The sequence below is a fragment of the Apium graveolens genome, chromosome 7 (genome assembly GCF_009905375.1).
Source record: "Apium graveolens cultivar Ventura chromosome 7, ASM990537v1, whole genome shotgun sequence".
NCBI classification, from domain to species: Eukaryota; Viridiplantae; Streptophyta; class Magnoliopsida; order Apiales; family Apiaceae; genus Apium; species Apium graveolens.
The window spans coordinates 137,177,784-137,249,872 of NC_133653.1; the positions used below are offsets into that span (position 1 = coordinate 137,177,784).

General features: G+C 36.8%; 2 non-coding genes across 2 annotated transcripts; both read right to left on the reverse strand.

Annotated features, from left to right (window-relative positions):
- Window positions 1–4,722: 4,722 nt before the first annotated feature.
- LOC141675792 (small nucleolar RNA R71) lies at window positions 4,723–4,829 on the reverse strand. The gene has a single exon (XR_012556425.1). It is a non-coding gene; the product is annotated as a small nucleolar RNA R71 (small nucleolar RNA).
- Window positions 4,830–32,528: 27,699 nt separating this feature from the next.
- LOC141676318 (small nucleolar RNA R71) lies at window positions 32,529–32,635 on the reverse strand. Its single transcript, XR_012556916.1, has one exon. It is a non-coding gene; the product is annotated as a small nucleolar RNA R71 (small nucleolar RNA).
- Between the last annotated feature and the right edge of the window lie 39,454 nt (window positions 32,636–72,089).

Below are 72,089 nucleotides of genomic sequence, written 5' to 3' on the forward strand. Positions count from 1 at the left end.
AAGCTGAATTCTACAGATAACTCCAACTCCAAATTGAGGAAAATGACAAAGGGCTAGGAAAGAAAACAAGGGAACAAAGAAGAAAAAGATGATTTGCTCAGACTAGAGGAGCACCCTTGGAAATTCTGTAAATCTTCAATTACCTCCTAGTACATACACTTTTGCAGCACTTTTAAATTTCTACTTAGTTTCAATTCATATATTTGTTAAGTATTTTGTTATCATCAAGTTAACCCTGAATTTATGTCTACAATTCTTATAGACATAAATAGGGGGAGATTGTTAGGAATATATGTGCATTAGTTTGATGATATGTTTAACAAAACACTTAAGTCGAAGTTTAGTGTTTGTAGCCTCAACGGATAAGACCACTTTGGCTATCCGTTGATGGTGCAGCTTTACTTAGAAATAAGTCTAGTGTTGTAGCACATTTCAGTCTCTGTATTTAAGATATAATTCTTAGAAGTTGAGAGAAAATATAAGTCATGTTGACTACTAGAAGATATGCAAATAGGAAGGCCAATTGTAAATATTTCATGCCTTGTAATTTTGTATAAATGAAGTGGTATCAACGGATATCTTAAAGACCTTCAACGGATGAGAAACAAAGCTTCAACGGATGTCTCTAAAGCTTCAACGGATAGAGCTTCAACTGCTAACACATCAACGGATAAAGCCATCAACGGATGAAGGCTTCAACGGATGTTCTGTTAAATAGCAGTTGATAAGTGGTAGTTGTAACAGCAGACAGAGGCACATGGGTTGACAGAGATAACTAAAATGTGGAAGCCTAATTTCAGGAACATCAGAAAAAGCAGCCGTTCTACTCTAGTACAAAGAGGCAATAGTCAACAAAGTACTTGAGTGATATGGAGAAGAAACAAGTGGAGAACTTATTTTATTATTGTATTTTTATCTTTGTCTTCACTTGTACACTTGGTGATATATAAACCAAGTAGCAGCTAGTAATTAGAAAAGAGTTTTTCCAGTGCTGTTTAGAAAAATCTTGAGAGAAAAATTATCTAGTTTGTACTAGGATGCAGCTGTGATCAACATCTTGAATCACAGATTTTCTGAAATACCATCTCTGGTGGAACAATAATCCACCAGAAAAGTTTTTAAGGTCTGTTGTGTTCTTTACATTAGTGCTTGAATATATATCTGTCTGTATTAGCTTAAAGCAATTCACACACTTGTTTATCTTGAACACAAAGCCTTTAAAACTGCTCAAAACTTGAAAAAGTTTTGAGATTTACATTCAACCCCCCTTCTGTAAATCTCATTGTTAGTCCACTAGGAATAACAAATATATCGCTAAGGACAAGTATCCTAGAACTGAACAAAACCCTGATTCAACCCCTTAGAAAGGAGGACCTGGGCAAAAGTTCGCTGAATACGCTAAGCTGAATGTTCTTAGAAGCCAGATCTTGATGGAAATTGAGAAAGACCAAGATATTCGTTGGCCTAAAGCCTTGAAAGAGGATCCTGCCAAGCTAGACAAGAGAAAATATTATAGATTTCACAAAGATGTTGGTCATGACACTGATGAGTGTAGGCAACTGAAAGATGAAATAGAGTTCCTCATTCAGAAAGGAAGATTGAACAAGTACACTGGGGAAGGAAGAGATAGGAATAACAATGGGAGAAAGAACTTTGAAGATCGTAGGAAGGACCAAGATGATCAGGGGCGGAATCCCCAGCCTAGGGGACAGTCATAAATACAATCTTTGGAGGACCACGACCCCGAGGACCCGTGATAAACATGATTTTTGGAGGACCAACTGTTGCTGGATTATCCAAGAACTCCATGAAAGCATATGCCAGGGAGGTTATGCATATTGTTGGAGAAGCCCCGAAGAGGGCCAAGACAGGAGTAACAATGGCTTTTGATGATTCTGACCTAGAGGGTGTGAAATTTCCTCATGACAACCCGCTGGTCATAACACCTATAATAGAAAACAACCCGGTTAAGAGGGTCCTTGTGGATAATGGTGCTTCAGTGGATATCTTGCTCCATGACACCTTTTTAAGGATGGGTTATAATGACTCCTAATTGACCCCAACCGACATGCCGATATATGGATTTGCGGGAGTGGAAGGCCCCGTGGAAGGGATTAGCAAGTTGCCAACAACCATAGGATAAAAAGCAAGGCAAGAAACACAGATGTTGGACTTTGTGGTGGTGAAGGCTAGTTCAACTTATAACGCTATCATGGGAAGAACAGGGATACATGCCTTCAAGGCAGTCCCGTCTTCCTACCATTCAGTTATGAAGTTTCCCACCCAGAATGGGATTGGAGAAGAAAGAGGAGATCAAAAAATGCCTAGAAGTTATTATGTGGCCTCACTGAGGGCAGATGGAGTTGGGGGGCATGTTCTGCCTATTGAAAATCTGGATATCCAAGAGAATGATGAGAAGAGAGGGAAGCCAACAAAAGACTTGGTTTCGATTCCTTTAGCCCCTGAGGATCCTGAGAAGGTGACTTTCATTGGAGCCACACTAAAGGAGTCCCTTAGAGGGAAGTTGGTGAAATTTTTGCAAGAAAATAGTGATGTGTTTTCATGGTCAGCAGCTGATATACCAAGCATAGATGATAAGTGGCATTTTATACCACTTAGAACGTCTTAAAATGGCTTAAATTGGTGTCTTGAAATCAAGTATTTTGTGTATTTGATGCGTTTTTCTAGTGTTTATGCATTTCAGGGTATTAGTTGCATTTCGGGGGAGGAATCATCAAGAATAAGCCTTGGCATGTGTTCACCATTGCGAGAGGAAAGGAACGGGCAGATTACGGCGAAGAAACGGAGCAAACTTGGATTTTTTCCAGTGGAGGCCTGCACACCCGCGCAGCTATGCTGAGCGGCCGCGCAGCAACCTGCGCGCCCGCGCAGCTATGCTGAGCGGCCGCGCAGGGTCGGGAATTTTGCTGAATTATTTTAGACTTCTACTTCTGTTTGGCTTCCAACTTCTATGTAATCTGAGTTTTATGGGACTATTATATAAGTAGATTTGAGACGTTTTCACAGGGGGGATTGGAAGAGAAGGAGAAGAAGATTGTGTTTTACGCAAGAAGCGAAGGAGATAAGGAAGAAGACCGATTTAGCACACCGCAACGAAGAGGAAGCATATTTTCTTGTGATTCTTGTTTCGTTGTAACGTTGGATGCTAGTTTTCTTGCTTTGACTTATTTACTCTTGTGACGTACTCTATTTTAATATAATTAGTTTAGTTATTATTTTCTTGTGTTTGTTTATCATGATTTCATATGAACCCATGATGGCGATAAGTTCTATTATGGGCTAATCGTGATCATGGGGTTGCAACGGATTTATTATGGAATTCTTTAGTTAATTGTTTAATACTTTAGTGTGTGATGATTGCTTGATATCTAGTATTGGTTGTGCGTATTCGTCTTATGTGCGTCGCGAACATATAAGATAGGGTGTTAATCTCTTGTGAAGCGATGGTGGATCTTGAGATTTAGAACTTGCCATGCTAGCATAGGTTCATGTACGTTGTGCATGATTAGTGGGTAACTCTAACAGTTTTATTTGCCCTATGTAATCAAAAAGAATAACTTGTGCTTAAATCGTTGTGTTGTCAATTTCTGTAGACATATAGGAACTCAACATAATTGATGACTATTCGACTTCTATCTTAATTGTGGATGCTTGGTAGAATGGTATTAGTGCAATGAAAGTTGGCTTTTATCAGTTTTGTGTTATTCGATTAATATCATCACTGTCACATGCTAAAGGTAATAACAATGGCTATAGAAGGAAGTAATAATGAAGTTGTGATCTCATGAGTGTTTTATTATTGATAAATTGAAGTGTTAGTTAAGTGGTTAATTTAGTAGTTAATTATAGTTAATATTTAATCAACAGTTTTAAGTGTTATTATCTTAACATTGAGAAGTAATCATACATTGGTGAGTGAGTTTAATTAGACAATAATTTAGTCTGAGTCTCTGAGGGAACGAACTAGAAAGTATTCTATATTACTTGCGAACGCGTATACTTGCGTGAATATTAGCGCGTGTTTTCGCCCTAACAAGTTTTTGGCGCCGCTGCCGGGGACTCGGCGTATTTGTTTAGTTTATGTACTTACCATCATTGGTCATTAGGACTCAGTGATTAGGACGTAGTAGTTACTTATTTTTTCTGGTTGTGTTTCAGGTACTTTAGCAAGCGTTTATGCAAACTCGTTCTCGTGCTCGCAAGAGGACTTTAGATACAGCTGAGGAGACAGACGAAGTTCTTGATATTCCGGAGAAGTTAGATTTTGAGGATTCGGATTCAGGAACTGAGCAGAAAGAACCAGTAAACATGGGAGATCGTATTGTTCAAGCTGATCCAGCTCTTATGGATTTTTCTCGGCCTAAAATTGATGACATTCAGTCAAGCATCCTTCATCCGGCTATTCAAGCTAACACCTTTGAAATCAAGCCGGGCACTATTCAGATGGTGCAGAATTCTGTTTCTTTTGGAGGAGCAGCAACTGAAGACCCCAACATGCACATAAGGAATTTTGTCGAGATCTGCAGCACTTTTAAGTATAATGGCGTGACTGATGAGGCTATCAAGTTGAGGCTTTTCCCATTCTCACTAAGGGATAAGGCTAAAGACTGGTTACATTCTGAACCAGCTGGGTCCATCACTATGTGCCAAGATCTTGCGCAAAAGTTTCTGGTGAAGTTTTATCCGATGGCAAAGACTGCTGCTATGAGGAGTGCTCTTACTCAGTTTGCGCAGCAACCTACGGAGTCTATGTGCGAGGCTTGGGAACGCTACAAGGAAATGTTGAGAAAATGTCCACATCATGGAATGCCGGATTGGATGGTGATCACTGGTTTCTATAATGGTTTGGGGGGCTCAATCTCGGCCCATGCTCGATGCAGCAGCTGGAGGCGCCTTATGGGCTAAAAGCTATACTGAGGCGTATAATCTTATCGAGATGATGGCTGCAAATGAGCATCAAAATCCAACTCAGAGGATGACGTCAGGCAATGTAGCAGGTATTCTGGAAGTTGATGTAGCCACCGCTATTGCAGCCCAGCTCCAAGCGCTATCAATGAAGGTTGATTCTTTGGCTACGTATGGAGTTAATCAAATAGCTATGGTTTGTGAGCTTTGTGTAGGTTCTCATGCTACGGATCAGTGTTCTCTTATAAACGAATATGTTCAGTATGTGAATAATTATCAGCGACAACAGCAGCCTGTGCCAGCGACCTATCATCCTAACAACAGAAATCATCCAAATTTCAGCTGGGGGAATAATCAGAATGCTATTCAGCCACCATATCAGCAAGGAGTGAGTAAACAGTTTAACCCACCTGGATTCCAGAAACCACAGCAGTATGCTACAAGGCAATCATATCCTCAACAGGGAAGTGCAGCTGCACCTACTAGTGCTGATTTTGAGGAACTTAAGCTGTTATGCAAGAGTCAGGCGGTTTCTATCAAGACCTTGGAAAATCAAATCGGTCAATTAGCCAATGCAGTGCTCAATCGTCAACCTGGCATTCTTCCCAGTGACACGGAAGTACCAGGCAGGAAGGAAGCTAAAGAGCAAGTCAAGGCTATTACCTTAAGGTCTGGAAAAGTAGCTGATGCTGAAAAGGCAAAAGAAGTAGAAGCTGAAATTAGAGGTGAAGAATCTAAGCAAAAGGAGAAAGCGGCGGAACCAAGGAAGACTACTGTTGAACACACTCTGCCTGAGGCTAATACAGGGGAGAAACAGCTCTATCCTCCACCACCTTTTCCTAAGAGATTGCAGCAACAAAAGCTGGATAGACAGTTCGGGAAGTTTCTGGAGGTGTTCAAGAAACTTCACATCAATATACCTTTCGCTGAAGCTCTTGAACAAATGCCTAGTTATGCGAAGTTTATGAAGACTATTCTTTCAAGGAAGGTGAAACTGGATGACCTTAAAACCGTTGCTCTCACGGAAGAATGCAGCGCTGTTCTGCAACAAAAGTTACCACCAAAACTGAAAGATCCAGGAAGCTTCACCATTCCTTGCACAATTGGCAATCTGACGTTTGACAAGTGCCTTTGTGATTTGGGAGCAAGCATTAATCTGATGCCGTTGTCGATCTTTAAAAAACTGGATCTGCCTGATCCAAAACCCACATACATGTCACTACAATTGGCTGACTGTTCCATTACTTACCCAAGGGGCATAGTTGAGGATGTGCTCGTCAAGGTGGATAAGCTCTTCTTTCCTGCAGATTTTGTTATTCTGGATTTTGAGGAAGATAAGAAGATTCCCATAATCTTGGGAAGGCCTTTCTTGGCTACTGGCCGTACCTTGATAGATGTGCAAAAAGGGGAACTTACTATGCGGGTCCAAGATCAGGATGTGACCTTCAACGTATTCAAGGCAATGAAATTTCCTACAGAAGATGAGGAGTGCTTAAAAGTGGATGTGATTGATTCTGCGGTTACTTCGGAACTCGATCACATGCTAATGTCTGATGCATTGGAAAAGGCCTTAGTGGGGGATTTTGACAGCGATGATGAAGATAGCAACGAGCAATTACAATATCTGAACGCTTCTCCCTGGAAGCGAAAGCTGGACATACCACTTGAATCTCTTGGTACTTCTGACCTCAAGAACGCAGAAGAAAAGCTCAAACCATCAATAGAGGAAGCACCTACCTTGAAGCTCAAGCCATTACCTGAACACTTGAGGTATGGTTTTTTAGGTGATTCATCTATGTTACCTGTTATTATTTCATCTGACCTTTCAGGTAGTGAGGAAGACAAGCTCTTAAGGATTTTGAGAGAATTCAAATCGGCTATAGGATGGACCATAGCAGACATCAAGGGGATAAGTCCTTCATATTGTATGCATAAAATTCTGCTAGAGGAAGGTAGTAAGCCAACTGTGGACCAGCAGTGAAGACTGAATCCCATCATGAAGGAGGTGGTGAAGAAAGAAATTCTGAAATGGCTAGATGCAGGCATCATTTATCCTATTTCTGACAGCTCATGGGTGAGCCCCGTACAATATGTACCTAAGAAAGGAGGTATCACTGTGGTCGCAAATGAAAAGAATGAGTTCATCCCTACTCGAACAGTTACAGGATGGAGAGTATGCATGGATTATAGAAAATTGAACAAAGCCACAAGGAAGGATCACTTCCCCCTTCCATTTATAGATCAGATGCTTGACAGATTGGCGGGTCATGAGTATTTTTGTCTTCTGGATGGTTATTCCGGGTATAATCAGATTTGTATTGCACCAGAGGATCAGGAAAAGACTACCTTCACTTGTCCATTTGGCACGTTTGCTTTTCGCAGAGTTTCGTTTGGGTTATGTGGCACCCCGGCCACCTTTCAGAGATGTATGATGGCTATATTCTCTGACATGATTGGAAATAACGTCGAAGTGTTCATGGATGACTTCTCCGTCTTTGGACACTCATATGATGAATGTTTGAATAATCTGCGCGCCGTACTTAAAAGATGCGTGGAAAGTAATTTGGTGCTTAATTGGGAGAAATGTCACTTTATGGTGCGTGAAGGCATTATCCTTGGGCATAAGGTCTCTAGCAAGGGTCTGGAGGTGGACAAGGCCAAGGTGGGAGTCATTGAAAATCTTCCCCCACCTAATTCTGTGAAAGGAATCCGTAGTTTTCTTGGTCATGCGGGTTTTTATCGGCGATTCATCAAGGACTTTTCAAAGATATCTAAGCCGTTGTGCAATTTGCTTGAGAAAGATGTGTCGTTCAAATTTGATAATGAATGTTTGGAAGCATTCGAGACTCTCAAGGAGAGTTTGATCACGGCACCAGTCATTACAACACCAGATTGGACAGAACCATTTGAGATGATGTGTGATGCGAGTGATTATGCGGTAGGTGCAGTGCTGGGACAGCGCAAGAAAAATCTCTTCCATGTGGTCTACTATGCGAGTAAGACTTTAAATGGTGCCCAATTGAACTACACCACTACTAAGAAGGAGCTTTTGGCTATAGTCTTTGGCTTTGAGAAATTTCGATCTTATCTGCTTGGTACGAAAGTAAAAGTATTCACTGATCATGCAGCTATTCGCTATCTGGTTTCTAAGAAGGATTCGAAGCCGAGACTCATTCGTTGGGTGCTTTTACTTCAGGAATTTGAGTTAGAGATCAAAGATAGAAAAGGTACTGAGAATCAAGTAGCTGACCATCTCTCTAGGTTGGAGAATCCCGATTCTACTTCACAAGATAGGATGTTAATCAATGAATCTTTTCCGGATGAGCAGTTGTTTGCAATTCAGGAGGAAGAACCATGGTTTGCAGATATTGTAAACTATCTCGTCAGTAATATAATGCCTCCTAATTTGACATCCGCTCAAAAGAAGAAGTTTCTGCATGAGGTGAAGTGGTATATGTGGGATGAACCATATTTGTTTAGACAGGGAGCTGACCAGATCATCAGGAGATGTATCCCGTTCTATGAGACGGAGGGGATATTACGAGACTGCCATTCCACGGTTTATGGTGGACACTATGGCGGTGAGAAGACGGCAGCTCGTATTCTGCAAGCAGGTTTTTTCTGGCCTACCTTGTTCAAGGATGCTCATCAGTTTGTTTTAAGGTGTGATCGCTGCCAAAGAGTGGGAAATTTGTCAAGGAAGGATGAAATGCCATTAAATGTGATGCTTGAAATCGAGGTCTTTGATGTATGGGGAATCGATTTCATGGGGCCTTTTATCTCGTCTTGCAATAATCAGTACATCTTGCTGGCAGTCGATTATGTCTTAAAATGGGTCGAAGTTAAAGCTTTACCGACAAATGATGCAAAGGCAGTGCTAAATTTTCTTCATAAGTAAATTTTCACAAGGTTTGGAACACCTCGGGTAATCATAAGTGATGAAGGATCGCATTTTTGCAACCGTAAGTTCACTTCTATGATGCAGCGTTATAATGTGAATCATCGAGTAGCTACTGCCTATCATCCGCAAATAAATGGTCAAGCGGAAGTGTCTAACAGAGAGATAAAGTGCATTCTAGAGAAGGTTGTTTGTCCGTCAAGGAGGGATTGGTCTTTAAAGCTCGATGAAGCTGTTTGGGCTTACAGAACAGCATACAAAACTCCACTTGGGATGTCACCGTTTCAGTTGGTGTACGGAAAGGGATGTCATCTAGCTGCGGAGCTTGAGCATAAGGCCTACTGGGCATTGAAGAAGTTGAACCTGGATTTAGATGCAGCTGGTAAGAAAAGAATGCTTCAGCTTAATGAACTGGATGAATTTCGACTTCAAGCGTACGAAAATAACAAAATGTATAAGGAAAAGGTAAAGAGGTGGCACGATAGGAAGCTACATCCAAAGTTATTTGTGCCAGGGCAACAAGTTCTCTTATTCAACTCTCGGCTCCGACTTTATCCTGGGAAGTTGAAATCAAGGTGGTCTGGACCTTTTATTGTCAAAACTGTGTTTCCACATGGAGCGGTGGAAATTATTGAGAATGAGCCGGACCAAGCATTCAAGGTTAACGGTCAGCGGTTGAAGCACTACTATGGGGACATGGCAAACCGAGAAGTGGTTAGTGCCATTTTGTTGACTACTTGAGCAGGGTACGAAACGTCAAGCTAATGACGAAAAAGAAGCGTTGCGTGGGAGGCAACCCATGAATTATTGTTACAGGAACCCTTAGAAGTTAATAACCTATCCAAAAACACAAAAAAATCAGAAAACAGGGGCTGAAAAAAAAAATTCCAGTGACCCCCTGCGCGCCCGCGCAGCTAAGCTGAGCGGCCGCGCAGCAAGCTGAGCGCCCGCACAGCTATGCTGAGTGGCCGCGCAGGGGTCGAGGACCAGAATTTTTTTTTTACAGCTCAGAAAAAAAAAAACCAAACAAAAACAAACATAAAAACAGTTTTAGCCCATACACCCACGATTTGTTCCCACTACCCCATCATTTTATCCCTTAATTCCCAAACCCTAATCTAATCCACACCCTATATATACATACACCTATCCTACATATCTCCCACAAAACTTCCTACACTTAAACCCTCTAACAAACATCAAATATCAGTTCTTACACGCTTTTATTCACGAATCAATGGCACCCAAGAGAGCACGCACTATTGACAGCAGCAGCACAGTTCCTACTGCTGATTCATCGAGGGGTACTGCTGCAAGGCCTCGGTTAACTGACAGAGCCGCGGAGGAGGAGTACACTAGGCTGTTGGGTAAGCCGATTCTGAAGGAGAGGGGGTTTTTGCCATCGGGGAGGGATGGTGAATTGCTACCCATGATTGCAGAAAAGGGGTGGATAGCTTTTTGTGAGTCACCCGAAGCGGTACCGATGAGCGTTGTTCGCGAGTTCTACGCGAACGTGAAGGCTGAAAAGAATGGGTTTTCTGTGGTCCGTGGGCTGACGGTTGATTATCATCCTGCGGCGATTCGCCGTGTGATTGGACAGCGAGAGAGGAAGCCCGAGGAGGAGAACTGGAATGAAAAGACTGCTGAGGATTTTGACTTGGATTTGATTTGTGCGACTCTCTGTCGATCGGGCACAGTTTGGACCCGCAGTACAGGAAATAATGAGTATCGTCACTTTCCGGCGATCGTCATGAACAGGTATGCCCGTGCATGGAATGCATTTATTTGTGCTAATATTTTGCCTTCTTCGCATGCACACGAGGTCACAGTTGAGAGAGCACAGCTGTTGTGGGGAATTCTGAATGAGGAGTACTATGTGGACCTTGGTAAGTTTATCTACCAAGGAATTCTGAAGATTTTGAGGGGAGCAAAGTATATGAACATCCCTTATGCATCTACAGTTATGAAGCTATGCCGAGCAGTGGGAGTGAACTGGCCGGCTCATGAGCAGTTGCAGTTGCCAGCCGCTCCGATTGATTCTGGCACTCTGAATGGGATGCAGGAGTGGACCGGTGGTGAGCCTGAGGAGCATGGGCTGGGTTATCGTCTTCCAGGAGGGCGTCCAGCACGAGGTGCTACTATGGCTAGGCCAGGGCGTGATGAGGCTGGTTCTTCGAGAGCTCAGGAGGGTGTTGGGATGGTTGATGCCCAGTATAGGAGGCTTTCACGGCGGATGGATGCCATGTATGAGACGCAGAGCAGGTTTGCTCAGGAGCTCACCCTTGCGTTAGGGACTGCTTTTCGAGGCCTTGGAGCTGATATTCAGTGGCCAGTTTTTGGTGAGGACTCTGCATACCCGCCGCCTGATACTCCACCCACTGAGGGTGATGATGATGATGACTCCGAGTAGGTATACCCTGTGTTCCTTTCTACTACTTTCACTGAGGACAGTGAAGATTTTTAGTTTGGGGGTGGTAGTTAAGGAATATTGTGTGTGTGTCATTTGGTTGCATATTCATGATAGTTTAGTTCATATAGTTACATAATTTATGCCATATAGTTTTTTTTTATGAATGTCATGTAGCTCATGCATTTACCATGATCCCTTTTGCAATGATTTATCGACTGAACTGTGATATTGATGTGAGTGTAGTGATAGCATTAAAGTGATATTAAGTTGTGTACATTGATATGCATGCTAGAAACAATTGTAAGTCCACTAAGTCTTAGAGAATGCGAAAGGGCTAGATTGTGTTATGATTTGGTTGTTTTCAAGGTCAATCTACTTATTATGCTTAGAATTCGATTATAGGTTCTTAGTGATAAAGACATGAAAAAGAAAAAATTTGGAGAAAAAAAATATGGAAGTTGTTGCTAGTTGTGGCTAGGCGTCAAATGGCTAGTAGCCGGCTCGCATATGTTGCGAGTAGTCTAGGGTTGAGCAAGATGGAGCGAAACGCACTTGCTCAGAAGTTAAAAAAAAAAAATTGCATAATTGATCAAGAGTGGGCTCTTTGGTATTCGAGTTATTAAGTTCTTAGGGGACTTTGTGCCTAGTGACCTAAGGCTTTTAGAGTCTGGGATCCGCTAACCTAACGCTCGTTACATGGATATCATTGTATAAGTCTTTTGTGGACCTCACTCATTGCACGGTCAAATAAGCATTTGAGTTGTAAATAAAAAGCACGATTCCGTAGTAAGCTCCAGAGTTCTTGTAGTGTTGAATATCACTTTGTGCCTGGAATTTTTATTCTTTGTATAATCGTAGGATTGCCTTGAGGATAGTCTAGTCATAGTACTTGGTCTAGTTCCGAAGCATATCTGTTAAGCATTTGCACACACCACGTTTCTGGCTGTATGTCCGTTTGTATGAGTTTATTGATCTTTAGTTGTCTAACTGCATTCGTTGAGATGTGGCAATTTGGTTGATTAATTGTAGTAAGGGGGATCGCTGCATTTTCATATAGATTGCATTCATGCATATTTGTTTTTGAGTCTGTGACGCTTGAGGGCAAACATCGATTTAAGTTTGGGGGTGTGATAAGTGGCATTTTATACCACTTAGAACGTCTTAAAATGGCTTAAATTGGTGTCTTGAAATCAAGTATTTTGTGTATTTGATGCGTTTTTCTAGTGTTTATGCATTTCAGGATATTAGTTGCATTTCGGGGGAGGAATCATCAAGAATAAGCCTTGGCATGTGTTCACCATTGCGAGAGGAAAGGAACGGGCAGATTACGGCGAAGAAACGGAGCAAACTTGGATTTTTTCCAGTGGAGGCCTGCGCACCCGCGCAGCTATGCTGAGCGGCCGCGCAGGGTCGGGAATTTTGCTGAATTATTTTAGACTTCTACTTCTGTTTGGCTTCCAACTTCTATGTAATCTGAGTTTTATGGGACTATTATATAAGTAGATTTGAGACGTTTTCACAGGGGAATTGGAAGAGAAGGAGAAGAAGATTGTGTTTTACGCAAGAAGCGAAGGAGATAAGGAAGAAGACCGATTTAGCACACCGCAACGAAGAGGAAGCATATTTTCTTGTGATTCTTGTTTCGTTGTAATGTTGGATGCTAGTTTTCTTGCTTTGACTTATTTACTCTTGTGACGTACTCTATTTTAATATAATTAGTTTAGTTATTATTTTCTTGTGTTTGTTTATCATGATTTCATATGAACCCATGATGGCGATAAGTTCTATTATGGGCTAATCGTGATCATGGGGTTGCAACGGATTTATTATGGAATTCTTTAGTTAATTGTTTAATACTTTAGTGTGTGATGATTGCTTGATATCTAGTATTGGTTGTGCGTATTCGTCTTATGTGCGTCGCGAACATATAAGATAGGGTGTTAATCTCTTGTGAAGCGACGGTGGATCTTGAGATTTAGAACTTGCCATGCTAGCATAGGTTCATGTACGTTGTGCATGATTAGTGGGTAACTCTAACAGTTTTATTTGCCCTATGTAATCAAAAAGAATAACTTGTGCTTAAATCGTTGTGTTGTCAATTTCTGTAGACATATAGGAACTCAACATAATTGATGACTATTCGACTTCTATCTTAATTGTGGATGCTTGGTAGAATGGTATTAGTGCAATGAAAGTTGGCTTTTATCAGTTTTGTGTTATTCGATTAATATCATCACTGTCACATGCTAAAGGTAATAACAATGGCTATAGAAGGAAGTAATAATGAAGTTGTGATCTCATGAGTGTTTTATTATTGATAAATTGAAGTGTTAGTTAAGTGGTTAATTTAGTAGTTAATTATAGTTAATATTTAATCAACAGTTTTAAGTGTTATTATCTTAACATTGAGAAGTAATCATACATTGGTGAGTGAGTTTAATTAGACAATAATTTAGTCTGAGTCTCTGAGGGAACGAACTAGAAAGTATTCTATATTACTTGCGAACGCGTATACTTGCGTGAATATTAGCGCGTGTTTTCGCCCTAACAATAGACCCGAAACTGATTACTCATAAGCTGAATATGGATCCAAACCGGAAGACAGTGAAGCAAAAGAAAAGAAGTTTTGCTCCAGAGAGGCAAAAAGCTATAAAACAGGAAGTAGAGAAGCTCTTAGAGGCTGGTTTCATCGAGGAGATACAATTTCCAGAATGGTTAGCAAACCCTGTAATGGTGAAGAAGGCCAATGGAAAATGGAGGATGTGTGTGGACTTCACTGATCTGAATGACGCATGCCCTAAGGACTGTTTCCTGTTGCCAATGATAGATACTTTGATAGATGTCACTGCTGGACATGAGATGCTGAGCTTCATGGATGGATTTAGTGGATACAACCAGATCAAGATGCACAAGGACGACATCTCAAAGGTATCATTCATCACTGACTTTGGTATTTATTCTTATCTTGTTATGGCATTTGGTCTCAAGAATGCAGGAGCCAGCTATCAAAGGTTGGTAAATAAAATTTTTAAGGATCTTATTGGCAAGACCATGGAAGTCTATGTTGATGACATGTTAGTCAAGATTCTAGTTAAGACTGACCATATAACCCATTTAAGGGAAGCTTTTGAGGTCCTGAGATACCATAAGATGATGTTAAATCCTACGAAGTGTGCTTTCGGAGTAGATTCTGGAATTTTTTTGGGATTGATGGTCTCTAAGAGAGAAATCGAGGCCAATCTCGATAAAATAAAGGCAATCCTGGACATGGAGCCACCAAAAACTATCAAAGATGTTCAAAAGCTCACTAGAAGGGTTGCTGCGTTGGGACGATTCATCTCCAAGTCTGGGGACAAGTGCTTGTCGTTCTTCAAGTCCTTAAAAAAGGTTAAGGATTTTGTATGGAATGAGGAAAGCCAGAAGGCATTCGAGGAATTAAAGAAATATATGGCTCAGGCCCCGTTGTTGGCCAAGCCAGCTTTGAATGAAGTTTCATACTTGTACTTGGTCGTTTCAGAGAGTGCCTTGAGCGCTGTATTGGTTAAGGAGGAACTGAAAATCCAGAAACCCGTATACCATGTCAGCAAAATTCTGCATGGAGATGAGTTGAATTATTCAACTATGGAGAAGTTTGCTTTAGCCTTGGTGATGGCTTCAAGAAAGTTACGTCCTTACTTTCAGGCTCATCAAATTGAGGTACTAACAAATCAGCCCTTGAGAAATATAATTCATAGTCCCAAGGCTAGTGGGAGACTGATTAAATGGGCAATAGAGTAGGGAGAATTTGATATCGAGTATAAGCCACAAATGGCAATAAAAGTCCAGGCATTGGCTGACTTCGTGGTGGAATGTACCATACCCAACCAAGAAGTCGGAGGGCAGGAGGATACCCCTCAAGATAAGGAAGTTGATAAGGGGGTCAAAGAACATGATGACAAGGAGAAAGAATATTGGGTTCTCTATTTTATTGGAGCATCAAAAACAAATTCAAGTGGAGCAGATTCGGTTTTATAAAGCCCTGATGGGTTCCTGATTGAATATGCTATGAAGTTAGACTTCCCGACCACAAACATTGAGGCATAATATGAAGCTCTGATAGCTGGCCTTAGCCTAGCGAGGACACTGAGAGTCAAGAACTTGAAGGTCTACAGAGACTCGAAGTTGGTCATATCCCAAATCCCAAGTGAAGGGCGAGTTTGAGGTAAGGGATGATACGATGGCTAAGTATGTCCGCCTAGTAAGGGCTGTGATGACCCAATTCGATGAATGCCATGTTGAGCACATTCCAAGGGAGGAAAATGCTAAGGCAGATGCATTATCAAAGTTTGCTTTATCTGAGATAGAGGAAAGTTCAGGAAGTGTATACTTCCGCGTTCTGAAGATACAGAGCATTGATGTTAAGCTTGCAGCTCATATAGGTCTGGGGACGTTATGGATAGATCCCATTAAGACCTATATTCAAACCGGTTGGTTGCCAAGTGATGCTACTGAAGCACAGAAGTTGGCTGTTCGAGCACTAAGATACTCTTTGATATATGGGATTTTGTATAAAAGATCTTATGTGGTTCCTTACTTAAGGTGTCTCAAGCCCGATGAGACACGGTTGGCTTTTGAAGAAGTACATGAAGGTATCTGTGGGCAACACTTTGGGGGCAGAGCACTAGCTCATAAGATAATCAGTTTAGGCTTCTATTGGCCGGAAATAATGGCCGATGCCAAAGAGTATGTGAAGAAGTGTGACCGCTATCAGAAGCATGCACCTGTCGTTAGACAACCCCCCGAGATGCTGACCTCCATCAACTCACACATCCCTTTTGCTATGTGGGGAATGGATATACTTGGGCCTTTCCCCATGGCCACGACACAAAGGAAGTTCATGATTGTTGCCATTGATTATTTTACTAAGTGGATTGAAGCCAAGCCTTTGGCCAAAATCACAACTAAGCAGGTTGCACAATTCCTATAGGAAAATATCATGTGCTGGTATAGAATTCCCCGCATCCTAGTCACTGACAATGGAACACAGTTCAACAATAAGGAATTCAAGAAGTATTGTGAGGAGAATGAAATTGAATTACGATTCACCTCCGTGGCTCACCCGCAAACCAATGGGCAAGCGGAAGTTGTGAATCGAATAATCCTGGATGGACTAAAGAAAAGGATCGAGAAGTTGATGAATAACTGGGTGGATGAAATACTCCCAATCCTATGGGCCTATAGGACTACCTGTAGAGTCACGACTGGAGCAACTCCTTTTATGTTAGCATATGGGGTATAAGTGGTTGTCCCTGTAGAAATATCACATTCCTCTCCCAGGATTCAAGCTTTCAATGCTGAAGAAAATGAGGAAGGGCAAAGGTTAGCCCTGGATCTAATCGACGAAGTACGAGATGAGTCACATGCGAAGATAGTGGAATATCAGAAAAAGGCTTCGTTTTATTACAACCTAATTAGCTGGATTTGGTTGATATAACGGTCCTCAAGCTAACATAATTTTTTTGCCATAAAAGACACATAAAATTTTACCATTGATTCAGGTTCAAACTTATTAAACTAACATAAATCTGAATATAGTTAGTTTGTTTTTGTTGGTTAACATACTAATGACAATTTATATACTATTGATCTCAGCTAAAATTTAGCTTCTAATTAAATATAATAATTTTTCGTTAACACACCTATATATATTAATAAAATATATATTTCAATCATTACATTATCTTTCTAAAACTGTAATATCATTAAATTTTACACCTATATGCATATTAATAAATATTATCAAATCATATTATTAAAATTTCAAATAAATAAGTTCCTTAACTTAAATTTTTTTATTTCAAATTAAATTCAAAAAAATTATGTAATATTATAATCCGTGTATCGCACGGGTTTTATGTTAATAATAATTTAAAAGCAAACTTCATAATCTAAAAAATTCCCAATAATTTATCTAGTAATCAGTGTGAGGGAAATAAATTGTTACGCTTAGACCTGACAATTCGGATAACTGGTTCGGTTTCGGATCAGATCATTTTCGGATCGGATCTACTTTCGGATTATGATATATTTGAAGACCATTCAGATCGGATCGGATGTCTTTCGGTTCGGATCTAATTCGGATTAAAATCGGATAAAATTCGGATTAAGATCGGGTAAAATTCTTTTCGGATTAAATTCGGTTCGGATATTTTCGGATCATAACTTAATTATTTTTTCAATTTTTGAGATTTAAAAATATCTTTTTATTTAATTTAGTCTTTTTAACTTAATATAATGTACTTTTACAAAATAATATGATTATATAAATATATTATCATAAACATAAAATTGTTTAAAGTATAAATTTTGCTAATTTCGGGTCATATTCGATTCAGGTAATATATTATTCGGTTTTAATCTGTTCCAAGTTATAATCGGATCTTGTATTTCGGATCATTTTCGGTTAAATATTCGGTTCGGATATTTTTCGGATCGGTTTAAATCGGTTTTCAGATAACTATAGGATTGTATGATTCGGATTTCGAATCGGATCTCGGTTTCATGAATTTCGGTTTGGTTATTCGGATCCAGACCCATTTTGCCAGGTCTAGTTACGCTCATCTAGTTAACTACTAAGCTCAATTAGTTAATTACTAAGATTATTTATTTGAACGAAATTTAAAATTATATTTAAATTAAATTTCTAAATATCTCTATAAAATATAAGAAATTCAAAATTAAATCTCTTGCACATTTCTTTAGAAAATCAAGATATCAAGAGAAGAAACTATCAATCATCATATATCTTCAACCATCCTTGTGATTTGAAAACCGTTTCCTAGATGCCAATGCAATAGCCAAAAACTGTGATACGAGTTTTATGGATTGGCAAGTTTATATTGATTCGAAATGCCCTTGAAAAAATAGATCTCGACAGACCTATAAGTTAACAGTATATATCAATTTAGAAAACAAGCCCATTCACATGTGAGATTTGTTTTTGAAAGTGGTACGCTGCTGGACCAGCTCTACAGGGATGAAAGAGGGGTACATATTATTGAAATTGTACGAATAAGGGGAGAGGGATGGCGCGTAAAATTAACGTTGAGCTGGAGGTGAATGTGTTTATACACGAAACCCTATGTTGCAGGGGTACTGAAGAGTGATCTGAATCAAAAGTACTATAAAATTGGAATGGTATGACATGCAAGAGTAGTAATCACATTACTCAGGTCAGGACGCATGCATGCCACCAATATGTATTGCCATGCATAACAGTAGGCAACTAGTAATATATATACTTATACAACTTATATTATATGATCGGGAAATCTTAAAATAAGTAACTTATAACTTAAAATGATTAAGTGCGAAATAAGTGATAAATTGATAAATACTTATAAGTTCTATAAGTGTTTAGATAAATTTACTTATAAGTCAGAAGTTTTTTTACATAAATGAATTAAAACAAATAATTATTAAATATAATTATCTTAGTTCAAATCTTAAATTAGAAAATATTTAAAAATTTATATTTTAAAATCAAAATTTTAGAAAAAAGTGAAAAAATGAAAATAAGTTGGAAAAAAGTACGTCAGTGCCAATTTTCAACTTATCAGCTTATAAGTTGTAAATTCAACTGGGTTAACAAACACTCGTCGATAAGCTGTTACGGGCTATAAGGTGGCTTATAAGTATAATGCTAAACAGGCTCTATGTACGTGTCTCTGCAGGTGTCTACCATGTAGGACTCCTTATACATTCTACAATTGTTGCTGGTAGAAAGAAGAAAATCTCAACTTTGATAATATAAAATAACAATTTGAGGTCTAATTAGGCTCAGTACTTAGTATAATGAGTTCTACGATACACACAAAGTCGAGACCAGGTCCCTGAATCCAAAATTACAATCCTATTTGACCAGTATTCAAACATTTATAAGAAAAGGGTTTAATTTTCAATTTAAGGAAAAAAACACTGTTTTCATCTATATATAGGCAAATCAATTGTACCATGTGATGATTAGGATGAAAGGAATGTAAGTGTAACTGATGAAACTAACGGAAATTAATAAAAAATTGACGGACGATTTGTAAGAGATAAGTTAGGGACAAATTATTATGGTAAAAATGTGAAGAAAATGAATTTCATATTAAGGAATAAAACGACAAAGTGTTTATGCAGTGGCTGAATTCACGTGCCCCTTGCGGGATGCATAAATACTGTAAATAATTAAAAACCGAGTAGTGCTAAGTGTACAGAATTTTGTACGAAAAATTTGTACATAATGACATGTTAATTGATATGAAATGTTTTAATTAGTTCTCATATGAATATACGAGCATATTTTAATTAAAACACACCACATGTCTTTATTTGCAAAATTTTGTACATCATTCAGTAGATCAAACATTTTTTCTTAAAAACCTTACACATAAAACGAAGTAGTAAAATAAGTAATAATTTGGGAATACAAGTATGTATATGGAATAAGCAGGCAGAGGACAAAACGAACAATATACACAGTGATTCCCACTGTTGGAATTTAGAGGTGTTTAATAAGAGGGGGGGGGGGGGGGTTTGTCTTGTTGGAAGTGGATGAATCGATGATGAGCTAAGAATTGGTATTGAAGAAAAAAGGTCCACATGCATGCAGCTCCTGTAGACTGTAGTGTTAGTGTAGCAGGGACGAACCTAGGCTTAGCTACCCCTAGCTACAGAATTTTCTTCTGTCCTTTTTTCAAATCCTTCTGTTCATTAAGAGATTGCTTTCACTTCTGGTGTTGGGTCCACTCCCTTTTGGTTCCATTCTCATACTAAATCTTGACTACTGATCTGCACTATTGACTTCCAAAGAGTACTCAGGTTTGTTCATTCATTTATATGACGATTCAATCAGGACTAATTTCGTATATATTCGCATTAACCCCTCAAATCCAAGATTTGGTAGATAGTTTCTTTTCGAGCTGCTTTCTTATATTTGGAAAAATAATATGTTAAACCAAGATTGACATCCGAAAAATAAGATACAATATGTTACTGCTAACATATTGCAATATTTTTGTTTCTCAATTTTACATTGGTCCGGTTTAAAATTTCAAGATTATGTAAATACATATAAGTTAAATATTCGTAAGAGACCATGAGCATGGCGGAATCAATTAGGTTGAAGTCTTTGTTATGCTAAATATTTTTGTAAGAAATTTTATATAAAGCAGTGATTTTAAGTTTAAAATCTTATAAAAAATTTACTTCAATTTCGGATAGTCTTGAAAAATTAGCAGTGAGTAATTTTCAGCCCACATGTTATATGATTCTTGTTGACCCTCTTACCATTAGAGCCGGCCAAACGAGCGGTTTGGCTCGGCCCGATCAGAACTCGGCTTGCCTAAAATTCGTGTTATTCGCCTCGTCACGTGCCGGTTCTAAATTCGGCACTAACCGCTTGTACATACGAATCGAATACGAGTTGCATTCTGGTAAACCGTAACCGGCTCGGCACGGTCCGCCTAAACCGAGATGATTCAGACGAACCGAATAGGCTCGGCACGACCCGCCTATTCGTTCGGCCCGCGTCTTATCTACACTCCTCTATTTCCAATCCACACTCCTGTATACAACTCTCTGTGTTTGTTTAGAATTGTGGATTTTAGTTTTAAGTTGATGAATTTGTTTTAGAGTTAATTATGTTGTATAAACTGATGGTTTTATTTTTTTTATAAATATTTCATTTGTGTTTTTGTTTTTTTTTTATTTTCTGTATTTTTGTGATTTTTTAACAGTCGAAAGTAAATTTTAAAAAAATGATTATATTCTGTGAGGAGTCCTCTCAAATCAATTGTAACATTTTTTTAATTAATAAAATTTATAGAAGTACCATCCTCTTTTCATTATTAACATGTTAGTTTTATAAATTATTCTGATTATTTCATCAAATAAAAATACGAGTAATAAAGCAAATTATTCTGTTTTACTTATTTGTACAAATTATGTATTACTTATTTGCAAACAAAGTCTATTTGTACAAATTAAAAACAAAAAAAAAAGATAAACAGAAGGTGGGTGGGAGGTGGCCAGCTGGGAAGTGTCAAATCAAATGATACAGAAATCAACTTGTAAAATCAAGGAGGCCCGAACCGTTATTCGCGGTTATTCGGGGTTATTCGACAACTGCTTAGTAGTTTTATTTAGTAACCGGCCGAACCGTCAGACTCGCCGGAACCGTTAAAATCGTTTAATTCGCGAGTCGTTCACGACTTCCAATTCTATCAAATCGGCACGGCAGGACACGATTCGTGTAGCTGTACAGGCCGTTCACGACTTAAGGTGCTGGTGAACCGGACCGCCGGAAATTCGGCCCGGCACGGTCGGCCCGACCGTGTGGCCGGCTCTACTTACCAATTACCATCATAGTAAGAGTTCACGGCGAATGCATGCATGATGCCTAGGTAGCAGCTAGAAAATTGATGCAAATAATACTTTTGTTTATAAAATTTGATGTAGCTGTTCGACTGTCATTAAACTAGCGGTTATCTCTGTTGTTTACCGGACGTCTCTAAGAATATGTACGATTACGATTTGTTGAGTCAATCATTCTTTCATTTCATGCATAACCTATACATCTATAATTTTGCAACCAATCTTCAATAACTAATGACGGGAATATAAATGTTTTCTGAGTGTGTACTTAGTTAAATTTCTGAACATTAATATATGTGTTGCCGAATCTCCGTTACAAGTTTCTATACAATTTGGATTATAGATCGAGCGTTGTTACTTGGGCCTGAATACCATTACATGTATGGTAGAGTCAAACTCTAAGCTAAAACAAATATGCAAAAGAGTTGGCTGGCTGTTGGAATATTCTTGGGCTACAACTTCAATTTATTGATAGTCCAGTAGTGATTGGCACACGGGCAGTGGGCAGGCATATTGCCGATGCTGATTCCTGTCTATAATAGCATCTCGAAGAGGTTGTTAACAAAGTTGTTAAATCATGACAAATTATTATATATATTATTTTTTAATTTTCTCTCAAATCCATGTCACTCTTGATAATATTTATTAAAATTTTGCTTCAATAGTTAAGCAACTTTAAAAGTTGTCCATGCGAGCCCTCTATATTAATTTTATATTTAGTTCAATATAAAAGTGGGTTGAGTAATATACATTTTAGATATTTTTTATGACTTTTTGCTAATTTAGGAAGTTGCCAAGGGGTTGCCAAGTATTTGCAACCTTGGTAGGCAATCTTTTGGCAACCTCCCAACTCCAATCGATAGGTAACCAAGGGTGCCATGCCACATAAGCTTGGCAACCCCTATTGGAGATACTCGATGCACCCTCTATGGGAGCCAAAACTTTCCAACTCACTAAAAATAATAGTTTTTTATTCTATTTTCCTTCCATGTCAAATGTAGCAATTTTTATCTTCAATAGTTAGCACTTTTTCAAGTTGCCTAAATGGTCCCAACATTTTATAAATAAATGAATATGATAAAATAAAAGAGGAAGTTGTAATTTGCACACATTTAGTACAAAATGTATTTTAGTTATTAAGAGGGGTGTCAAGAGTTTGCCAAAATTGGCAACTTCTCTTGGCAATCTTTGAGCACTCTTGCCAGGGGCGGACCACGGGCTGGGGTGGGTAGTAGCCCAAGGAAAATAATTAATTTTTCAAAATTACTATTAATACATGGCAAACAATCATATCTAGCCCCTGTGTAAAATATTTTGAATTGTTTATTTGAATATTAAATAACTTTTTGTTCCATTTCTTCCTATTTATTTCCATTCTATTAAAATAAATCAATCTTTTAAAAAAGTAGTTTAATAATAATAAAAACTAAATAAAAAATATTTTATTGTTTAATATTTAGGCATATATGCCTTAAAATGAGTTTACAAAAGATAAGAAGATAACTATCTTATGTTTCATCTACTCAACCAAATGAACAAGTTGAGATTATGTGTTTGAATTATTTAAATTCCAAAAAATAAGTAACTTCGTGTATATAAAAGTGTATTATATTTTCCGTAGTAAGTGCTTATTTTTAAAAAAATCAGTTAACATTTACCTTAAATTTCTATAATAGTTACTTTTGTGAAACAAATATAATACTGACAATTAATCTTATTTAGTTAATGGTTGTTAAGTATTTTTATGGTTATAGTGTTAAGACTTAAGATACTGCAAAATAAATTAAAGCAGAATATTTTGAATCTCCCTAATCAGTGGTCATACTTTTATAACGACCATGTAAATGCAATTAAGATGATTGAAAACTAGATGTTTATGCAACTTATTTACTATCAATAAAATTAAAATTTTATAAAAAAAATTATATACTTCAATTTTACCAAAAAAATTGATGACTTTTTTTGTCAGAAGATATGTTAGATTTTTAATTCCGTGAAATCTTAACTTCTTTGATTGCTCCCATATAAAAAGAAGTCAAAATCATGTTGATTACACACGGCTAGACAAAACAAGTATGGTAAATAATAAATATCATGTAACGCTTTATTGCCTCTTATTTTACAAAACCTTCTTTTTTTATTAGAAAAATTGTATCTTTATATTTGTAAGATGTCGTTAATTTAAACTATTGTTAGAAATTTTTTTAGCCCTGGTGATCTTCCAATTCTGGATCTGCCCCTGACTCTTACCTCTCCAATAGGAAGGCGCCCAAAGGTGCTTGCCACATAAATGTTGGCACCCTTGCAAGCACCCCCTATTAGAGATGCTCTCCCTATTGGAGATGCTCTAAGGAGTCTCGGTTCTAAACAATTTGAGATCCCTTTTTTCAGTAATCAAAGTGAGTAACCCGCTCGAGTTGCGTATTACTCCTTTTGTCCCTATTTTCTTATATACTTTTTTTTGCATGTATCTTTAAATACATATTAAACATAACTCCATGTTTGATATGCAATAATATCTATAATATTATATAGAAAGTATATAGAAAAGAGGAAATCATATAATTTTAATATATAATTTGATATGTATACAAGCTCAAGGTTAATGCTTCTTTATAGGCATTAGTAGATATATATTACAAGAATATGAAAAATTAAAAGTCAAGAATTTACAAAGCCAAAAGTCTAAAGGGGAAGAAAGATCAAAGGTCATTCACATATATATACATAATCCTCCCCCTTTATGACATGTACTAACATCATGCCTCGTTAAAATCTCGTTAAAATCTTTTTAAGAAAAATCACGTGGGAAAAATCCTATTGAAAGAAAAAGAGTATATATGTTGTACAGAATTCAAAATCATAGCTCCCTCTCATTTTAACAAAACTTATCGCGAAGTTTAAGCATTCCAATCTTGTTCACCAATTTCTCGAATGATGATGTAAGAAGTGATTCTGTGAATAAATCTGCTGGATTTCACACGAGCGAATTTGACAAACATTAATTGTTAGTGTGTGTTCTCTAAAGACATCTCTATTATGTTTATGTTATGAGATATTTGGATTTTAATTATTATTTTATGGATTATTCTTTAGAAATTTATTATGTCTTCATTTTGTGTGATAAAATGTTAGATTAATAAATGTTCTTGAAATATTATATATAAATCTATATCTCTAAATACGTGACTTAAAAATGAGATTATAAGAATAGTATTGATATTCCTAAAGGTCCTTAGTCAAGTATTATTGTTAAGGGACAATAATAATACATTGAGACTAGTGTGTTGTTGACCGATGATCACATCTCATTAATCATAGGTATGGTGATACTAAAGTAAAAAATACAAGCACATGTATTAGATAAATGGTGCTGGATTGACCCGTTATGAGATACTACATGTTCATAGTGTCATAAGTTAATCTCACAATGATAATGATGTATTGGTCCTTAGACTTGGAGTCATTATATTTCTATACGAGAATTAATATATTTTGATTCTATTAAAAGTTATCCTTGATCGAATAATAATAAAAATAGACATTGTGTATATTATGAATCGTAAAAGAAATATGAATGATCTAAATGGGATTTAGCACTCCTATATTAAGGAGTGATATTTTTTGCCTCTTAATTGAGTGAGACTATAAAATGCATGGCCGTGCTCAAATACTGATTTGTTAAATAATTTACTCATTAATCAAGGAAACCCGGATTAAAAGTTACAAAGGATAAAACGATGCATGTCTCGAGTTTGATCTATAATATAAGGCTAAAGCGATTATATTACGTTGTACATTATTCACGAAAGGTTTAATTGGATCACCAGTTATTATTACTACTTGGATAACAAAGATGTATTACTAGATATCGTTCATTGTTTATAATTTTATTATTGAATATTAAAATTATTGTTAACGTAATAATAACATAAAGGGTCACACACTAAGAACGTTTAAAAGAGGTTTTAATTTATATTTTGAATTTAAATAATATGATTATAAATTCAATATTAGTTATTTAATTAATTGAGTTGAACTTAATTAATTAAATCATAATTTGAATTTTAATCTAAAAACCCAATCAGTTTTGGTTTTACATGAAGCCCAAAACGGATTAGGGTTAACCTAAATATCTTTCTCCTCCATATATACATGATGATGTATAATTTTAGGGTTAAGAAGTTGAAAATTATTTTCAGAAAAACCATAGATTCTCTACACAAGGTGAGGCTAGAAAAGAGAGATAGAGAGAGGCAAATATTTTGTCTAGTACCGGCTCTGGTGATCGGTGGACGATCAGACGTTCATGGGGACATCTTTGGAGTGCAGATCTTTGTGTGAAAGGGATGTTGTGATTCATTCATCCTGGACCTCCATTATAGTCACTTGTAAAGCTTCGTTAAGGTACATATTTCATTCTCGATAATCATTCACTAATTATACATAGATCCCGTGGCAAAAATTTGATTTTTTTTGCTTTTAGGTGCTTTTTTCATTGCATTTTGTGTTCGAATCCCTAACATTAATTTCTCCCTTTTGCTAAATTTCATGACGAAAAAAGATTTTGGATCCATATGCTTTGTCCTATCACCTTTGATGTAGCCTTCTTTAGTCTGAGTGATACATGCTTTGTTACCTTCAAATAGAATAGTAGGGCTTCCATTGTTGACTGAAGTACCATATAATTCTCGAATATGGTGGACCAAAGATCTTAGCCAAACGCATTCTCGACTTGCTTCATGAAGTTGTAATAATTCTGTATGATTTGAAGAAGTTGCTGCAAGAGTCTGCTTGTTGATCGCCAAGATATTGCAGTATCACCATATATGAATATATAACCTGTTTGTGTTATTCCTTTGTGGCGATCATACCAGTATTCTGCATATGCATAACCAAATAATTCCATCTCTGAGTCTTTAGAATAAAACAAACCCATATTCATTAATCCTCAAAGATATCTGAAAATTTGTTTCACACTAGTACAATATCTTCGAGTTGGAGCAGAACTATGTATTGCCGGTAAATTAACAGAATATGCAATATTAGAACGTGTGTAATTGGCAAGATACATTAGTGCACCAATGGAACTAAGATATGGTACTTCAGAATCAAGAAGTTCTTCTCCTTTTTTCTTGAGAGGAATGGATCCTTATTCTTTTCAAGTGAACGTAACACCATAGGTGTACTCACAGGGTATACTTTGTCCATTATAAATTATTTTAGGATCCTTTCAATATAAGATGACCGGTGGATAAGGATTTCTTTTATAAATGTTCAATTTGAAAACCAATATATAGTTTTGTTCTACCTAAGTCTTTCATTTCAAATTCTCTTTTCAAATATTCAGTCGTCTCATTAAGGTCATCTGGGGTCTTGATGATGTTTAACATCGATATATACTATAATAATAGAAAACCCCATATTTGTCCTTTTAATAAAAACGCATGGACAAATTACATTATTAATATATCCATATTTCAAAAGATACTTACTAAGACGATTATATCACATGCGACCCGATTGTTTCAACCCATATAATGATCTTTGTAATTTGATTGGGTAAATCTCTCAAAGTTTTGAACTATATGCTTCAGGCATTTTAATCCATCGTGGATTTTAATGTAAATGTCATTATCAAGTGATCCATTCAAGTAGGCAGTCAAAACATGCATCAAATTAATTCAGAGCCCTTTTAGAATTGATAGCCTTATTAAAAATCTAAATTTTGTTACATCCATTACCCGAAAATAAATTTCTTCATAATCGATTCCCGGTCTTTGTGAGAAGCCCTGAGCAACAAGAAATGCCTTGTATCTCACAACTTCATTTTTCTCATTTCTTTTAAGCACAAATACCCATCTATATCCAATGGATTTTACACCTGCAGGTGTTTGGACAATAGGTCCAAATTCTTGGCATTTTTCGAGCAATTTCAATTATGCCTCAATAACATCTTTCCAATTTGACCAACCCTTTCTTCTTTTACATCCATAGATAGATCTAGGTTCGTGATCCTCTATTCTTCTGAAATATCAAGAGCAGCTGCATATGAAAATATATCATCCATGACAATTTTTTTTCTATTCCACCTTTGTCCCTAAATGATATAGTTTATCGAGATCTCTTCATTGTCATCAATTTCAGGTAATTGATCATCTTTTGAAGATGTTTCTTCATTGGTCAAATATACTTCCTTAGAAATGGTTTCATTTGATGTACATGCTTGCTTTTCAAGTTTCCTTGATTTTCTAGGATTTTTATATTTGGATCCAACTGGTCTACCATGCTTCTAGTGGGATTTAGACTCGTTTGCTAGCAAAATCTTATTCTCTTCATCCAAAATTTTGATTTTACAAGGAACATTTATAGCCAGTTTAAGTGACTTTGTCACTCTCTTGCCATCAATAAATAAGTCGGGCAATGTATTAGTAATTTCTTGTAGGTGGATAATCTTATATACTTCAAGTTCACATTGACTTATGCGAGGATCATAATGAGACAAACTGGCTGCATTCCATAATATTTCTTGTCTTTATCTTTCAATTTTGACTTGTCTCCCCCTAATGCAGGAAAAACTGTCTCATCAAACTAACAATCGTCAAATATTATCTTGAATAAATCACCGGTCATGGGCTCCAAATATTTTATAATTGATTAAGAGTCAAACCGAACATATACCCCTAATCTTTTTTGGGGTCCCATTTTTGTTCATTGGGGAGGAGATATCAGAACATATACTACACACCCAGAAACTCTAAAGTGGGAGATATTTGTTTCTTGACCATTTACAAGCTGCAATGGGGAATATTTATGATATGCAGTTGACCTTAGGTGAACTAATGATTCAATATGTAATATTACATGTCCCCAAGCATTATTTGGGAAATTAGTTCTCATGAGTAAAGTCCTAGCAATCAATTGTATCATTTTAATAAAAGATTCTGCTAAACCATTTTGCGTATGCGTGTAAGGAACCAGATATTCTACTTCAATCCCTAGAGAGATGCAATAATTATTAAAAGATCATGATGTAAATTCTCCGTAATTATCCAATTTAATTTTCTTAATTGCATGATTCAGAAATTGTATCCTCAATCGAATTATGTGAGCAGGGAGTGTGGAGAATGCCATATTACAAGTGGACAATAAGCTAACATGTGATCAACGTGTCAATACATCTATAAGTACCATGAAATACTGAAATGACCCACTTGATAGGGAAATAGGTCCACATATATCTTCTTGAATTCGTTCCTAAAATGATGGACATTCAATCGCAACTTTAACATATGATGGCCTTGTTATTAATTTTCCTTAAAAACAAGCAACACAAGAAAAAACTTTGGAAAATGGAACAATCTTATTCTTTAAAGTATGTCCATTTGAATTCTTTATTATTCTTCGTACCATTGTTGAACCCGGATGGCCTAAACGATCATGCCATATAAGAAAATTTTCCGGGTCTGATAATTTTTGATTCATCACTCTGTGTGATTCAACTGGATTTATAAAAGTATAATATAATCCAGAATTATATGATGAGAGTTTTCCCATAATTTGCTTCCTCTCTTAGACTATAGACGTGATACATAAAAATTCATCATCATTTTCATTACACGTCTCAATATGATAGTCATTAAGGCATATATCTTTGAAACTCAAAAGATTTCTCTTTGATCGGGTAGAAAACTTTGCACTCTTAATAAATAAATGTATACCATTAGGAAACATTAAATTTGCTCTTCCAGAGCCTTCAATAAGATCTGACACACCGGATATCGTGTTTTCATTAGCTTCAGCTAATATGAGATGCGAAAAATATTCTTTATTTTTCAAAATTGTATGTGTTATTCCATTATCTGCCAAACAAAATGATTCCTCGTCTTTCATAGCACATAATGAGAGGTTGTTGGCCATATTTATTCATAAAGAAAATATATAAATAAGTTTCAAAAACATAAAATTTCAAACATTCCATTTATAAATATATTACATAGCATAAATTCAAACTAAATTAATCATTCCAGAGTTTTGAATATAAATACTTAAATATTCAATAAACAAAACAAGATTTCAATTTATGGCTTAATTATCGCCACCACCAAACTTGGGCATCTCGATATTTCCATCTTCAAAAAAATCACCATCTTCCATGTGAGTAAGGTCTGAAGGATCAACTGGATTCCCAACACCAAGATGTAGCTCAAGATGGGCTATCCCTAATAGATTATTTGTTCATGAATTTAGTTTAAATATTCTTCAAGGAGGCCTGATAAAGGTCAACAAGATGTTTGGAGGTGCGACAAGTACGCCTCTCACTACTAGAAAACCTTCAATAAACATCAACCAGAAACCGATGTTAAAAGTTTTCCTTACTTATGTCTATGCGGGTGTAGAGAAATTACCCTTATATGACATCAGTTATGGACTTATGACTGGGAACAACTTTAACATCGGGTCCGGGTTAAAACCCGATGTATATTCTCTGTTTTTAAGCAAAAACTGCATTACAATATTTTCTAAATAGCTTGTATATGATGTAATTATGAACCTTAACTATTAATTTATAATTTATAAATCTGTATTTATATCATTTATAAAAATAAAACCGATGTCAAAACCCGCTTTAACATCAGTTTTAAACAACAACCGATGTAAGTTCCTGTTTTTGATATCGATTATAGTTTCCGACCCGATGTTTTTTTTCCTTTTTAACATACAGTTTCATTGTACTAACCGTAGTCTGTCTGTGCCTGACTCATCGTCTTGTAGTCGATGTTGTTTAGTGGCATTTGTGACACTTTATTATGCTCTAATAAGCTTTAAATTGATGCATTTGTACTCAAGTTGTTAAGTGTTTTAACGTGTTTTCGAGTGTTTTTGCATTTCAGGCATTATCTAGGTAATCAGGTGAATTAGCATTGTTATACTGCTAATTTGGTGTCAAGATGGTGTTGGAACAAAAGCTCATTAAAGCCGGCTCGAAGCTGCAAGAAAAATGGAGAAAATAATTTCTCGCAGAAACCCAACGCGCCCGCGCTGATCAAGCGCGCGGATGCACCGAAGTACAGAAAGCCAGCACGCCCGCACTGATTAAGCGCGCGGCCGCTCCGTGTCAGGATGACAGATTCCTGTTTCTACTTGGTTTCTGAGAGAAAGAATTCTACACTGCATGGGGCTGCTATATAAACATCTTTAGGTTGTTTTTAAAAAGATATCAATATATATCAGGCGAGAGACACTTCAGAGTTAAGGAGAAGACGATAAGAGAACTATAGCACGAATCAACAAAGGCGAAGACGATCTAGTTTATTCTTGTGAATCTTTGTTTTGAGTTGTAATTTTGGATGCTCGATTCTTGTTTTGTTGAACCTATACTCTTGAGTTATACTCTGTTATTTACTCGTTATAAAGACTACTTTTGTTATATCATGTTTTCATCGGAACCCACATTGATGATGAGTCCGATTATGGGCTAATCGTTATCGTGGGATTCTAGCGGATTTATTTATGGATTTCTTTGGTTAAATTGTTTGATAACTTAGGATGTGGTGATTGTATGATATCCTAGTATTGGTTGTGCGTATTCATCTTATGAGCGTCGCGAACTTATAAGATAATGTGTTAATTCTATTGAAGCGAAAGTGAATTTCAGGATTTAGAACTTGCCATGCTAGCATAGGTTCATGTATTTGTTATGCATGATGCGTAGGTAATTTTAACCATCTTACTTGCCCTGTGTAATCAAGATAGATAACTTGTGCTTAAACCGTTATGTTGTCAAATTCTATAGACATATAGGGTCTCAATATAATTGGTGTCTATTCAGCTTCTATCTCTTTTGTGGATGTCTGGTAGTAGGGTACTCGTGCAACAAAAGTTGGCGTTTATCAGTTTCATGTTATCTGATTAGTGTCATCACCATTGCATGCTAAGGTTAAGGACAATAAGGCTATTGAATGAAGTATTTAATGAAGTAAGAATCCCATGTTTGTCATATATATTAATTCAGTCAATATTAATCTCGTAGTTATAATTATTAGTTATAAACAACCTCAATTTGTTACCGTCTTAGCATTGAATAATAACCATATATTGTTTCTTAAGTGCGTGAATTAATTAGTTAACCAATACAGTCTTGTGGGAACGAACTAGAAAAGATTCTATACTACTTGCGAACTCATATACTTGCGTGTATTATTAGCGTGTGTTTAGTGACTAACAAGTTTTTGGCGCTGCTGCCGGGGACTGCAATGTTAATTTATAGTTTATGTGCATTCCATCAGTGGTCGTTAAAGTTCATTGACTCGGACATTGTTACTTATCTGTTTCCTTGTCTTATTTCAGGTACTCTAGCGAGGGTGTATGCATACGCGTTCGCGGACTCGTAAGAGAACACTGGATAAAGCCGAGGAAGAAGTTGTGGTAGTTCGAAGGGAAGTTATTGAGGAAGAAAATAAGGTAGAAGAAGAAGAGAAAGTTGAAGAACCAGTTGTAGTAGCGATGGGAGATCAAGCAGAAAATCCGAAGGCTTTGATGGACTATTCTCAACCTAAGATTAATGACATTCAGTCAAGCATCATCAAACCAACCATCAGGGCTAAAAATTTTGAGATCAAGTCAAGCACGATTCAGATGATACAAAACTCAGTTCAGTTTGGGGGTTCTCCTACTGAAGACCCCAACATGCACATCAGGGATTTCATCGAGATCTACGACACTTTCAAGTTCAATGATGTGACTGAAGATGCTATCAAGCTACGCCTCTTCCCATTCTCTCTGAGGGACAAGGCTAAGTGCTGGTTACACTCTCTGCCAGCAGGATCTATCACCACTTGGGAGGATCTTGGGCAAAAGTTTCTCACTAAATTCTTTCCCGTGGCGAAGACTGCTGCAATCAGGAATGCTCTTACCCAGTTTGCTCAGCAAACAGGAGAATCTCTGTGTAAGGCTTGGGATCGATATAAGGAGATGCTAAGGAAGTGCCCACACCATGGCATGCCTGATTGGATGATTATCAACTATTTCTATAATGGATTGGGTGCTACTTCTAGAACCATGCTTGATGCAGCATCAGGAGGAGCCTTGTGGGTCAAGAGCTACGATGAAGCTTATGAACTTATTGAACTAATGGATGCTAATGACTACCAGAATCATTCCCAGAATCTGACTCAGGGAAAAGTCGCAGGAATTCTGGAGTTGGACGCATCAATTGCTATCGCTGCCCAACTTAAGGCTTTGACGATGAAGGTGGACACTTTGGCTAATTATGGCGTTAATCAAATCGCTAGTGTTTGTGAGCTTTGTGCTGGTGCCCATCAGACTGATCAGTGCGTAATTTCTAGTGAATCAACTCAGTTTGTGAGCAATTTCCAGCAATCACAGCAACCAGTGCCAACCACCTATCATCCCAACAACCACAATCATCCTAATTTCAGATTGAGCAACACTCAGAATGCGGTTCAATAGCCTTATCAGCAGTATCCAGCTAAGTAGTACAACCCCCCTGGTTTTCAGCAACCACAGTATGCACCTAGACAACAACTCCAGCTGCAACAAGCCAATGAAAAATCTGAAATAGAGGAGTTGAAGCTTATGTGCAAGAGTCAAGTTATTTCTATAAAGACCTTGAAAAATCAAATTGGGCAAATTGCCAATGCCTTGCAAAATCGTCAGCCTGGTACGCTACCTAGCGACACCGAAGTGCCCGGAAAGAGGGAAGCTAAGGAGCATGTAAAGGAAATCGCTTTAAGGTCTAGAAAGGTTGCGAATTGTTAGGCACAAAGCATGCGCTAATATTTCACGCAAGTATACGCGTTCGCAAGTAATATAGAATGATTTCTAGTTCGTTCTCACAGAGACTCTGACTAATTATGTTCAATTAAATTACTCACCAATGTATGATTATTTCTCAATGTCAAGACAATAACACTTAAGATTGATTAACTAATTATTAACTACTATTAACTACGAGAAATAAACACTTAAATTAACACTTGAATTAAAAATATTAAACACACATGAGATCATAACTTCATTACTACTTCATTCAATAGTTATTGTTATTACCCTTAGCATGTAACAAAGATGATATTAATCGAACAACACGAAACTGATAAAAGCCAACTTTCGTTGCACAAGTACCATTCTACTAAGCATCCAAAATTAAGATAGAAGTTGAATAGGCATCAATTATGTTGAGACCCTATATGTCTATAGAATTTGACAACATAACAATTTAAGCGCAAGTTATTCATTATGATTACACAGGGCAAGTAAAACGGTTAGAGTTACCCACTAATCATGCATACAATACATGAACCTATGCTAGCATGGCAAGTTCTAAATCTCAAGATTCACTGTCGCTTCACAAGAGATTAACAGGCTATCTTATATGTTCGCGACGCACATAAGGCGAATAAGCACAACCTATGCTAGATATCATATAATTATCACATACCAAGGTATTAAACAATTAACTAAAGAAATCCATAGTAAATCCGCTACAACCCCATGATCACGATTAGCCCGTGATAGAACTCATTGTCACCATGGGTTCATATGAAAACATGATAATCACATAACGATATAAACTAATGAAAATACTTATTAAAACCAGAGTACGTCACAAGAGTATTAAGGTTCAAAGTAAAGAAAACTAGCATCCACTGTTACAACGAATAAAAGAATCATAAGACAACGTATGCTTCCTCTTATTCGTTGTGGTGTACTAAAATGGTCTTCTTAATCTTCTATCCTTGCTCCTTGCTTGATTGATTGTTGCTTTTTATTGTGAAACGTCTCTCAAGTAGGTTTTTATAAGAGTCCACAAGAAACAGAAGTCTCCGAAGCCCAATAGAAGTTGAATTATAAAAATCCAGAATATAAAATTACGACCCCAGGCGGCCGCCTCAGTTCCCACGCGGGCGCCTGCATCTCCAGGTGGTCGCCTGCATATCCCGGGCGGGCGCTTGCACAACTTCTAGAAAAATCATCTTTTTGCTCCTGATTTTGCTGAATTCTTCGCACAACTCCCCACAACTGGTTCGAAGTACTTCCCTAGGCTTATTATGATGAAATCTCCCTAGGGCTGTAGACGAACCGAGCTGATCGTTAGGCTCGACTCGACTCGACTCGTTTAACTCGACTCGACTCGTTAAGTAATCAAGCTCGAGTTCGAATAAGAAAATATGGTCGTTTAACTTATCGAGTCGATCCGAGTTTTACAAGTGGTCGACTCGAACTCGACTCGAGATTGACTCGAGATCGACTCGACTCGTTAAACTCGACTCGAACTCGACTCGATAAGTAATATGCATAAAAAAAATCTAAATACATACATGAGCATGTTCTATCTCTACCCGTATCTTCCTAATTGGACTGGGCTTAAATTTTATTTTATTTGGGTTGGGTCTTATTTGGACTCTAATTGGGAAAAAAGACCAAAAAAAAATAAAAAATTAATGACCAACTCGAACTCGACTCGAGTTCGACTCGACTCGAAAAGTTTGTGAACAACTCGAACTCGACTCGGTTGTTAACGAACTCGAGTTCGAACATGAAAATATGATCATTAAACTTTTCGTACTCGACTCGACTCGTTAAGAAAAAACTCGAACTCGAACTCGTTAAGGAAAAACTCGACTCGACTCGGTTCGTTTACAACCCTAAATCTCCCTAATTACACAAGTTATACCCTGAAATGTAAAGACACTAGAAAAACGCATCAAATACACAAAATACTTGATTTTAAGACATCAATTCAATCCATTATAAGACGTTCTAAGTGGTATAAAATACCACTTATCACAACCCCAAACTTAAATCGATGCTTGTCCTCAAGCGTCACAGACTCAAAAACAAAATAAAAACATGCATGAATGCAAACTACATGAAATGCAGCGATCCCCATCGTGATGACTAAACCAAACAACACATGACATCTCAACAAATGCAATTAGGCGACTAAATATCAATCAAATCACGCAAGCTAACATACAACTAAAAATGTGGTGTGTGCGAATGCTTAATGTTAGGTCACACACACTGTAGTGGGGGTGAATACAGTGTATAATACAATCAAATCGAACTTTAATATCTTAAGTAACAGAAAACAAACTTTATTGAAACAATAAACTCTGTTACAGTATGGAACTGTTACCTCTCAGTGATGAACAAATATCACGAGAGTTGCTAGGGTTACAATGAATAATCTTCTCGAATATGATAACACTTATAGTGTAAACCCTATATCTGTGTTTATATACTACACAGTTACAAGATAATCACTAATTGATATGGAATATAATTTTGCTTCCTAAAATATATCAATTAGATATCTTTTCTTCCAAGTATTCCATTCCTCACGGAACTCCTTCTTCATGCATATCTCTTCTTATGTTTATCTTGATCTTCTTTCCTTTAATCAGCTACTGTCCTTATCTGATCGTCCTTCAGCACTTAAGTTCTGATATCTAACTTATGATGATTATCTCCTGATAATATAAGTACTGATATCCTTAAGTCCTGACTTCCAGTATAAGTACTGATCAACAGTTAAGTACTGATTTGTCCTGTTAAGTAAGATCTGAAATCTAAACATAAATTATATTAGCCATGACATTATCAAATATATCTAACAATCTCCCCCAACTTGTAAATTAGCATAATATACAAGTTTAACAGATATTTGATGATGTCAAAAACATTAAGTACAAATGCATGAGAATTAGACTAGATAACTACAACTTACAGTCCTTAAAGCTTTACCAATATTCAACTTCTGATAACAACTACAGTCTGTACAAATATCAGAATTTAAGCAGTTGTAGATCTTTGACCTGGCTTCATTATCTGATCTCTCTGATGTCAGGAGTTGTTCTGGGATAATTCTTCAACAAACATCTCTCAACATATCTAAGTTCATCAATCATTCTCCTTTTGGCATCTTTAAGCTCTGCAGTATCTTCACCAATTTGAAAGATTGCAGCTCTGAGATCATTGATCTTTGCTTTTCTTATATCCTGATCCAGTCTGATCAAATAAGCTTTATGAGACTCAAGATTGAATTCAACAGCCCTGTACCCCAGAAAGATAGTTATAATCTTAGCAGTGTTGGACTTCATTTCAACTATATCACCATTGTGATCTCTGTACTTTGGAACGTATGTGCTGTCAGACTTAACATAATAAAGCCTTTTCTGTCTCTGAATCTGTTCTTTCAAATAGTTTGCAGCAGTTCCTGTTATTCTGTCATCCACTTGAAGTAAGAATAGTACATGCTCCAATTCTTCAAAATACTTCAATGGAATGGCATTTTGTCTTATATGATAAACCCTACCATCTGTCATGAAATACAACAAGATGTATTCTTTCAAGTAGGTATGGTAAACCATCTGTACAGATTCCAGTTGATTCAATCTCTCAGGAGTTGCTCCAATACCTGGTTCACTCAAGGAAGTTGGATCATTGGTAGTGTTATGTATTCTTCTTTCATTAGCACTTCCCAATCCAGTTTTATCTCTTGCTTCCTTTCCAGTAACTACTCTTGCTTCAAAACCACTTGCAGTAGTCTTCAAAGGTTGAGTTTGTTTTGCTTTAGTGAATCCTGGTAAGAGTGTCTTTGGTCTATCTTCTGAGACAAGTTAACTTGAGCTATATCAGAGGTTACTTGCTTCTTCTGAATATCAGAACTTACAATTTCTTAACTCTGAACAACTTGAGCCATGTCAGAGGTTGTTTTAAGAACTTTTCTTGAAGTCAGAGCAAGATTATCCTTTTCATCAGTAATTTCTTCATCCTCACGAGACACATAAACCTTGATAGGTTCACCAACCTTTTCTTTACCCTTGGATCTTGGATCTATCTGCGGTTGTGATCTATCAAATGTTGCTTCAGTAAGTGTCCTTTCTTTGATCACAATGCCTTTGAGTTTTGGAAGTGGCTTTTTACCAGAAGCTTCAGATTTAGATGTGACTTTCTCTGATTTAAACCTGGCTTCTTCTTCCATTAAACTTTCCAAGTCCATTCCTGGATTTTCCTGAAGAAATAACTGTCTTGACATTTCCTCATCAAGATCTAAAAGTTCATCAGAACTTATCCTTTTACCAGCAGCAGAACTTATTCTTTTCCCAGTATCAGAGCTTGTCCTGTGACTTGTGATTTCAGCTTTTCTTGATGTGAATCTTCTACCTTGACTATGACCTCTACCCATTCCAGGGTTTCCTTGATCATCTTTTTCATCATCCTTCCCTGTCAGTGTCTTGTCAGTCTTGCATTTGGACTTAATTACTTTCTCCCCCTTTTTGGCATCAGCAGGTAGTAGAAGAGAGATAAGCAATTCCACTGAGGATTGGATTTCAGTCAGTTGTGATTGCTGAGAAGCTTGATTTTTCAGAATATCATCAATCTGAGCTTGTTGATAATCTTGAGTCTTCTCAATATAAGCAATCCTGTCAAAGGTAGGTTGGAAGAACTTTTTCTTATCAATTTTCCAAACTTGTTCCTGTTTGATAAATTCTTCCTGAATCTTGTGTAGCTCTGCATGAGTAGTTGAGTGAAGACCTTGTAGATGTTTAGTACTTAATGCAGTGACTCTAAGCTGGGTTTTGAAATCATCAGAATTTAACATTTCATCAGCTTTAGTCAAGTGCTCAGCAAGATGCTTTTCAGTTGGAACACATGAAACTGAGTTCCATTCCTTAGTCCACTCCTGTCCAGCAGGAGTTTCACTCCAAGGTACTGGTGCTTCTCTGGTAACAAACTTCTTAACCAGTTCAGACTTTAGAATATTGTTGAGGAGCATGTCCTGAAGGACCTACTGCATCAGCATCTGCAGTTAGAGCAACATCACCAGTATCTCCAGCATTTGCAGCATCAGAACTTAAAGAATCAGTATCTTCTTATAAGACAACAGTGTGAGTAGCAATGGAGGCTTCAACATCCTCTAATTGCTGATCTGGTTCTAAGTTCTGATCAACAGCCATATCTTAATGCTCACCTAAAGTCTGATCATCAGCATCTTGATGCAGAGAAGGTGTTGTAGATAACTCTGGAGTTTGAACAGCATCAGTAACAGGTGTTGTGGAAGGATTTGTTGCTGTTGGAGCTTCTAAGAGAATTACTTCAGGCACGACCAAGTTTTGAACATCAATATCAGCACTTGTGCCTGGATGAACAGGAGACACATAAGGTGTGTTAACCTTTTCAGGAACAGCTTCCTTAGATGGAGTTGATGGAGAAGAAGTGACTGGAGAAAATTCCTTGTCTTGTGAGATCAGAGATTCCTGATCCCCTTCCTTAGCTGTTTCCTCTTCATCATCTGAAACTGGCCTTTTTGCCCTCTGTTTCTTGTATCTCGTTGTTGATTTGGATTCCTTGGGGGTTTCAGGAACTGTCATTCGTCTAAGCCTTTTGAGAAGCCTAGATCCCCCAATTCCAGAATCCTTCTGAGAAGTCTCTTTCTCAGTTTCACCTACAACAGGTTCTGAAGAAGGAACCTGGTCCTCAATATCAGATTCATCTCTCAAGGCAATCCTCCTTCTCTTTTGAGGTGTTTGAGGAACAGTCTTTGTCCTCTTTGGCTTGGAGGATGAAGGCTTTACAGTAGGTGCTGAGGATGAGGGTTGAACAGTCTGTGAACTGGAGAGATATGATTAGAGATATGTCCTGAGGGTAGGTTGAGTAGAATGAGTGGTAGGTGCTGAGGATGATGGTTTTTGGGTGTTTGTTGTTGGTTGGACATTAAACAGATCCATAAGTATCAGGATCAGCATTTACTAGGATCTGTTTTACAGACTGAGGAATCTGTAATGGTCTAACCACTGATTTCTTAGTGTCAGCATTTACCAGGTCATTAAAGTAGCGTTTTGTAACTTTAAAAGGTGGGGTTGAGGAACTGACTAATTGAGGTTCATCAGTACAAAAAGTATAAATAAGTTGACAGAATCTAGCAAAATAGACAACATTCCTATCCTCTGTCATCCTATCCCCAATAAAACCAATTATACCAGTTGCAAAATCAAAATGAGTTTGATTGATAATAGCATACCCGATGTGCTGACTCAGAATTGGGATAGCATCAAAATTCGAACATTTGTTCCCAAAAGCTTTGGTGATGCAGTCGAAGAAGAAGCTTCATTCTCTTCTGATATAAGCCCGTTTCAACTGCCCAAGTTTTGCCAAACTCTTTTTATATCCCAAATTAGCCATTAACTCCTGAAGAGCTGATTCCTCTGGAATTGAAAAAGTACACTCTTCTGGGAGATGTAGAGCCCTGCGTATTGTACCAGGAGTAACTGCATAAGATGAATCACCCACTTCGAAAACAATACTGGGAGTGCCATGTTTACCACCATCATCAAAGTGCCCAGTCCGCCAAAACGTCAGAACTTGTTGGCTCAAAAAGACTGAAGGCTGGGTTAATGCATACCCAATCTCACTGTGTGCAAGAAGATCTTGCACAAAATGCAATTCAGATGGAGCTTCAGCATGATCAAGAATTGCAGCATAGTTGTTTGGAACAAACTTAGCTCCATCAATGATTAAATTCTTAGGTGCCATGTGAAAAATTGAGATGAAAAAGTGCCTGTTAGGTGTTTGATAAAATGTCTGTATAAAAAACCAACGTGAGAAGAAGAGAGAAAGTGAGAGTAAAAGCAAGTAGAGAGAAAAAAAAATATGAAGGAAAGAAAAGATTAAAGAAATCCTCTCTCTGTCGTACTTATACTCTGAAAAAAAATGTTATCGTTGGACACCTGTCAGACATGCAGTAATAACGAATAGTTACTGGGCTCGAGAAAACAGTAATTATTACTTACCCACTTGCCTATTTTCAAGGAAAAAACCATTCCACTTACCCAGATATGCCATTAATTAAGGTGAAACAGTTTTAATTTTTTTCACTGCAACATTAATATTCTGAAAATAAGTCAAGTGAAAATGACCAAGATAAATCATATGAGTAAGTACTGATAAAGAAAAGTCAGAACTTAAATTAAAACAGAATTTATATGGTCATCAGAATATCAATCAGGATTTATCAATGCATTACAAAATATCTTAGAGACAAAATCTTGAAACAAAAACAAATTTCATTAATATATCAAGTGAATACATTCATGAAATTGAGATTACATCAGAATTTATACAAGATTTCCCTAAGCTGCTAAACCTAACATCAACAGCCTTAGTCCTAGCTAAGAAGCCTGACAAAGCTGATGATGAAGAAAAACAGGAAGAAGACGAGATTAAATCATTTCTTCTTCCTACTCTCGACAAACAGAATGGCGAGTCGGATGATTCGCTCTTGCTGGCGGAGAGCTTCCAGCCTTTCCTCCTCCAATCGCTCCAGATGGCGATGGTAATCCATATAGAAGAACAGAAGGTATGTCAGTACCTCCTGTGGGACAGAGTCCCATATCTCCTCAGGAATGGCCGTGACGTGCCATTCCTGCTGCCAGTCGGCACAGCTTAGCTCCATATTGAAGTTTTGGTAGTTCAAAAACATGTTGTATCTGACCATTGTGTTTTTGAAAGAAAAAGTATGAAGGTAAGTTTGTGAGAAAGAATTTGATGGGAAGGCTGATGTGAAGTGGCTGCTTATATAGGCAAGAGAATGCCAGAAGACGGAAAAGTATTTAATGCTGACAGGTAGAATTAATTCTACCTCGTCTCCCCAGACTTTGAAAAAGAATAACATTCATTGGAAGGAGAAAACATGGTTGAATGCACACAAGAAACAAGTAAAAGTGGACTGTTCAAGTACGAATACCATTAACCCTAACCATAGTGACTATTAATCTTCCACTTCAACATATTCTAGTTTGAACCGAGACTGTTATCAAATTTTATCCACAGATAAGTCAAGTAAAGAATTAGACTGTAATATCAGAACTTAGACTTATATCAGAACTTAACAGTCATCAGAACATAATTTCTTAACTCGAAAAAGGAATGCCTATCTTAGTAAATCCACATACAAGTTCTGAGTTATACTCTTCAGAACTTAATCGTCAGAATATGCAACCAGAATTTGTCCTCAGAGTTAGTGCAAAATGACACAATGACTGTTTATCTAAAACAACATAGACCACCACAGTAATTTTCATCATTCAGATGGAGTGATTAGTGTGTGCATTAAGCTAAATTGCAGACAAGGAGTAAAGTCTGATTCACTTCAGTACATCTTAGAAATAAGGCATAACTAAAATTTTGCTAAAGAGCTGTCATTATCCTGAAACCTACTGATGAATGAGTTCATGCTTGAGTCCACCTCAACTGTTTTGTGCTAATTTTATGCATCTTTTTAAATTCTGTTTTACAGTGGCTTCTCAGTGTAAGTGAGTCATGACTGCTTATCAGAATTTATGCTATTATCAGAGTATTTCTCCAGTAATCATAGAGTGTGAAAAGTCACCAAGAAAATATTTTGCTTTTCTAATGCATATTTACTTAATACCAGCAATGCACTTGGGTCATCCCTTCCACATGTTTACTCTAGATCTCAAAGGAGTACCTGATTTTATTCTTTGATCTTTTTGCTTTTTCTTTTGATAATTGAGGTTTATCAGCACTTAGTACATTCAGCAGATTTACTAGTATCAGAACTTAACAGATGAGTAGCATTATTTTAATTTGTGACTTAGTAATAAGATAAACAACGTAAACTCAACTAAGCTCAATTATCAGAATTTGCTTGTGTCATAAGATTTCCACAGAAATAATTACTTCTTACATGGGATCATTTGTTTATTGAAGACTACTAGGTCAGTATCTAGCACAGTTATCCTCATAGGATTGAATAGTTACTTAAACAGACATATCACTTATCAGAGTTTAGAAACATATATCAGACAACAATCAGTACTTGAACGCATATTTCAATTAATCACAGAATGCACAAAGAGATTACATTCTGTAAATACTGATCATAAAGTCTAATGAAACAGAACAAAACTAGACAGATTTAGAAAAAGAACCTGAAACCATTCCAAGTTCATTTACCAATCTTGTAAAAGTGGCTTCACACAGTGGTTTTGTGAAGATATCTGCTAGTTGTTGATCTGTTGGAACAAAGTGCAATTCCACTGTACCTTCATCCACATGTTCCCTTATGAAGTGGTACCTGATGCTGATGTGCTTTATCATAGAGTGTTGAACTAGATTACCTGTCATAGCAATAGCACTTTGATTATCACAGTAAATAGGGATTTTGAAATATGTTAACCCATAATCCAGTAACTGATTCTTCATCCAAAGAATCTGTGCACAACAGCTTCCTGCAGCAATATACTCTGCTTCTGCAGTTGATGTGGAAATTGACTTTTGTTTCTTGCTGAACCAAGAAACCAATCTGCCTCCAAGAAATTGGCAGCTTCCACTTGTGCTTTTCCTGTCAATTTTGCAACCTGCAAAATCTGCATCTGAGTAACCTATTAGTTTAAAATCTGATTCTCTAGGATACCACAATCCTAGATCAGCTGTTCCTTTAAGATACTTAAAAATTCTTTTCACAGCTGTTAAGTGAGGTTCTCTTGGATCTGCTTGAAATCTTGCACAAACACAGGTAGCATACATGATATCAGGTCTACTAGCAGTTAGATAGAGTAGAGAGCCAATCATACCTCTGTAATCGGTAATATCTACTGATTTACCAGTAACCTTATCCAGTTTTGTTGCAGTGGCCATGAGAGTGGATGCACTTGAACAATCTTGCATTCTGAATTTTTTAGCAAGTTTCTGGTGTACTTAGTTTGACAAATAAAAGTGCCTTCTTCATTCTGCTTGATTTGAAGGCCTAGAAAATAGCTAAGTTCCCCCATCATACTCATCTGATATCTTGACTGCATCATTTTGGCAAACTTCTTGCAAAGTCTGTCATTTGTAGACCCAAAAATGATATCATCAAAATAAATCTGGACGAGAAGTAAGTCCTTTCCATGGTTGAGGTAGAACAGTGTTTTGTCTATTGTTCCTCTATTGAATCCACTTTCCAGAAGAAACTGAGCTAAAGTCTCATACCATGCTCTAGGAGCTTGCTTAAGTCCATAAAGTGCTTTATCAAGCCTGTAGACATAATCTGGATGTTTGGAATCTACAAAGCCTGGAGGTTGTTCAACATATACTTCCTCCTCCAATTCTTCATTGAGAAAAGCACTTTTCACATCCATTTGAAAGACAGTAAACTTTTTGTGAGCAGCATAAGCCAAAAATATCCTTATGGCTTTTAACCTAGCAACTGGTGCAAATGTTTCATCATAATCAATTCCCTCCTGTTGAGAATATCCTTTTGCAACCAGCCTTGCCTTATTCCTTATAATTATGCCATCACTGTCAGTTTTGTTTCTGAATACCCACTTTGTACCAACAACAGATCTATTCTTTGTGCCCTCTGTTGAGAAGGTGTTGTTGATAACTCTGGAGTTTGAACAGCATCAGTAACAGGTGTTGTGGAAGGATTATTTGCTGTTGGAGCTTCTAAGAAAAGTATTTCAGTCACAACCAGGTTCTGAATATCAATTTCAGCACTTGTGCCTGGATCAACAAGAGACACAGATGGTGAGTTAGCCTTGTCAGATACAGCTTCCTGAGATGGAGTTGATGGAGAAGAAGTGACTGGAGCAAATTCCTTGTCTTGTGAGATCAGATATTCCTGATCCCCTTCCTTAGCTGCTTCCTCCTCATCATCTGAAACTGTGCCCTCTGTTTCTTGTACTTCCTTGTTGATTTGGATTCCTTGGGAGTTTCAGGAACTACCATTCGTCTAAGCCTTTTGAGAAGCCTAGAACCCCCAATTTCAGAATCCTTCTGAGAAGTTGCTTTCTCAGCTTCATTTACCACAGGTTCTGAAGAAGGAATCTGTTCCTCAGAATCTGATTCATCTCTCAAAGTAATTCTCCTCCTCTTTTGAGGTGTTTGAGGAACAGTCTTTGTTCTCTTTGGCTTAGAGGATGGAGGCTTCACAGTAGGTACTGAAGAAGAAGGTTGAGCAGTCTGTGAAGTGGAGAGATAGGATTTGAGATAAGTTCTGAGGGTAGGTTGAGTAGAATGAGTGGTAGGTGCTGAGGATGACGGTTTTTGGGTGTTTGTGGTTGGTTGGAAATCAAAGTAAACAGATCTATAAGTATCAGGATCAGCATTTACTAGGATCTGTTTCACAGACTGAGGAATCTGTAATGGTCTAACCACTTTTTTCTTTGTATCAGCATTTACCAGATCATTAAAGTATCGTTTTGCAACTCTAAAAGGTGGGGTTGAGGAACTGACTAATTGAGGTTCATCAGTACAAAAAGTATATAGAAGTTTGACAGAATCTAGCAAAATAGACAATATTTCTATTCTCTGTCATCCTATCCCCAATAAAACCAATTATTCCAGTTGCAAAATCAAAATGAGTTTGATGAATAATGGCATACCCTATGTGCTGACTCAGAATTGGGATAGCATCAAAATTCGAACATTTGTTCCCAAAAGCTTTGGTGATGCAGTCAAAGAAGAAACTCCATTCTCTTCTGATATTAGCCCTTTTTAACTGCCCAAGCTTTGCCAAACTCTTTTCATATCCCAAATCAGCCATTAACTCCTGAAGTGCTGATTCCTCTGGAGTTGAAAAAGTACAATTTTTTGGGAGATGTAGAGCTTTGCGTATTGTACCAGGAGTGACTACATAAGATGAATCACCCACTTCAAAAACAATACTGGGAGTGCCATGTTTACCACCATCATCAAAGTGCCCAGTCCGCCAAAACGTCAGAACTTGTTGACTCGAAAAGACTTCAGGCTGTGTTAATGCGTACCCAATCTCACTGTGTGCAAGAAGATCTTGCACAAAATGCAATTCAGATGGAGCTTCAGCATGATCAAGAATTGCAGCATAGTTGTTTGGAACAAACTTAGCTCCATCAATGATTAAATCCTTTGGTGCCATGTGAAAAAAAATAAGATTCAAGTATGCCTATTAGGTGTTTGAGATAATATCTGTATGAAAAACCAACGTGAGAAAGAAGAGAAGGAGAGTAAAAGTAAGGAGAGAGATAAAGTATAAAGAAAATAAAAGATTAAAGAAATCTTCTCTCTGTTGTACTTATACTCTGAACAAAAATGTTACCGTTGGACACCTGTCAGATATGCAGTAATAACGGACAGTTACTGGGCTCGAGAAAACAGGAATCATTACTTACCCAATTGTCTAGTTTCCAGGAAAAACCGTTCCATTTATCAAGAGAAACAGTTTTAATTCAAAATTTAAACCGTTAGCACTGATTGAATTATTTTTCACTACATCATTGAAATTCTAAAAATACATCACATAAAAATGACCAAGATAAATTAGATATATAAGTGCTGAAAATGAATCAGAACTTAATATAAAACAAAAGTTATATGGTCATCAGAATATCAATCAGGATTTATCAACACAAGATAAAATAACTCAGAGACAAAATCTTATAGTAAAAACAATTTTCATTAATATATCAAGACAATACATTTATGAAATGGAAATTACATCAATACTTATACAAGATTTTCCCTAAGCTCCTAATCCTAACATCAACAGCTTTAGTCCTAGCTAAGAAGCCTGACAAAGCTGAGGATGAAGAAGAACAGGAAGAAGACAAGATTAAGTCATCTTCCTCTTCCTATCTTCGACAAACAAGATGGCGAGTCGTATGATTCGCTCTTGCTGACGGATAGCTTCCCGCCTTTCCTCCTCCAATCGCTCCAGATGGCGATGGTAATCCATATAGAAGAATAGAAGGTGAGTCAGCACCTCCTGTGGGACAGAATCCCTGATCTCCTCAGGAATGGCTGTTACATGCCACTCCTGCTGCCACTCGGCACAACTTAGCTCCATATTGAAGGTTTGGTAGTTCAAAAACATGTTGTATCGGACCATTATGTTTTTGACAGAAAAAGGAGGATAAGTGTGTGAGAAGAATGTGATGGAAAGACTGATGTGAAATGGTTGCTTATATAGGCAAGAGAATGCCAAGAGACGCAAAGATATTTAATGCTGACAGGTAGAATTAATTCTACCTCGTCTCCCTAGACTTTGAAAAAGAATAACAGTCATTGGAAAGAGGAATCATGGTCTAGACCGCACAAGACACAAGAAACAGTGGACTGTTCAAGTACAAATACCATTAATCCTAATCATAGTGACTATTAATCTTCCACTTCAACATATTCTAGTTCGAACTGAGACTGTTATCAAATTTTATTCACAGATAAGCCAAGTAAAGGATTAGACTGAGAAATCATAACTTAGACCTATACCAGAACTTAACAGTCATCAGAACATAATTTCTTAACTCGAAAAAGGAATGCCCATCTTAGTAAATACTCATACAAGTTCTGAGTTATGGACGTCAGAAATTAATCATCAGAACGTGTAACTTAGAACTTGTCCTCAGAATTTGTGCAATAATGACACAATGACTGTTTATCTAAAATAACATAGACCACCACAGAAATTTTCAACATTCAGATGGAGTGATTAGTGTGTGCATTAAGCTAAAAACAGACAAAGAGTAAAGTCTGATTCACTTCAGTACATCTTAGAAATAAGGCATAACTAAAATTTTGCTAAAGATCTGTCATTATCCTAAAACCTACTGATGAATGAGTTCATGCTTGAGTCCATCTCAACTGTTTTGTGCTAATTTTATGCATCTTTTGCAATTCTATTTTACAGTGGCTTCTCAGTGTAAGTGAGTTACGACTGTTTATCAGAATTTATGCTATTATCAGAGTATTTCTCCAATAATCATAGAGTGTGAAAAGTCACCAAGAAAATATTTTGCTTTTCTAATGCATATTTACTTAATACCAGCAATGCACTTGGGTCGTCCCTTCCACATTTTTACTCTAGATCTCAAAGGAGTACCTGATTTTCATCTTTGATCTTTTTGCTTTTTCTTTTGATAAGTGAGGTTTATCAGCACTTAGTACATTCAGCAGTTTTACTAGTATCAGAACTTAACAGATGAGTAGCATTATTCTAATTTGTGACTTAGTAATAAGATATACAAAGTAAACTTAACTAAGCTCAATTATCAGAATTTGCTAGTGTCATAAGATTTCCACCGAAATAATTACTTCTTACATGGAATCATTTATTTATTAAAGACTATTAGGTCAGTTATCTAGCACAGTTTTCCTCATAGGATTGAATAGGTACTAGAACAAACATATCACTTATCAGAGTTTAGAAACATATATCAGACAATAGTCAGTACTTAAAGACATTTATCAATTAAGCACAGAATATACAATGAGATTAATTCTATAAATACTGAGCATAAAGTCTGATAACATAGAACAAGTCTAAGCAGATTTAGAGAAAGAACCTGAAACCATTCCAAGTTCATTTACCAATCTTGTAAAAGTAGCTTCACATAATGGTTTTGTGAAGATATCTGCCAATTGTTGATCTGTGGGAACAAAATGCAATTCCACTGTACCTTCATCTACATGTTCCCTGATGAAGTGGTACCTGATGCTGATGTGCTTTGTCATTGAGTGTTGAACTGGATTACCTGTCATAGCAATAGCACTTTGATTATCACAGTAAATAGGGATTTTGAAATATGTTAACCCATAATCCAGTAACTGATTTTTCATCCAAAGAATCTGTGCACAACAGCTTCCTGCAGCAATATACTCTGCTTCTGCAGTTGATGTGGAAATTGACTTTTGTTTCTTGCTGTACCAAGAAACCAATCTGCCTCCAAGAAATTGGCAGCTTCCACTTGTGCTTTTCCTGTCAATTTTGCAACCTGCAAAATCTGCATCTGAGTAACCTATTAGTTTAAAATCTGATTCTCTAGGATACCATAATCCCAGATCAGCTGTTCCTTTAAGATACTTAAAGATTCTTTTTACAGCTGTTAAGTGAGGTTCTCTTGGATCTGCTTGAAATCTTGCACAAAGACAGGTAGCATACATGATATCAGGTCTACTAGCAGTTAGATAGAGTAAAGAGCCAATCATACCTCTGTAGTCAGTAATATCACTGATTTACCGGTATTCTTATCCAGTTTTGTCGCAGTGGCCATTGGAGTGGATGCACTTGAACAATCTTGCATTCCAAATTTCTTTAGCAAGTTTCTGGTGTACTTGGTTTGACAAATAAAAGTGCCTTCCTCATTCTGCTTGACTTGAAGGCCCATAAAATAGCTAAGTTCTCCCATCATGCTCATCTGATATCTTGACTGCATTAGTTTGGCAAACTTCTTACAAAGTTTGTCATTTGTAGATCCAAAAATGATATCGTCAACATAAATCTGGACCAGAAGTAAGTCCTTTCCATGGTTGAGGTAGAATAGTGTTTTGTCTATTGTCCCTCTGTTGAATCCACTTTCCAGAAGAAACTGAGCTAAAGTCTCATACCATGCTCTAGGAGCTTGCTTAAGTCCATAAAGTGCTTTATCAAGCCTGTAGACATAATCTGGATGTTTGGTATCTACAAAACCTGGAGGTTGTTCAACATATACCTCTTCCTCCAATTCTCCATTGAGAAAAGCACTTTTCACATCCATTTGAAAGACAGTAAACTTTTTGTGAGCAACATAAGCCAAAAATATCCTTATGGCTTCTAACCTAGCAACTGATGCAAATGTTTCATCATAATCAATTCCCTCCTGTTGAGAATATCCTTTTGCAACCAGCCTTGCCTTATTCCTTATAATTATGCCATCACTATCAGTTTTGTTTTTGAATACCCACTTTGTACCAATAACAGATCTATTCTTTGGTCTTGGCACTAGGGTCCAGACTTTGTTTCTTTCAAATTCATTCAACTCTTCCTGTATTGCTTGCACCCAATCAATATCTTGAAGAGCTTCTTCCACTTTCTTTGGCTCAGTCTGAGAGAGAAAAGAATTGTAAAGACACTCATTTGAAGTACATGTTCTAGTTCTGACACCTGCATCAGGATTTCCAATTATCAAATCAGGTGTATGTGATTTTGTCCACTTCCTTGCAGATGGAAGGTTTTTTCTAGAACTGGATGCTCCCCCATGATCCATGCTGTCTTCATTTTCATTTTCTGATGCTCCCCCTGAAACTATGCTCTCTGAGTTGGATTCTTCAGAATTTAGATTTTCAGCACTATCGAAATTTGGCTTATCAGAACTTGATGAATCAGAACTTGAAGAGCCAGATGCATGTTCTGATGTTTCTTGAGATGTGGTAGGATCTTGAGTATGCTCCCCCTGCATATGTGCATCTTCCTTTAACGTAGTCACCACAGTTTCAATAATATCAGAGTCTAATCTATCAGAGTTTGCAGTATCAGGACTTAGACTGTCAGGATTTTCAGTATCAGAATATGAGTCTTCATTTTCAAATCTCAGCTGATCATGGTCAATGAAATCTTTAAGACCAGTGATCTTCTTGTCATCAAAAGAGACATTGATAGATTCCATGACCACTTTTGTTCTCAAATTATAGACTCTGAAGGCTTTTGTGGAAAGTGGATATCCAACAAAGATTCCTTCATCAGCTTTTAGATCAAACTTTGATAGCTGTTCAGGATGAGTCTTGAGAACAAAACACTTGCATCCAAATACATGAAAATATTTCAGATTTGGCTTCTTTTTCTTAACCATCTCATATGGTGTTTTTCCATGCTTGTTAATGAGTGTTGCATTTTGAGTAAAATAAGCAGTCTGCACAGCTTCAGCCCAGAAATAGGTTGGAAGCTTTGCTTCTTCAAGCATTGTACGTGCAGCTTCAATGAGAGTTCTATTCTTCCTTTCAACAACTCCATTTTGCTGTGGAGTTCCAGGAGCAGAAAATTCCTGCTTTATTCCATGGCTTTTGCAGAACTCTTCCATTATCAAATTCTTGAACTCAGTGCCATTATCACTCCTTAAAATTTTCACAGAATCTTTGACCATTTTATCCAGCTGTTTGACATGATCAATCAAGATAGATGCAGTTTCACTTTTTGTGTGCAAGAAATACACCCATGTATATCTGGTGAACTCATCCACTATGACCAACACATACTTCTTCTTTGCAGTAGACATGACATTTACTGGACCAAATAGATCAACATGTATAAGATGATAAGGCTCAAGAATTGATGAATCAGTCTTGCTCTTGAATGAAGATTTTCTTTGTTTGGCTTTCTGACATGAATCACAAAGACCATCAGGAGCAAATACTGTGTTTGGCAATCCTCTCACAAGATCTTTCTTGACCAGTTCATTTATATTGTTGAAATTTAAATGAGAGAGTTTCTTATGCCAATTCCAGCTTTCTTCAATTGATGCTCTACTTAACAGACAGATTGCAGAACCATCAGTACTTGTTGAAAGCTTAGCTTCATAAATGTTACCACGTCTGTATCCTTTTAGAACAACTTTGCCTTTAGATTTATTCACAATTTCACAGTGTTCTTCAAAGAAATCAACATGATAACCTCTGTCACAGATTTGACTTATACTCAGTAGGTTGTGTTTAAGTCCTGAGACCAGAGCTACTTGTTTAATTATTACATTTCCAAGATTGATATTGCCATATCCCAATGTTTTTCCAATGTTTCCATCTCCATAGGAAACAATTGGGCCAGCTTTCTCCACAAAGTCTGATAGCAGGGCCTTATTTCCAGTCATATGTCCTGAACATCCACTGTCCGGAACTAGAATATTTTTCCTGTTGCCCTGCAATCACAAAGACCACTAATTATTAGTTTTAAGGACCCAGACTTGCTTGGATCCTTTGGCCTTATTAAGTTTGTTAACATTTGCAGCGGATTTAGCATCAGAGTTTATGTTAACATTTTTCTTGTCAGAACTTACACTATCAGACTTTGAATCAGAATTTACACTGGAAGGAACAATGGAAACTTTCTTCAAAGAAGGTTTTATTTGATAATAATTATAGTACAAACTATGATATTCCTTACAAGTATAAATGGAATGCCATAAACTACCACAATGAAAACAAGGATTTTGTGGTTTGTATCTAACAGACTGACTCTTAACTCCTGATTTTGAAGGTAAGGAGTTAATATTCTTATTCTTCCTGCAAAAAGAAGCCAGATGATTAGAACTTCCACAATTATGACATGTTTTCCTAGGAGCATCAGGAACAGGTTTATAATCATTGCTTTTATTCACACCTTCCTTTCCATTCCTATTTTTCCTAAGTGATTTTACCTTGTTTGCATTCTTAACATCTTTCAGCTTATGCTTAAGCTGCTTCTTTGTCATTAAGCCTATGTTCACTTCAGCTGTCTTTTCCTCTTTTAGTTTGTCAGAAGTTAATTCCTCTTTAACTTCTGATTTCTCATTTTCAGACTTTACAGTTACAAACTTAACAGGTTTAAGCTTTGGCTTTTGCTTAACAACAGGCTTAATTTCTTCAGTTCCTTTATCATTCTTATCTTCTCCATAACCTAAGCCCTCTTTCCAGTTTCCACTACTTAGCAAATTTTGAGTTGTTTTGCCAGAGTTAGTCCAAGTCCTGATAATCTCTCTTTCCTTTTCTAACTCAGTTTTTAGAGATTCATTCATTTTTAGCACTTCATCCCTAATATAGAAAGCATCATCTCTATCCTTCTGAGTTTGATGGAACATGACTAACTCTTTTTCTAAGAAATCATTCCTTTTCTTAAATGCAAGATTTTCAGAAGTTAATCTTTCACATGTTAAAGTTTGATCTCTATAGCTAACAAACATGGTTTTAAGATATCTTCTCAACTCATTAATATCATCAGTATGAAAAGCATAAGTAGTCTGAGGTACCTTTTTTTCAGCAGCTTCAGAACTGCTCTCAGCACTTTCTTTATCAGCATTTGCCATCAATGCATAGTTCTCCTCACTTTCAGAGTCTGAGGTGTCTGTCCAGCTTTTCTGCTTTGTGACAAGAGCCTTGCCTTTGTCACCCTTTACCTTCTTGCAGTCAGGAGATATGTGGCCTTTCTCACCACAGTTATAGCATTTAACATTGGTGTAATATCCTCTGTCAGACTTTCCTCCTCTGCCTTCAGATCTTCTGAAATTCTTCTTATCATAACTTATGCTTTTCCTGGAAAACTTCTTTCCCTTCCTGAACTTCCTGTATGCAATCTTTGTGATTCCTTTCACCATAAGAGCACACAGCTTCATCATCTCCTCATCAGCATCAGTCTCAGGCAAGCTTTCAGAATCTGAGTCATCATCACTCTCAGAACTTGATGACTCAGTATCAGACTTTATGAAAAGAGCTTTACCCTTGTCTTTCCTTGAGGAAGCTGCTTTGGGGGATTCTTCTTCAGCCTTAAGAGCAACTGTCCTTGACTTTCCTCCTTTCCTCTTGCTTCTTTGTTCCATCTCAAGCTCATGAGTCTTGAGCATTTCATAGATTTCATCAAGAGTTGTTTCATCAAGATTGTAGTTGTCTCTTATTATCGTTGCCTTCAAATCCCAGCATTCAGGAAGAGCTAATAGGAATTTAAGGTTTGAATCTTCAAGATCATACTCTTTATCAACCAATGACAAATCATTCAAAAGTTTGACAAATCTATCATATAGATCATTCAATGACTCATTAGTCTTTGAGTTAAAGTGTTCATACTCTTGAGTGAGTATTGTCTTCCTGTTCTTCTTAATTGTGTCAGTTCCCTGACACCTTGTTTCCAAAGCATCCCATATTTCCTTAGCAGTCTTGCAGTTGATTACCCTGTTTGACATTACATTATCAATGGCACTATGCAGTAAGTGTCGTACCTTAGCATCCTTAGCAATTGATGCTATGTCCTCAGCAGTATAATCACTCTTCTCCTTTGGTACGGTCTTTGCTGCTTCACCTGCAACTGCAACAGCGAGTTTGGTTGGTTTGTGAGGACCTTCCTTGATTCTATCAAGGTATTCTGGATCTGTTGCTTCCAGGAACATGGTCATCCTTATCTTCCATATGGGATATTCAGATGGTCTCAGTATGGGGACTCTGATGGTCTCATACCGACTCTGAATTTGTGTCTTTGGTGGTTCCTCAGTTGTGGTAGGCTTAGTTGGAGTTTCTGTGTCCGACATGATTGTGTTTGGATCTTTAACTGTATGTATGTTAACAGATAGGCTCTGATACCAATTGTTAGGTCACACACACACTGTAGAGGGGGTGAATACAGTGTATAGTACACTCAAATCGAACTTTAAGAACTTAAGTAACAGAAAACAAACTTTTTTGAAACAATAAACTCTGTTACAGTATGGAACTGTTACCTCTCAGTGATGAACAAATATCACGAGAGCTGCAAGGGTTACAATGAATAATCTTTTCTAATAATGATAACACTTATAGTGTAAACCCTATGTCTGTGTTTATATACTACACAGTTACAAGATAATCGCTAATTGATATGGAATATAATTCTGCTTCCTAAAATATATCAATCAGATATCTTTTCTTCCAAGTATTCCATTCTTCACAGAATTCCTTCTTCATGCATATCTCTTCTTATGTTTATCTCGATCTTCTTTCCTTTAATCAGCTACTGTCCTTATCTGATTGTCCTTCAGCACTTAAGTTCTGATATCTATCTTCTGATGATTATCTCCTGATAATATAAGTACTGATATCCTTAAGTCCTGACTTCCAGTATAAGTACTGATCAACAGTTAAGTACTGATTTATCCTGTTCACGTAAGATTCTGAAAGCTAAACATAAAACATATTAGCCATGACATTATCAAATATATCTAACAGATACCACTTGTTAGGTCACACATACTGTAGAGGGGATGAATACAGTGTATAATACAATCAAATCGAACTTTAATATCTTAAGTAACAGAAAACAAACTTTATTGAAACAATAAACTCTGTTACAGTATGGAACTGTTACCTCTCAGTGATGAACAAATATCACGAGAGCTGCTAGGGTTACAATGAATAATCTTCTCGAATATGATAACACTTATAGTGTAAACCCTATGTCTGTGTTTATATACTACATAGTTACAAGATAATCACTAATTGATATGGAATATAATTCTGCTTCCTAAAATATATCAATCAGATATCTTTTCTTCCAAGTATTCCATTCTTCACGGAACTCCTTCTTCATGCATATCTCTTCTTATGTTTATCTTGATCTTCTTTCCTTTAATCAGCTACTGTCCTTATCTGATCGTCCTTTAGCACTTAAGTTCTGATATCTAACTTCTGATGATTATCTCCTGATAATATAAGTACTGATATCCTTAAGTCCTGACTTCCAGTATAAGTACTGATCAACGGTTAAGTACTGATTTGTCCTGTTAAGTAAGATCTGAAATCTAAACATAAATTATATTAGCCATGACATTATCAAATATATCTAACACTTAACATATATGCTTCGAAACTAGATCAATTATAATAACTCAATTATCCTCAAGGCAATCACAAGATTATACGAAGAATATATTCTAGATACAAAATGACTTATAATACTGTTAGGTCCCAATATGTTTGTAGAAGGGGGGTTGAATACAAACTATACCGTTTAATCGAATTTAATACGGAATAAAAAAGTGAAACAAAATTCAAGTTAAATAAAACTATTATTAAACTTGAAAGGTGTTACAACGGTATCGTTTACAAGGGATTAATCTCCAATAAATTATCACAAATCTAGAATAAATTCGACATAAACTTTTTCTATTTTTGCAATAAAAAGATCAAATGCTAAAAGCAATTTGAGATTAAGTTCTAGAGATTTTGATCCGCTAGATAGTTACACAAGAGCAAGAAAATGATTTCTAGTGGTTTAGATTTAACTTCGATTCCTAGAAATTGATAATCTTGAAGTGCAGTTGAGAGATAAAATATTTCTTCTGTGGCTGCTGTGTTCTTGGTTGAATGGAGATATATAGAATCTATGTTGAATGTGTGCTGCTTGTATTTAAATTTAATCAACAGAACTGAAATGAACTGGCAAGACAATCTGTGAATTGGCATGACTTTCGGTGAGATAATCTCCTGAACTAGCATGACAATCGGTATGACTATCTCCTGAACTAGCATGACAATCAGTATGACTATCTCCTGAACTAGCAAGAAAATCCCATAGCTAGTAGAACTTTCGGTATGACAATCAATTTGAACTAGCATGACTTTCGGTATGACAATCTGATTGTCATACCAGTTCAATTGATTGTCATGCTGAATTAATATTGAATATAAATTCAAAATCAATTCTGAAAATTCATAATATTAATTCAGAATTAATTAATCAGTTAATTCAATTAATAAATAAATTAATCTTTGCAGATATAATTTATTTTTTTAATTAAACTATATGACTTAATTAATTAATAGAGAATTAATACTACTCTTCAACAGCAACCATTCTTCTGAAAATCTTCTGAAAATCACTGTCAATTATGAATCAATTGCACCACTTCAATGTTGACACTCGATGTACTGTCTGGTTCATGAGTGACTAACTTTCGTGACGTTTCTTCATGTCTTGACTTTGATAACTTGATTTTCTTCAGATTAAATCCCTGTAACTATCTGATACCCTGACAAGATCTTTGTCACTTGATTAAATCCACAATCTTGATTTATATCACTGAGGCTTGATCAATTTCTTGAACTTCTTCCAGTGAAGTAATTCCTCAAGTATGTAGATGAACATTGTTTCTGAATCCTTTGACATATGTTACTTTGTGAGATCTCTTTGACGGTAGATCCACTATTTACTTGTTACATTCTTATTTGAGTTGAGTTAAATCCTCGAATAAACAAATAGGCTATGACATATGCCTTTCAATCTCCCCCTATTTGTTTGTTAGACAATAACAACAAATACCTAGAGGATAACTCAACTAAAAAATAAGAAAAAGATGTAAACAGAAATGCAAAGTAAATAGCAGAAAAGTTCTGGATTATATTTAACATTTTCCAGATTCCAAATAGATGTTCCTCTAGACTGAACATATCTTCAAGTAGTTTCATCTTCTTTTGTACAACCATAATTCCTGTTGAGAAGCGCATATCTCTCTTGCTTCTCCCCCTATGAGAATCAACTGCTTAAAGGAGATCACCATGTGTTTACCACCTCTCCCGTACAATAGGATCCGTAGATACAAACAACAATGGTGTGGTGTAGTGTACATATGCTTTACCTTTTTCTTTTTCTTTCCTCCCTGCTATTTCTCCCCCTTAGTTGAGGAATCCTCCAAACTATTAATTAAGCTTTTATCTCCCCCTTAGAGAAGGAATGTATGCCGTTGTCTGAAGGAGTTCTCATGTTTCACTTGGTTGGAAAAGAAATAACAAGTAGTTTCTCTTTCTTCCTCACTGTGAGTGTGTGATTCTGTTTAGTGTACCTCTCATGTGTTTCACTCTTCTCTCCACTTGTGTTTACACTCATTCTCAAAAGTGTATCACTCCTCTCATAGCTCCAAAATTCAGCTGTACCTGCAAGGAAAATCACCTTAGCCGTCCTTAAGGAGGTCACAAGTGGTGCAATGGGAGTTCGCAAATCCCCATCCTTGTTAAACTCGTCAGATGAATCTGAGTCATAATCTACAAGTGGCTAGTTTCCCTTTTAGGGTTCCAGATTTGAACTCTGGGAAGGTAAACAATGATCCAAAGAATTTAGCATAAAGATCAAGGTTCCCTTCTAATGTATGTGAAGACATTTCCTTGTGACTCATCAGGTAATATCTGAATCATTGTCAACAAGTTGCCGATCTGTGCCTACGTCAGATCCACTATCCGCAGATGCATCCAGGGGATTTAAGCCTGGGGAGGTAAACACTGACCACTGACATATGGCTATTGGATCAGTATCCTCTCCTAACACCGGTAAAGGCAATTGGTCCATTAAAGAACCTTGAACAATCGAATCTGACCTTAAAATGGTCGAAACTCTTGTTTCTATCAACTCATCCTTTGTGTGTGTGACATTTCCTTGTGCATCAAGAATGTTTATGTTTGAGGTGGTGACACTACATCGGATGCCTTGGCCGACAGGCAAATTTCAATAGACGCACCCTGTTGAGAGAATGAATCTAGTAACTGTTTTTTTGTGCCTTTTCAGCCATTACATATTTTTTAGAAGATGTATGGGGGATAGCAGTTGTCTCGGTTTAAATACTACTCATCTTTGTAGGAGACAGAGCTGCTGGGTTGACTTCAGAACCTTCCTTATATGGTGCACTAAGGCACTATCTCCCTCACGCTCATTCATACTACATTTTAGTGGTAAGAGAGTGTTGGTTGGTTCTGTTTCTATGTTTGTCTTTACAGTCTGGGATATATGTTGTGGGTTTTCAACCTCATGACTATCAATGAAAGAAGGCCATTAGAGGCTGAACCTGTATGACATAACATATTGTAATATAGAGATAAAATGTACTTAAGATCTATAATGAAAGAAAATTGTACATTTAATCTTTTGAGAGAGATGATGTACAATAGTGACTTCAAAAGATTTTAAATGAAATAAGAAATCACTAATGTTGAAAGAAGTTTGATTTTCTCCTAAAACTGTTCGAGTGCACAAGTCTGTTTTTATGCCAAAAAAGATAAATGATTTTGATAAGACACAGACTGATGACCTAGCAGTATTAAGAAGAGAAAGAAAGATTTTGACTTTCAATATGAATGAGTTTTTGATAAAGCATTGATCACTTAGGGTAAAGTCTAAGTAATTCTCATTCATGTCAAAATCTCTATAATCTATCTTAATAAAATTATAATCAACAACATTGTTTGTTGAAAAATAATATTAATAAGAATGACTATGCTGCTGATTTCAAATTATAGTGAATCTTTCAGATATAACAACTTATATAAATTCACTAGAACTTAAAATCTCACAACTATCTGCAACAAAATATTAACAATATATCATTGACCGATACTTGTCAAGTACTTTAGATACCAATAATTATGTTGCATATTATTTTAATATAGTTAAAAAAATATCAATGAATTAAATACCAAATATCTATCAAAGAGACATCAGCATTCAATTTCATATATCATACAATTGTTAACTCCTAACAACTGTAATATCTCAAACAATATTTACAATTACAGAAAGTACAAATAAAAACTTATATTAATATAGCAAAAATACAGAAAATATTTACATGATCAATGATAACATTACCAGCTTGTAAACAGCCATATCCCTCAGTTAAACCTTTGCTGTTATCTCCAAAGGTAACCACTGGACCAGCTTTCTCAACCACATTTGATAATAGGGCTCTATCTCCGGTCATATGTCTTGACGATCCGCTGTCAAGAATCCACACTGCCGGTTCCACCTATTTAATTCCCTGCAATACAAATGGATTAAACCTTCTTCAGAACCCAAATTTGGTTGGGCCCGACATACTTGTAGAATTGACCTTTGTCAGGCAAAACAACATTCTTAACTTTAATGTTCTCAACTTTCTCAATGACTGGACATTTGACCTTGTAAACAGCCTTAACAAATTTCTGTTTAGGCTTAGGCACAAATGTCTCCTTTCTAGCCTTAGGAGGACTAGCAGTCTTAGACCTATCATGCTTCCTATTATTCACATGCTGACGAGGAGTAGTCTTATCACTAGAAACATGCTTACCATTAAAATAAGCATACATCAAATTAAAAGCACAAGACATACAATTAGGAACATCACATACTTTATGAGAGGGATTAACAACAGGCAAATTATGTATGGTAGACATGGCATTTTTGTTATCCAACTCATGTGTGTCTGAGTTAGTCTCAGTTGCTTTCACAACTTTGACTGGAAATTTCGACACACTTGTCTTGGAAACAACCTTCTCATTAGCAAGATCTTCAGCACGTATTTCTTCTTGAATAACAAAGGAGGTCTCATCAAATGGTTCAATAATTGATCCTTTATAGAGGGGTTTATCAACACCCTTAAGCACATGTGGTACTTCCCTACCTTTAGCACAGACATGAGGATGGGAGTTTATGCCTAATTCTCTAATAGAAACATTGTAATCAAAACTATTCCAGATGTTTGATTAACAACTTGCTTACTGTAGAACTCTTTAGCCTTCGAACAAGAATTAAAGTAAGCTTTAACCTTAGTCTCAAGACCGGTGATCTTGTATTTGAGAATAGTTTTGAGTTGTCTATAACAGTTAACTCCATTCTCTAGAAAAGATACTTGTTCTTTTAATTTGTCTTGATTAATGTGCACAAGTCTTAATTCATTGACCTCTTTCTCAAGGTCTTTGATCTGCTGACTTAACAGTTCATTACCACGACGAGCACACTCTAAGGAACCTCCTAGATGATAAACTAATTCAGCATCGGTAAATTTTACCTCTTTTCTTGACGATAAAGTATTTCCATCAATAGCCATAAGAGCAAGATTCCCAACTTCTTCATCTTCACTATCAGTATCATCCCAGCTTCTTCCCTTTTCCAGATAAGCCCTTTCAGAGTTACTCTTCTGATTTGAATCATAAGAGTTCTTCCTTACTTGCTTTGGCTTCCTGCATTCTGTGGCAAAGTGTCCCAACTCATTGCAGTTAAAGCATTGAATGGTGCTCCGATCAACCATCCCTGTTTTGTATCCACCACTGCTGGTGTTAGAGGATGAAGATCCACCTTTCTGGAATCTGTTGTAGTTGGACTAGTACTTGAACTTGGGATTTCTTTTGAATCTGACATTGGAGAATCTTTTGACAATCTGGGCCATTGACTCATCTTCCAATTGCTCCAGCTCTTCCAAGGAGTAAAAATCATCACCGGATTGATTTGTAGTAGGAGGATCATATTCTGCTACTAACACATTTTCCTCAGCCTTGGAAGACTGTACCATTCTCTCTGACTGTTGAGATTGTTGTTGATGTTGTTGTTGACCTTCAGCTACTAGAGCAGTAGACGTGCTGACCACTCTACCTTTCCCGTAGACTTCCTTCTGTTGAATCTGCTCCAACTCATAGGTTTTTAACACACCATAGAGTCTATCCAAAGAAATCTCACTCAGATCTCTAGCTTCTCTTATGGCAGTGATTCTATGTTCAAGATGAGTTGGCAGTGTTAAAAGGAACTTTTTGTTGATCTCCCTGATTGAATAATATTTTCCATTTATGTTCAGGTTGTTGATCAATGCATTATACCTCTCGAACACTTCAGTAGTTCCTTCTCCTGGATTGGATTTAAAATGTTCATATTCAGAGGTTAGGATCTCTAGCTTGTTCTCCCTAACTTCCTCCGTGCCTTCATTAATCACCTCAATAGTTTCCCAGATGTGTTTGGAATTTTTACAGTTCATCACATGTCTGTTCATCAAGGAATCAAGGGAGTCAACTAAAATTAATTGAAGGCTGGCATCCAAGGAGGCTTCTTCGTTTTCAGCAGGAGTAAAATCCTCAGGCACTTTTGCATAGGTTCTAGCTTTGGTAATTACAACATCATCTTCTATCACCTCTGGTTCAATAACCATCGAAAATTTTGGACCCTTCTTTAACAAGTTCAGATATTTGGGATTTGCAACTTGTAAAAACAAGAGCATCTTCTTCTTCCACATAATATAATTTTCTTTATCAAATAGTAGAATTTTAACGGTACCAACTTTTTGTGAAGTCATTATGAATTTTGGAATAAATAAAAATTAAAGGAGTTGAAAAATCACAAAAGTCTAGGATCTTGATTTGTTCGTTAATCAGAAGGCTCTGATACCAATTGTTATGTCCCAATATGTTTGTAGAAGGGGGGGTTGAATACAAACTATTCCGTTTAATCGAATTTAATGCGGAATAAAAAAGTGAAACACAATTCAAGTTAAATAAAACCATTATTAAACTTGAAAGGTGTTACAATAACGGTATCGTTTACAAGAGATTAATCTCAAATAAATTATCACAAATCTAGAATAAATTCGACATGAACTTTTTCTATTTTTGCAATAAAAAGATCAAATGCTAAAAGCAATTTGAGATTAAGTTCTAGGGATTTTGATCCGCTAGATAGGTACACAAGAACAAGAGAATGATTTCTAGTGGTTTAGATTTAACTTTGATTCCAAGAAATTGATAATCTTGAAGTGTAGTTGAGAGATAAAATATTTCTTCTGTGGCTGTTGTGTTCTTGGTTGAATGAAGATATATAGAACCTGTGTTGAATGTCTGCTTCTTGTCTTTAAATTTAATCAACAGAACTGAAATGAACTGGAAAGATAATCTATGAATTGGCATGACTTTCGGTGAGACAATCTCCTGAACTAGCATGACAATTGGTATGACTATCTCCTGAACTAGCATTGTAATAACCCCAATTTTTGGGAAATTTTTGAAACCCTTATGAATAGTGTTTTTGCTGAATGAGATAACTTTTCATGCCACACTATGTAGGGGTTCTGATATGGATATTCTGAGATTTTATTAGTACTTTATATGGGATATAAGTGTATGTAAAGATCGTCAGAATCCAAATCCGAACACTTTGATTTTTCCCGGAAATACACTAGATACGGAAAGATTTGAGAAAAAGGTAACATGATAAAAAGGATTTAAATTAAAGGATTATAGGAGAGGATCATAAAAGGAATATAATATATTGAGAAAGGTTAAGGGAACCTAAGTAATAAGATCCCGGGTATGATCCTTCAAACGATAAACGAAAACGAAAGTTAAGCGAACCGTATAACAGATCAGCGGTCATTAGGCAAACAATTAGGAAGTTAATCAAAGGGATTAGAGAGGATGATGTCACCCAACCAATGAGAAGAGGACAAGGAGGGGAGGATGACATCATGAGGATGACACAAGCATGACATGGGAAGGAAGGAGATGTGGTGGCTTTTTAACCACATAAAATCAAGGGCAACTAGGTAATTTACTAAAACAAACACAAAAATCAAACCAACCAAGCCAAGCAAATCATTTTTCATCAAAATCAAAAAGAAACCAAGGCATTGTTCTTCATGCTCTCGGCCAAAACAGAACCAGAACACTAAAACTGCTGTATCTCCTTCATTTCTCACTCAAATATTGTGTTCTATAGCTCATTGGAAAGGTATTGAGATGGCCTACAACTCTTGTTCACAAGTCTCGTCCAAATAATCATGGTAAGACCCTCATTTTTACAGTTCTTTAAATCGGACTTTTAGAAACTTCAAAGCCTAACTTTGTGTTCTTGATTTCTTTGGAAAGATCAAGCTTGTAGGAGGCTCCCTAAGGCTTCCTAGCAACTTAACACCTCCCAAGGAAGGTATAAACTTCAAACCCTAGCCTTTACTTTATTTGTTAGTAAGTTTAATGGTTGGTGTTGTGAAATGAGAAGCATGGATTGTGATTATTAGTAGTTTGGTTTGATTTGGAAGTGTTTTTGGTAATTGAAGCTTGATTATAGTTCATAGGTCTTGATTGTGGTTGTTTGAGTTGAAAACCTTGGAGATTATGGACTGATGTGGTATGGTTTAGGTGAAGTTTTGTTGTATTGATGGTTATGAGTTGGTTGGTGGTTAATTGGAGTAGTTTAAACATTGGTAATTGCGTAAACATAGCCGTCGTAACGTCCGATTTTCTTTGGACTGTTTTTGTGCATAAAATTAGGACCCGAGAACCCCCTGCTAGATTATGACCACTGCCATGTTTAGATAGCTCATGTTACGAGCTTCGTTTTGATATGTAGTTCGTTCGATTCCGATGCACGGTTTAGGAGAAACGACCGTTTCAAGTAACGGCGTTTCGCGAACGAAACTTTTCCCCTCGCCTTACTTTGAAACATAGGTTAAAGACCAAAAAGGGTTAATTAATGCATGAAACATTTATGGTAAGTGTGTTAGGCAGTTGGTAAGATACTCGCGAAGGAATCGCCTTAAAACTCGTAAAGGTTAAATTATTAAAAATGGTGGAGCCGAGGGTACTCGAGTGACTTAAGAGAATCAGTAAGCGCAAAATGAGCGTTAGAGTCTGAGTTGGTTAGAGTATATATTTACAAGTGACTTTGGTTTAATTCCAACTTACTTGTTGTTTATAGGTTACCAGACTCGTCCCGAGCCATTCGTAACCCCCAGTCGCTCAGGCAAGTTTTCTACCCGATATACTGTTGTTGTGATTTAAATATATGTATATGCATTATCTTGTGATAGTGCATGATTGTTATTAGCAAATTTTGCGATATATTGGAGCATGCTGATATGGTATATATGCATGTCTGTTTCGTAATCTGGTTATCTATCTGTTGATTTCAATGCTTATAGTTGCATAATACCTATGCTAGAAATAAGCAAGTAGTTGCGTATACCCTTAGTATAGGGGATAAAAGGTGAACATATTTCTAAACCGGGAGTCGATGTTCCCGAGTATATTATATATATATATATATATATATTTATATATATATGGATATAGTTTTTAAAACTATGGATCGAATAAGGTTTATTCGATACCTTTATTTTACTTAATTGAATATTAATTTGAGTATTCATTCGAGGGCTTATGACTCAGTTTATTTTATTATTTGAATATTATTTGAATATTCATTCGAGGGCTTATGACTCAGTTTATATTATTATTGAATATTACTTGGATATTCATTTGAGGATGTATGACTCCTTTATTTTATTAATATTATTTATAGTATTCATTCGAGGTATTATGACTCCGCTTATTACTTAATAATATTCTTTATTGTATTAAAGAATAAGGTGTCGATAATCAAACTTACTTTTGATTATTCAAATAAAGATATTACTTTCGTATAAGTATATCTTTGATTATTTGCTATTCATTTCAAGTATAAGTTTTAATACTTCAACTTCAATTATTTTATAAAGATTATTCTTTATGGGAATATTATTTAAATAATAATATTCAGACATTTTCTAAATATTCTGGGGACTGATTTACTTCATTAAATCAGCTTCACTCCAAACATTCTTAAAAATGTTTTGCGAGTCTTCAAAATAATTTTTTTAAAAGTTAGAGCGGATCCCAAAACTCATTTTTTTTAAGATCCTCCTTTCGAAGGGGATTTAAATACTCGCTCAAAACCTGAGGGATCCGGCTCTGTGGTGTGTTTTATATTCGCAACAAGGTTGCTGTTTTGTTAAATGAATCGATTACTTACCCAACACTCGGGAAGTAAAATTCTTGGAACAAGTTAATCCATTAACAGGCATCGCCTGGGAAATATCGGTGAGTTCTCCTTTCCAACTAGATAAAACTTCTTGGTGGAGCCGTATCAACAAGTTTCTACTTGGGGAAAGGGGGAACGAGCTTTACGTTTCAGAGTCATGGATTTCATCTGAACTAGGAGTGGCGTAAGTGGTCGAGTGGCACCAGCCCAGCCTTATTATATTGGCCCAAATGGCCTGGAAGTTCCGCTAAGGCGGTCCATTCCTTAGGAGTTCAGTGTTCGGTTGACAAGTAAATCCGACAGGTTCTCCTCTACATGTAGAAAATGGTGGGGTTGTACTACTACGACTGATCATCGTAAGTGGTCTTCCTGGCGCGGCAAACTCCCGTAATGAGTTCATCATCCAATTGGATAATTTCTGCAACACTACCCAGAGCACTTCGATAGAAAGGCTACGGTTGGGCGATTGTTGAGTGTTGGCAGGGTCAAGTTTTTAAAATGATGTTTACATCAAATGAAGTATCTCGTAACTTCATTTTATTTTGATAATATTTTAAAGATTTAATCTATTCAAATCTTGCCTTATAGTCTCATCTATGTGATGAACTTTTGAAGCTAATTATAACTTGAACGGTGGTAGTTCAAGTAGTATTTGGGAAAGATATAAGTATATTGGGGTATCTTGTAACTTCATCTTTTAAACTTATATCTAATTAATAATTGTCTTATGAATGACAAAGATTTTCAGAAAAACGTTGAGACAAGGTTAGATATATGAGATCACCTTACAACGATATTTTTTTTATACAGTTATACACTGGGACTTTGTGTATATTGTGCATGGAAGAGGACTTTCAATATTTTGAAAAGTATATATGTATATATATATATACTGAATATTTTGCGACTTCATCGCATTAAGATATCAACTTGGTTCATTTCTTTTGACCAAGACTTTCATGAGTACTATGAGAAGTCTCATATATTGTTAATCATTATACATATTATTTTGGTGGGCTTGCTGCTCACCCTTGCTTTCTTCTTTCATCACACAACATCAGATAGACAAGATGAACCGGACCAAGCTCCCGATTCGCAAGAGGTTAGGAGACGTTCCGCAGTTTTCTAGAAGCACTGATGCCGCCATAGCTGAGGTAGGAACTACCAATAGGCTAGGCTTTCAACTTTTGATGTATCAGATTATGTATATTTATGAATTGTAATAATGGCAAAGAAATGTAAATTTATTCAGAAACTTTTTTAAGGTGTATTGGCATATAATTGTGAAATAAAACGACTTGTGATTATTTTTGGATATTCATCTCTGAGACTATAACTTGTGGTGTGTGTGTTTATTGTGGGGTCACAGTACAGAGTAGTTGATTATTTATTAAGATTGGGTGTTGTTAAGGGAAATGGAACTCGTGACAACCCGGATCCCCGACCCCGGATTTGGTATCAGAGCTAAGCGTTATAAACCTCAGAGATGATGGGACGTTAAGATAATAAGTTCACTAAGATAATAAGAACTCTTGCCAAGTTCATAGTCGGACTACCTAACGTAGTACTGACAGTTAAAACCCTTATGGGAACCCTTATAAATGTAGCGATAGAAGCGTAGTTCGTTATCGTATATGGTAGCGGGACTCCGAACCCTGAAGTTGAGGAACATCAACGCGATGATGTTTTATTACTAATTGGAGATCAGATTGTGGATCCAGTAGAGCGTCCTAACGCAGGACCGGATGATGTTGATATTGAGGATGTAGCGGTTGAGGATGTTGTCCTAGAAGGGATAGTTGCTGAGGAGGATCCCATGGAGGATCCTGACGAGATTGGATAAAGGACCACTGATGAATTGATGACCCTGGTTGGGTCGACTACCAGAGGTAGGATTGGCCGGTCACTACCAGAGGTTCGTTCAAGTTTGTAAAGATAGTAGCCCCTTTAACGCGGCTTACTCGTAAGACTGAGAAGTTCGAATGGACAGAGAAATGCGAGAACAACTTTTAAGAACCGAAGCAAAGGTTGGTGACGTTCCCTATGTTGGCGTTGCCGGATGGAAAATGAGATTTTGTGATTTGTAAGTGACGCTTCGCATAAGGAATTAGGGTGCTTCTTATATAGCACAGCAAGATAATCGCGTCTGCGTCAAGACAATTAAGGGAATTTAAAATTCGATATCCCCACCCATGAGCTTGGGCTCGTGGCAATAGTTTTGCCCTAAAGATTTGAGGCACTACTTGTATGGAGAGAAGTGTGAGATTCACAAACCATAGGAGCTCTAGTACATTCTTACGTAGAAAGAGCTCAACATACGCCAGAGGAGGCGGTTAGAGCTAATCAAGAATTATGATTGGGAGATTCTTTATCATTCGGGGAAAACCAATATGGTGGCTGATGCCCTTAGTAAAAAGGAGAGACTCAAGATGATAATGTCTTTTGGAGAGTTTATAAGAGATTTTGAGAAAATGGAAATAGTAGTGAAGGTAACCGGAGCCGGTACCGAAAAGCTGTTTGAGATAGCAATACAGCCCGAAGTATTGGAAAAGAACATATTGTGCCAGTAAAAGTGATGAATGAAGGCAGAGAGCCAACAAATAGGTATGAGATTAATACCGAGAGAGATGATAAGGGAATAATGAGGTATTCCTATAGAATTTGGGTTCCAAAGGTTTAAGAGCTTAAAGATGAAATCTTAGATGAAAGCTAGTTTGAGGAATAAGAGTTAGAGCAAACCCTGAACGTGATAGTCAGGGAGGTTGCCACCAAGACAAAAGGAACCCATAACATGATGAAGTGGAAAATGAGGATTTAAATTATGTAAGATGACCCCAATTATGAGGAGTAGGAAGAAATATTTAGACTGAGGAAACAAAAGTCGAGTAAGGACAGGAGACCCGAGATGGTACCCCTATACGGCAATTCATGGACCTGTCTAAAGAGAACTTAGACTATTATCCCCAACCACCACCCTGAGGAGACAGTGCGGTGGAAAATTCTTTCATGACCTTTAAGTCGCTAAGCTCTCAGAGTTCCAAGGAACAAGCTGACCCAGTCGAGGCAAGAGCCTGGCTAAAGGAAATAGATGAATCATTTGAGATTCTAAATGATTGACGAACCATAAAAGACTGTTTTGTCACTTACCCTCCTAAGAGAGAGACCACCCGCTGGTGAAAGGCCAAGGAAGGCACGGAGCAAGAGATTATAATAAACTGATTTAAGTTCAGTCAATTGTTTTCAGGAAAGTACTTCCCAAGGTTATGGAGATAGTGTAAAAGCTTAAGAGCCAGAACAAAGGCAGACGAGTATGATGAATTATGAATCTAAGTTGTAAAAGTTATCAAGATTCGTTCTGAAGACACGAATCCAGAATGACGGGATGTTTGAAATCAATGCTTATGTTGTGTTGGTTCATGAAATAACGATAAGAGAAAGGAATATAAAGGCAAGAGAGTTTGAGGAATGATAAGGGAGTTGGGTATGAGGAAACCCTAAAGACTCGTAGAAATAGAAATAGAAAAGTAGGTAATCGTCCGGATGAGAGTGATTCACCATGAGTTAAATTGATGGTTGAAGGTATAAGAGATACATATATTTTATCCCCTGTAAGTTGGGAAGATTCGAGGAAACCTTGAGATAATTCGAAGGATAAATAATGAGACGCGGATAGACTGAGGAGACAAGAAAGTAAGAAATTAAGAAAATTGGGTGAAGGAAGTGACCTTCAAGAAGGTAAAGTGTAAGACCGGTGGCATGATACCCAGAAAGGGAGACGCCAGATATGAAAGATATCCCAACATTGAGATGACTGTTGAGATAAAGAACAAAAGTAAATAAGGAATTATTAAGAAGAAGTTCACGTTGAACATGACCAATATCTTCCAGAACATCCATGTTATCATTACCAAATCAAGAAAGAAAAGTGGATGACCATTGTTATCTTTTGGAGGCCAAATGGATTGACCTCAATTTGAATAAGGATGCTATTATGAAGTTAGGTATAGACTATCGAGGTGGGAATGATTGAATAAGACACCCTTATCAGGGATATATGACTTGATTTATCCATGGAAGGATGCAGGTACCTTTTAAAGGTGGAATTAAGGATAGAACATCGGCAACTTAAAATGAATCCTAGGGGAATGCATAAAGGTTGGAATTTCACCCTTAATAGGGACAGTATGAGTTTTGACAGTATGATTTGGAAAGGGTTAATGTAGCAATAACCTTTAAGAATCAGTGGAGAAATTTTTCAGAAGTATATAGACAATGGTTCTAGTAATAGTAAATGGTATTTTAATATGCCCTGTATCTAGGGAATACAGGAGGAACGATTGAAGGATAACCTTAGAGGTTTTACAAGGAGAAATGTAATATTCAAAATTTTCAAGAATAGAAATGTTGATAAAGGAAATATGACGTAATTATAATGTTGCCAAGTGGGGCACGTGTTAAACCACGAGAAAGTATGGATCGAACCAGTAATGGTCGAAATTATTCAGGGCAATTAGGACTTAAGATAAAAGATGTTCTAATTATGATTGAGAGTCAGTCATGACAGTGATTAACCTCTAAAGACTGAGGCAATAACTTATGGAAAAATGGTGATTTTTTTTTTACTCATCAGATTTTAAGGAAAGCATTTTCACATAAGCTGTGATTGAAATAAGGTAGAAAATTTATTTGGAGATGGTTAAAGTGACATTGACTGTAAGGAAATTTTACTATCAGGAAAGGCCAAAGAGGTGGCCGACACTTTAAAGGTAAGAGGATAATTATAGGCGCTTGTGCCAAAAGAATACAGTGATGATGGTTAAAACTGTGAAGGTTGTATTATGGTTTGGAAGATTGACATTCCTTCTGATGACTGTGCAATACCCAGCCGTAATAGTAGTTGGTAAAGGTTTAATTCGTGTAATCGCCATGAGCGGGCTATCTATCTTAGAAGGTACTATCTTGAGAATGAGCCTGGACCATGTTTCAAAAGGACTAAAGGAACCTTTGAGATCAGGAGTGTTCTTCATGAATCAGAAATGGTGATTATGTTACCTCCTTAGAAGGATTTGATACGACATGTATGGACTCCGTATGGTTAGCTATTAAGATTTCATGGAAAGTGAATGATGACAGTGGGTCAGTGGTGGACCATAGTAAGGCAGCAATGATTCTGCGAGTAACGAGCTGATTACAACCGTGAGAGTTGTATTGGAATGGATGTTGAGATTGAGTACCACTAAACGGGTCGTGGTAGTGTATAAGTTATCATTGATAGACTAATTAAGTAGAGTATCTACCTATTGAATATTTATTCCCTCTTATGAAAAGAGAGTCGTATTACTATATGAGGAAGGTTGCGGTGCAAGCATAGAACTCTAGTAACGGTGATGTCTAAAATGAGATCCCAGGTTCGATTTTCGAAATCGAGGGAGTTTCAAAGGTGATTGTGTATAAGCTCGAGGAAGAGCATGGGTCCATAGAATGATGGACGGAATAGAAATATTTAGGCATGGGAATACGATGCTATAATACTTGATGCTGATATAAATACGTATATGTTTTGTTCTCCTATGACAAACCTCTATAGTTCAGAGGTAGGTTCCAAGCCAGATATTTTATGGCAGTATTTTTTTTATATATATACAATTCTCTTCAGTTCGTTCTTTTCTCTTCTTTTCATTTCATGTAAGTTGAGAAGAACAACCCTTCCAGAAGGGGAGGTATTGCCGAATGACTGTCTATCTGTGTGATAGAAGCCTAGTAGGATACCAACTATTGTTTAATTGCTTGTCAAGTACTAAAGGCTGGCCACCTTCTGTACTAACTATGCGAGATAACAAGTGTTCATGATCATAGTGATCTCTCAATAAATTCTTTTACTTCTATATGAAGGATTAAGCTTTCGAAAATAGAAACAGCTGAAAAAGGAGTAGTAAAGTTATGGTGGTATTCAGAATGGGAACACATTCGTAATACTAAGGTTGACGTGGTTATTAAAAGGTTATAGAATGCTAACGAGCAAAAGTATAACCAGTATAATATTAGGAACGGAAGGTAGTCACGATTACGAACTCGAAAAGAATGGGTATTGAGAAGCAAAAGCTCTAATGCTAAACGCTATAATGAAAGTCTGTGCAATAGACTTGAAAAAAATTTGGAATGATCACTTAACGCGGATTTAGTTATATCACGACAATAGATCATATGTCATTATCGAGGTGTCACCTTATGAGATCCTTGAGGGAAGATAATGTCGATATCCCTTATGTTAGGATGAAGTTGTAGAGCGCAAGATGCTCGGACCCGCAGTAGTCCAAAGGACCAGGGATATAATAGATCTAATCAGAGGACGGCTGGTAGTAACCCAAGATGGACATAAGAGGTATGCTGATTTGACTCAAAAAGGACAAAGAGTATGAAATAGGGGGCCTAGTAATGTTATAGGTATCCCCTTGGAAACCCTTGAAAAAGGATTGATGAGGTTCGGAAAGAAAGGAAAGCTAAGTCTACAATTTGTTGGACCCTTGGATATATTAAGACGTTTGGGAAGTTAGCATATGAGCTAGCCCTACCCCCGAACCTGTAGCAAGTTCATAACGTGTTCCACGTATCAATGTTAAGGAAGTGTAATTCGGATGCCAGACAAATAGGGGCATATGAGCGCATAGACATGCAACCAGACGTAACCTATATGGAGCAACCAGGAAGGGTATAGAGTAAAAAGGAACGAGTGCTTAGGAGAAGGGTTATCAAACTAGTAAGAGTTTGATGGTAGAACCACAATGTGGGAAAATTTACTCGAGAGTTAGAAAGTGCAATGCTAAGAGAGTATCCCTATTCATTTTCTATCTGATTCCGGGACGGAATCCTTTTAAGGAGGGGAGACTGTAATAACCCCAATTTTTGGGAAATTTTTGAAACCCTTATGAATAGTGTTTTTGCTGAATGAGAAAACTTGTCATGCCACACTATGTAGGGGTTCTGATATGGATATTCTGAGATTTTATTAGTACTTTATATGGGATATAAGTGTATGTAAAGATCGTCAGAATCCAAATCCGAACACTTTGATTTTTCCCGGAAATACACTAGATACGGAAAGATTTGAGAAAAAGGTAACAGGATAAAAAGGATTTAAATTAAAGGATTATAGGAGAGGATCATAAAAGGAATATAATATATTGAGAAAGGTTAAGGGAACCTAAGTAATAAGATCCCGGGTATGATCCTTCAAACGATAAACGAAAACGAAAGTTAAGCGAACCGTATAACAGATCAGCGGTCATTAGGAAAATAATTAGGAAGTTAATCAAAGGGATTAGAGAGGATGATGTCACCCAACCAATGAGAAGAGGACAAGGAGGGGAGGATGACATCATGAGGATGACACAAGCATGACATGGGAAGGA